At 42.8% G+C, this 72089-nt stretch overlaps 4 protein-coding genes across 5 annotated transcripts; 2 read left to right on the top strand and 2 right to left on the bottom strand.

Moving 5' to 3' along the window:
- Window positions 1-889: 889 nt before the first annotated feature.
- On the top strand, window positions 890-8676 carry LOC118649254 (N-formyl peptide receptor 2-like). The gene is made up of 2 exons (XM_036296146.1): window positions 890-1451; window positions 7479-8676. Exon 2 carries the CDS (start codon window positions 7490-7492, stop codon window positions 8543-8545), a length of 1056 nt encoding a protein of 351 aa, XP_036152039.1. The 5' UTR covers window positions 890-1451; window positions 7479-7489; the 3' UTR covers window positions 8546-8676.
- A 21404-nt stretch (window positions 8677-30080) lies between these two features.
- LOC118649260 (zinc finger protein 84-like) lies at window positions 30081-40459 on the bottom strand. The gene is made up of 6 exons (XM_036296152.1): window positions 40308-40459; window positions 39634-39753; window positions 34547-34719; window positions 33273-33399; window positions 32907-33002; window positions 30081-32373 (listed from the first exon to the last, which is right to left on the bottom strand). Exons 3-6 carry the CDS (start codon window positions 34559-34561, stop codon window positions 30620-30622), a joined length of 1992 nt encoding a protein of 663 aa, XP_036152045.1. The 5' UTR covers window positions 34562-34719; window positions 39634-39753; window positions 40308-40459; the 3' UTR covers window positions 30081-30619.
- Window positions 40460-46878: 6419 nt separating this feature from the next.
- LOC118649146 (zinc finger protein 649-like) lies at window positions 46879-52749 on the bottom strand. Its single transcript, XM_036295944.1, is given in 6 exon segments — window positions 46879-48560; window positions 48563-49102; window positions 49105-49260; window positions 50664-50759; window positions 51013-51153; window positions 52554-52749. Coding segments are annotated over 6 exon segments (1755 nt in total). The 3' UTR covers window positions 46879-47934.
- Window positions 52750-55991: 3242 nt separating this feature from the next.
- ZNF613 (zinc finger protein 613) lies at window positions 55992-71820 on the top strand. 2 transcript variants are annotated; one of them, XM_036296052.1, is made up of 5 exons: window positions 55992-56127; window positions 60773-60980; window positions 63129-63255; window positions 63524-63616; window positions 69564-71820. In XM_036296052.1, exons 2-5 carry the CDS (start codon window positions 60966-60968, stop codon window positions 71294-71296), a joined length of 1968 nt encoding a protein of 655 aa, XP_036151945.1. In that variant the 5' UTR covers window positions 55992-56127; window positions 60773-60965; the 3' UTR covers window positions 71297-71820. The 2 variants fall into 2 exon arrangements, with proteins under 2 accessions (XP_036151945.1, XP_036151946.1); XM_036296053.1 differs by lacking the exon at window positions 55992-56127 and adding an exon at window positions 59626-59890.
- Window positions 71821-72089: the final 269 nt, after the last annotated feature.

The following is a 72089-nucleotide window of genomic DNA, read 5'->3' as shown; positions in this document are numbered from 1 at the left end:
GCAGACCTTTAATGTCTAATTAAAATGAATTCTGAATTCATCATGAATGGGGGACTGTTTACTGAACTCTCACTGCCATTCCCAAAATTTGTACAAATCCTCAAGTGCCTTATCTTTTTATGAACACCTCAGATTTTGATTTTCTGTTTCTAATAAAGTACTCTGGCAAACTGTTGACTGCTGGCTTTGCTTTGAAATAAATTAATCTACAGTAGTTCTCAGCCTTTTTTCTTGGTTTCTGCAACTAATCACTCACACATTGTCATCTAATGTGTAAGTGAACATCCTGATGCGTTGGCCAAAGATAAACTCAAAATACAGATTCAAATGCAAAAAAATATTTGGTCTTTGTCCCTGGTCCTTGCCATCGGGCATCTAAACACTTGCAATTTCCTGAATGACATGTGTCTTTTTATCATGAGGAGTCCCTTTAGATCACACCAAATTTATGTTAATGAGGTCAGTGAGGGTCTCCCTAGGTAGCCTCAGTGGGACCAAGCCATTAAAGCTTCCAAAATTTCAGATCAACACACTGACATCTGGAAACAGTAGTTGGGAAGGCGCAGGATATTAAGCTCCATAAAACTCTTGAACAATAAGAGTTGATGAGCTTCTGGGTTGCTGCACACATCAAGGTATTGGGAGGGTGATGCTCCCAAGAGAACATGAGAACTCTGGGCACACACATCCCCCATACCTTGCCCGATGCATCTCTTTGATTTGGCTGTTCTGGAGTTGTAGTCTTAATAATGAATACAACATAATGTTGTGTTCATTATTTTTGTTTGTTGTATGCTTACTTATGCTAAACATAAGTAAATTCCTTCCTGAGTTCTGTGAGCCATTCTAGCAAATAATTGTACCTGAGGAGGGGACTGTGGGGACCTCTGATTTACAATCTTAAGCACAATTGGCAACCTGGGACTCCCAAGTGGCACCTGAAGTGGGGTAGCCTTATAGCACTGAGCCCTTTACCTTGTAGGATCTGGCCCTAATTCCAGACAGTGTCAGACTGAATTAGATTGTAGAACACCCAGGTCAGGTCCACAGAGAATTGGAGAATGTTTCAGTACAGAACAAACCCACACCTATGGTGTCTATAGTGCTGTTTGAGTGAAGAAATAAGGTTTTTTGAAACCAATAACTGTGTTTTATTGCTTGCCTCCAATTCCTCTCACATCAGTAATTATTTCTTTCATTTCCTTGAATCTCTGAAAGAGAAATGGCCTGAACACAAAACATCCTTGACCCTTGATATTTAAGAATAAGCTGACAACATATCCAGAATGTTTTATGAAAATTGCAAGAAGCTCTGAGTTCCTGTCATATGACTGATTGAGCCCCATTGTCCTTCCTCCTTGTCCTTCAATAAAGCATCTGCTGAAGCCCTCCTGTCTGAGTTACTCCACAGGAAGACAGGAACTGGCCACAGGAACTGGTCGCAGCTCGTGGTAAGTTCCAAGCCTGAGAATTTAAAAATTGTTATGAGAGTATCTATTATGTGGCAGATACCTCTGAGCTCTAGAGCTGGACTGTCCAATAAGAATCCACTTGCCACATATGACTATTGAGTTCTTGCTAGTCTGACCTGAGATGAGTGTAATAAAAAATGAATTTCATATATTCAAAAACTTAATATAAAAAAGGAAGAGAAAATGTCTCATTGAAAATTCTCAGATTGGTTATGCTGAAATGATAGTCTCTATGTGTTGAGTTAAAAATATATACTATTGCCGAAACCGGTTTGACTCAGTGGATAGAGCATCGGCCTGCGGACTGAAGGGTCCCGGGTTCGATTCCAGTCAAGGACATGTAACTGGGTTGCGGGCACTTACCCATTGGGGGATGTGCAGGAGGCAGCTGATCGATGTTTCTCTCTCATCGATGTTTCTGACTCTCTATCCCTCTCCCTTCCTCTCTGTAAAAAATCAATAAAATATATTTAAAGAAAAAAAATATATACTATTAAAATTTATTTTGTTTATCTTAACAAAATTTAAAGTCACAGATGAGGCTCACAACTCTGGTTCTATTGGACAACATAAATATAGGGATATAGCATTGAATGAAATATGTAGTCTTCTGTAGCATATGTACTAATGTGCAGGGTATTTTGAATAAAAAACAAATGAATGGACAAATAAACAAGGACAGTCCTGATGATATAGGATGTTCCTGGAATAGCTGCTTTGCACTGCGCATCAGGCAGGACCTCTCTGAGAATATAATATCTAAGCTGAGATAGCAATATTCAGAAAGAGCCAGATGCAAAAAGCTTGAATAGAAGGGCAAAGTAGGAAGAAAGAAGAGAGGATGCAAAAGTCCTGATATGGCAATAAGCGTGTCATGTTCAAGAAATCAAAGGAATTCAGTGTGGATCCATAACACTCTGTGAGAGGATAGTAGGTATGTGAGGAATACACAGCCCAGATCCAGGAGAACTTGATAAGCGTGAGTTAGGAGTTTGGAAGCCATTGCAGGGTGTTGAGCAGAATAATGTCATGGTATGATTTGTGTTTATAAAATATCATTTGGCTTTTATGTAGAGAGAGAATGGATTGGGTGTGGGGGCGCAGCATCAGAAGCAAGAACAAGGTATTTGGAAGGTTTGTGCAAATCTGCAACCAGACAAGGTCTATGGACAAAAGTTAATGGTGATAAAAACTGTTCCAGTTACTTAGTAGACAGAATTGATTGACTTGGATGGGACGGTCATGGAAAGGGGATTCAAGGATGTGTCAGATTTACTGGTAGAGATTTAACAACTGAGTGCTTAAGTTCCAAATAAACACAGAATATTGAGAGGGACAGATTTGGGAGGATGGAAGAATTAAGAGTTTGATCTACGCAATGTGAGGTTTGGAAGGAGAAAAAGCTAATAAATTGGCCCTGCCAGGTTTGGCTCAGTGGATAGAGCATTAGCCTGCAGTCTGAAGGGTCCCAGGTTCGATTCCATTCAACAGCACATGCCTGGGTTGTGGGCTCGATCCCCAGTAGGGGGCGTGCAGGAGGCAGTCGATCAATGATTTTCTCTCATCATTGATGGTTTTATTTTTCTCTCCCCTCTCCCTTCCTCTTTGAAATCAATAAAAAATGTTAAAAAATAAAGCTAGTAAATTGGTCTGAGATGAGGTGGTCTATAAAGACAACCAAGAGTTTGTTGTATGTACATTTTATCATCTAAAGCAGTGGTTCTCAATCTGTGGGCCGCGACCCCTGAAAATACATACTGCATATCAGATATTTACATTAGGATTCATAACAGTAGCAAAATTACAGTTATGAAGTAGCAACGAAAATAATTTTATGGTTGGGGGTCACCACAACGTGAGGAATTGTATTAAAGGGTCAAAGCATTAGGAAGATTGAGAACCACTGGTTATTCTAAAGGCATATGGAAATGTGGTTTAAGAAGGAGGAAAGGATTTATGGCATCCTACATCACAGAGAGGATAAGAACTGAGAAGAGACCACTGGAGCGGTGACATGGAGGCCATAGGCCTTCTTACAGGGAGCACAGTCTATGGCAGTGATGGCGAACCTTTTGAGCTCGGCGTGTCAGCATTTTGAAAAACCCTAAGTTAACTCTGGTGCCGTGTCACATATAGAAATTTTTTGATATTTGCAACCATAGTAAAACAAAGACTTATATTTTTGAGATTTAGTTTATATATTTAAATGCCATTTACCAAAGAAAAATCAACCAAAAAAATGAGTTCGCGTGTCACCTCTGACACACGTGTCATAGGTTCACCATCACTGGTCTATGGAGTGCTCAGGACCTAAGTCAGTTTTCAGAAGTTTAGGAGAAAAGCTGAGGTGACAAAATTCACTGAAAGAATTTTCTTGAGAGCACAGGGCTGAAGCCGGAAGGAACATGGGCCAAGGGCGGGTGCTTTGTGAAGGAAGGGGATATATGATCATGTGTGGCATAGAATGATTTAGTAGAAAGAAAATCTCGGGGATGTTTTGGCAGAAAAGAATAGTGATACTGCTGGAGGGTAATTCTTGGAAAGGTGAGACAGAGAGAGGCATCCAGAGCAACCTTGAAGAGGGAATGAACAAGAATTCTTGATTTACTCACTGTATGAACTGGAATGAATAAGAACTCTATTCACTAAAACAGATGCAGGTAGATTACAGTGTTTGCTTGAGAGAAGGCTAAAATGTTCATAAATAAATACTAGCATAGTCTCATTAACATATGAGGCAAGGGCATCAGGTGAGAGCGGGAATTGAGAAAACGTTAAGAAGTTTTAGGAGGAAGCAGAACTGAAACAATTATTTCAAAGCATGAAAATGGGAACATGATGAAGAAACAGATAAACTAATAGGAAACTTCTGAAATCTGTGGTCATAAATCCAGTTACCCTTAATAAGTTAGACACTGGGCAGGTCACTTCCTCTGCCAGGACCATGGATGGATGATATTTATCAAAAGCAAGGATGGCTTCACAGGAGTTGATAAACTGTACTGTGAAGGACACCTTTTATGAGTCACCAAATAGCAGCCATCATAATCCATCCGTGCACCATCTGTGGATCACAGGCTCTCCTCCACCCTTATTGAGTGGGCTCATAATTTCACAGCTTTGCCTCAATGACCTTTCTTCACCTGCCATTGCACAATCATCCTTCCCTGTTGTATCAGCATATTTTAAACGAATGTTTTAGACATTATTGAGCACATTCTAGCTCCTGACTGAACTGTGAGGTGCTGAGTGGGTGGGTAGAAAGAAACTGACCCTGCTTAAGGAATATGAGGTGGGAGAAAGTTAAGAGCACATTTCTGGTGGAAGCCATGTGCCTGAGCTCAAATGCGGGCTCTGCTTCTTTCTAAATGGAGGTTTCAAACAATTAATGTGACCAGTTTAAGCCTTCACTTCCTCATCTGTACAATGGTTATACTAATTATAGCCACTATGATTCCATATTTACAAAGTCGCAAAATATTCTTAGTGCTTTAAGCATATTCATGCATGTAATCCTCAAAAGCCATGAGAGTTGTGGTGAGAGTTAGAAGAGGAGCTCTTGGCTCGTGAAAATGTCATAAGTAGTCATTACGGTTATTATGAGCATTGTCTTGACCTAAATTTGAGCTTCCACAATGTATAAACCAAGACTGAATCTCAGGACACAGGACAGAGACTGGTGAGCACCAAGAGTTCCCGTATGTTGAAGGCAGTCGGTTCAGCCTAAAATATTTCCATGTCTATTCTCATCTAATCTTCACCTACAAACCACACTAACCACAAAATCACATCATTCTGTAAAGGAGGAAACAGACCTTCAAAGAAGATGTCAGAGAGGAGATTAGAATACAGATTGACTTAAGTCCTGAGCCCAGCACTACACTGTAACACTGACTCTCAACTGGGGTGACTTTCCCCCAGGGGACATTTCAGTGTCTGCAGAGACTTTTGGTTGTCAAACAGAAGGATGCTGCTAATGGCATCTATTTGATAATATGTAGTAATATCTAGAGGCCAGGGATGCTGCTAAACATCCTACAATGTACAAGACAGTCCCCCCACAACAAAGAATTAGCCGGTCCCAATTGTTAGTGTTGCCAAGGTTGAGAAACCCTGCACTACATTAAGCAATATCCCACAGAAGATTCGGTAAAAGTGATGAGTGAAGACAAAAGAAGGAAAGAAGAATGAACACGGAGGATTGAGGCAAATTGTCATGCTAGGTTATGGTCATCTCCAGGTAATCTTGGGAAGATCCTTAAAAGGCAGTATTTACAGAGGAAAAGGCCGTGGCTCTGGAATTGGTTCAATCTGTTTTTCAAAGATTGTTGTATACTGACTGGCTGGGCTCAAGATAGTGAACAAACTGCTGAAACCCTTGGGCCACGGTTTCCCCTTGGTGAAGAGGGCTCAAAATGGATGGCATGCAATATTATTACAAGTATTAAATGTACATAGGCACCCCCAAAATTGAGAGACATCTTCCCTGAAAAGTTTTCAAAATTGGGTTTGGTTAGCAAAGAAAAATCGGGGAACAGATGTTGGAAAAGAATCCAGCAATGTCTGTCACAGCAGTGTGGTGAAGGAAGGACTTGAAGACAAATCAGGCTGGATTCCAAGTCCTTCCTCTACCTCTTACCTGCTAAGTGACTTCTACACATCTAACTGCTCAGAATATCAATTTATTCTTTTTTTTAATGTATATTTTTTATTGATTTTTTACAGAGAGGAAGGGAGAGGGATAGAGAACTGAAACATCGATGAGAGAGAAATATCGATCAGCTGCCTCCTGCACACCCCCCACTGGTGATGTGCCTGCAACCAAGGTATATGCCCTTGATCAGAACCGAACCTGGGACCATTGAGTCTGCAGGCTGATGCTCTATCCACTGAGTCAAATCGGTTAGGGCCAATTTGTTCTTATGAAAACTGGAAACAATGGACATTATAGAGTTGATGAAGGTCAAACTAGATCCCTACATAGGTAACTAGATCACCACTAAATATAATACCTGGTCTCTAATAAAACCCCCACAAATATTAACCAAATCTATTAATCTCATATTCTTTATGTCACAAGACAATGAAGCTATACAGTGGGTGAAAATTCTTTGCATCCCAAATGGAGAAGAGCTGCATATCAAACAAACAATAAAAAACAGAGGGTTGAGCAATAACTGGTTTGGCTCAGTGGTTGCGGGCACATCCCCAGTAGGGGGCGTGCAGGAGGCAGCTGATCGATGTTTCTCTCTCATCGATGTTTCTAACTCTCTATCCCTCTCTCCCCCCCTCTCTGTGGAAAAATCAATAAAATATAAAAATAAAAACAACACAGAGGGTTGAATGTAGAGCAGGGCCCCCTTCTCTGACCTCTTCTAGCACAGAAGCCACAGGATGTAACATATTACTACATATCACCAGTAACTATCCAACATCCTCTTCGACTATAAACTCAAACCACACTCTAAAATTAACAACATATTCACCAATGCAATCCTCAAGAGCCATGTGAGGGGAGTTGTGGTGAGAGGAACACCATAGTAGGTCAAGGTTTCTCACAGGAAGAGGAACAGAAGCTGGGAGTCTGTGAGAACCTGGGGCTGGAAGAGGTTGCAGAGCCTGCCAGCATCTATTCATTGAGTCATGGGTGGAAGAGTTGTGACCACACTCATGCTGAGTCTAGTGCTCCCTCACTGTGCCCAAGATGCCTCCCATTGATTCGCTGTTCTTTATACACCCTCAGCTCAGGATTCTGCTGAGGGACAGAAGCCTTGTAACACTCTTGATTAAGTAATTAACCTAATAGGTGGAATGTATGTTAATAATTGTGGGAATATGGAGAACTATCCTTTCCCAAAGGAACAGCCAAGAGTCTGTCAAATTTATAGTGACTAGCTACAAGGTTCAGTAGAGTGCGTATCTTATTTGGAGAGGAAGCTATAGTGAAAGTTGATATTGGCCTGATATTTTCACAGCTGATAAATCCCCATTGTTGAAATGTTTCAGGTGCGGGCAAGATGGAAGCCAACTTCTCCATCTCTCTGAATAGATCTGATGAGATGCTCCATGAGTCTACTGGCTACACTATTGTGCAGATTGTCTCACTGGTGATTCAAGGGATCGCCTTTGTTCTCGGCATCCTGGGCAATGGGCTTGTGATCTGGGTGGCTGGATTCCGGATGGCACGCACAGTCACCACCTTGTGTTACCTGAACTTGGCCTTAGCTGATTTCTCTTTCCTGGCCACTCTACCATTCCTCATGGTGTCAAGTATCATGAAAGAACAATGGCCTTTTGGCTGGTTCCTATGCAAGTTAATTTACATTGTAGTGGACATTAACTTGTTTGGAAGTGTCTTCCTCATTGCTTTCATTGCTCTGGATCGCTGTATTTGTGTCCTGCACCCAGTCTGGGCCCAGAACCACCGCACTGTAACTCTGGCTACAAAACTGATCATTGTACCCTGGATTCTTGCACTAGTCTTTACCTTGCAAAATTTCATCTTCTTGACTACAGTAAGTGATAACAGTGGGAATGTGTACTGTACTTTCAACTTTGCGCCGTGGGCTGACACCCCTGAAAAGTTGCTGAAGGTGATCATCACCGTGCTGACATCTAGAGGGGTCATCCGGTTTGTCATTGGCTTCACTATGCCAATGTCCATCATCGCTATCTGCTACGGGCTCATTGCTGTCAAGCTCTCTAAAAAAGGCATGATTAATTCCAGCCGTCCCTTACGGGTTCTCACTGCTGTTGTGGTTTCCTTCTTTGTTTGTTGGTTCCCCTTTCAACTGGTTGCCCTTCTGCACACAGTTTGGCTCAGAGAGATATCACTCGGGAATAAGTACAAAGTCCTTGCCATCCTGCTTAACCTAGTGAGACCCCTGGCCTTCTTCAACAGCTGCCTCAACCCAATGCTCTATGTCTTCATTGGCCAAGACTTCCGAAAGATACTGATCCACTCTCTGCCTGCCAGCCTGGAGAGGGCCATGACCGAGGACTCAGCCCCAGCCAGTGATACAACAACCAAATCTGCTTCACCTCATGCAGCAGCTGAGTTACAGGCAATGTGAGGAGGCAGGAGGACATTTTCAAGCTCTGCCTGTTCCTACCCTGATCCCCGTTCCAGCTTCATATTACCTTGGGTCACAATGAGCCACTCATCATGACAATTACTTTGGTGCCCTCAGAATGGTTGGAAGAAATGGACTTATGGGTATTATTTCTGTCATTTTTGGCTTTGGCACCACAGCATATACCCTGGGGTTAGTGGAGTTGGTAAAGAGTACAAGGGTAGAGAAGAGAAAGAGTGATGGGGCATCTATAAAGCTTAGATGAGAGAGTATATAAAGGGGACAACTTTGGTAGTTCACCGTCTAGTAAGATGTTTCCTATGGCTGTTTTGTAAGCATTTCTTATCAGACTACAGAATTCTTTTTCTATACCCAGCTTGTAAGAGTTTCTTCCTTTTTAAATCATGAATCGCTACTGCATTGTATCAAATGCATTTCTGAATATGTTAAGATGATCATATTATATTTTCCTTTCATTTACATCATAAATTATATTCTTTATTATATTCTTCTTGATTTCAGAGAGGAAGAGAGAGAGAGAGAGAGGTAGAAAGATCAATGATTAGAGAGAATCATTGACTGGGAATTGAGCCCGCACCCCAGGCATGTGGTCTGACTGGGAATCAAACCATAACCTCCTGGCTCCTAAGTTGACGCTCAACCACTGAGCTATACTGGCTCAGCGATTATATTCATTTCTGAATGTTAAAGTAGCCTTGTATTCCTAGAATAAGCCAGACTTGCTCATGATGTATTTTATATATTTCTAATAAATCTTACTTGACTGGTTTGCAATTCTGCATTCATGTTTATGTGAAGATTGGTCTGTTCTTTTGCTTTCCTCTAATGCCTGTGTCAGGTTTTACACCAACTTATACTGGCCTCCTGGAAAGAGCTGGGAAGTGATTCCCTGATTCTTTTTTCTGGTGTTATATCTTTATAAATGTTTAGAGAAATTTACCAGTGAAGCCATTTGAGTTTGGGGTTTTTTTTATGAGAACGGTTTAATAACAGGCTCTATTACTTGAGTAGTGGTTAGAATCTCCAGATGTTTCTATTCCTGTCAGTTTTAATCAACTGTGACTTTCAAAAAATTTAGCATTTCATACAAACTATCAAATGTATTGGCATGAAACAGTATAACTATTTACAGCAATGGTATGGCCTCCTTTACATAATGACAGTATAAGCTCTCTGAGGACAGGGATCTGGTCTGTACTGTTCTCTAATGAATCATGATAACCAATGTGTAAAATAGTATCTGATATGTGACAGATACTTAATATGTAGTTATTGAATTAATGAAACAATAAACAGTATCATGCAGGTGTCAAGTGAGAATCTTTGATGTCCAATTAAAATTATCTCTGCACTCATGTCATGAATTTAGCCATGTCCAGTGAACTCTTATCCCCATGCCCACAATTTTTACAAATCCTCATTCTGTTTAAATTTTTATGACCACCTCAGATTTTGACTTTCTATTTCAAGTAAAGTACTCTGGCTGTTGACTGATGACTGTGTTTTGAAATAAAATCAATCCATAATGGTACTCGGTCTCTTTTCTTGCTTTCTTCAAATAATCACTCACAAATTGCCCTTTATTGTATAAAATGTTTTCCTAACTTATTGGCAAAAAAAAAGTATATATATACTAGAGGCCCGGTGTATAAAATTCATGCACTGGAGGGGGGTGTCCCTCAGCTCAGCCTGCCCCTTCTCACAGTCCAGGAGCCCTCAGGGGTGGGAGGCAACCTGGTGATCAGGGGAAGGCGACGCCCCCATCACATCTCTGCTGCTGCCACTACTGGCACAAGGGCACATGCCCAGGTTGAGGGCTCCATTCCCAGTAGGGGGCATGCAGGTGGCAGCCAATTGATGATTCTCTCATCACTGATGTTTCTATTTCTCTCTCCCTCTCCCTTCCTCCCTGAAATCAATAAAAATATACATTTTTAAATTTATAAAACCCTACATCTATACAAATGAATCTTAGATATCATCTTGAGAAAATAAGACACAACAGCGTATAGACAGCATAATTCCATTTATATTTTTTAAAAGTTACACTATACAGGTTAGGGATATGTCACTATCTAGTAACATTATAAAGGAAAAGTGATGAATTGGTCACCACAATAGTCAAGATCGTGGTTACAAGTGGACGGAAGGAGGAAAAGTGATTAGGAAAAGCAGGTTGTGGCTGATGGCTTGTGGAGTACTGATGTCTTGACTTGCTGGTGGTACATGGTTGTTTCTTTTACAAAAATGTACTGATCTTCATGTTTATCTTTTATCCATTTTTCCCCTTGGGTTTGTTCTAGTCCACATTTAAAAAACAAAATAGTTCCATCAAATTTAGCTCCTTTTTCCTTAATAGCAGGAGAGCTTCATAGCTTCTGGATTCAGGCTGCTTGAAGCGGGCAACCCATTCATATCAACACTGCAATTCTCTACATTTGCACTTACTAGGACAGGGAGCAGACCGGGCAAAGGCAGCCTTAGCAAACAATCCTGGCTGACTGGCTTCAGTATGTCCAGGGCTAATGAAAACAAACTTACCAGAAACCGGGCTCCCCCTTGTGGCTAAAACTCAAAGCAAGGAAATGGAAGTCTTGCCTCAGCCTCAGCTTCATGACCTCACTGGGAGAGAAGCTCTAGGAATGCTTCATTAATTTCCCTGGGAGCCACCCAGAGTGATTTCTATGCGCCTCTGAACAGCGGTTCTCAACCTGTGGGTCGTGACCCCTTTGGGGGTCGAACGACCCTTTCACAGTGGCTGCCTAAGACCATCGGAAAACACATATATCATTATATATTGTTTTTGTGATTAATCACTGTGCTTTAATTATGTTCAATTTGTAACAATGAAATTGGGAGTCACCACAACAAGAGGAACTGTATTAGGAAGGTTGAGAACCACTGGAATAGAAGCTTTGTACTTTTTTAATCCAGGAAGTCCCCTTCAGCTGAGAACATACAGGAAGAGTCTGGAGATCTCTCCTGTTATTTCATCCCACCCTAAGAATTACCACTGCTACTAGATAAAGAAAATCCAAGTAAAGTGTAAATGTTTCCTAATTTGGAGACACTGAGGATTGGCCAATGGCATTTTTTCCTCACATTCCCATCTCAGGCCTCACTCTGCTCCAAACATCATCTCGGTACCTGTTTCCCACATGTTAATCTACAACTAATACTCCAGCAAGATTGCTTGGGAAGTATTTTTAAAATGTGGATTAGGTTCACCAATGGTACATCTGATAAGGGGTTAATATCCAAAAAAATATAAAGAACGTATAAAACTCAACACCAAAAAACATACAATCCAATTAAAAAATGGGCAAAGGATCTAAATAGACACTTCTCCAAAGAGGACGTACTGATGGCCAATAGACATGAAAATACTAGCAGCCCAGCGCACCGAAATCGTGCGTGGTTAGGGTCCCTAGGCCTAACCTGGCCTCCGTTGCATGGCCTCTGCCACCCTGTGACACTATGTGAAGCTCCCTGCCCAGGCACGCTCCATGATGCTTGCGGCCCCTCAACTGCTCCCCGAACCCCACGACTGCTCCGCAAAGCTTGCTGCCGCCCCGTGAAGCTCACCGCTGAACGCTCCATTTAACTCCCCGCCACTGCTCCGGGAGGCTCCCCGCACCCTGTGACTGCTTGCTTCGCAAAACTTGCTGCCGCCCAGGTTACTGCTCCGCTAAGCTCACGGCCACCCCAGAAGCAGCCCACCACCACCGCTCAACAGTCCCCAGTCTCGCCCTGCCACCAGCCCCCTCTCATGGTGAGCGGCTCGGGGGACCGGGGGGGGGGGGGGGGGGGGGGGGGGGTGGACAGAGAGGTGCTCCAAGCACTTCATGGTGACTGGTCGCCTATTCGGTCGTGACAGCACCTAGCTCTTTATATATATTAGGATGCTCAACATCACTAATCATCCGAGAAATGTAAATTAAAACTACAATGAGGTATCACCTCACACCTGTCAGAATAGCTACTATCAATAAATCAACAAATAACAAGTGCTGGTGAGGATGTGGAGAAAAGGGAACCCTTGTGCACTGCTGGTGGGAATGCAGACTGGTGCAGCCACTGTAGAAAACAGTAAGAAATTTCCTCAAAAAGTTAAAAATTGAACTTTTGACCCAGTAATCCCACTTCTGGGTATATAGCCTAAGAATCTCAAAACATCAATCAGAAAGTATGAAATTTTTTGTGGAAAGTATATATACTAAAAAAAAAAAATCACATAAATTTCTTTGTTGAATAATTGTATGCAATTTGACAGGACTTGTATTGGCCAAATATGAGGAAATACGAGCTTAAAACAATGACAGCAAAGATGATAAAGCAGTGAATAAAATAACTCTTGAATCCATAGTGACATTAAAAAAAATAAAGCAAATAAATGGCGGAAAGAGAAAAGCCCTGCCTTACAGAATACCAAATATTAAATATATATAGAATAGTTAAGAAGATCACTATTTTGTAGTCATCATGATAATAATGAACCAGGTAAGAATAATCAGTGGTTGGTAAAACTAACAAAGGTCTGATGAGGAGCATGGCATTTACACAGCCTCAAATTATCTCTGCAATTTAATAATTTCTAAGGGGGAAACAGTAGCTTTAGAGTGGAGAAACCAGGCAGGCCCAACAACTGACCACAATTCATATTGTCAGTAATAAGACAAACCAGCCCTAGCTAGTTTGGCTCAGTGGATAGAGCATCGGCCTTCAGACTGAAGGGTTCCAGGCTTGATTCCAGTCAAGGGCATGTGCCTGGGTTGCGGGCTCGATCCCCATTAGGGGGCATGCAGGAGGCAGCCAATCAATGATTCTCTCTCATCATTGATGTTTCTATCTCTATCTCCCTCTCCCTTCCTCTCTGAAATCCATAAAAATACATGAAAAAAAAAAAGACTAACCAAATCCTATGCCTCCTGATGCAATGCATGAGGACACAGTATCATGCATGTAGCATTCCTGCCAAAAATGCATAATCAATCATTAGGAGACATGAAACTGAAATTGAAGAATATTCTATAAAATAAGTAAACTTTGCTCTGCAAATGGCAAAGTCATAAAGGACAAAGATAGGAACTGTTCCACATTAAAGGAATCTAAAGAAATATGACAATTATACACAATGTATCATTTTGAATCCAGGGTGGGTTTTTCTTATTATAAAAGATATTAGAGCAGCAGTTCTCAACCCGTGGCTCGCGACTCCTTTGGGGGTCGAATGACCCTTTCACAGGGGTCGCCTAAATACATCCTGCACATCAGATATTTACATTACAATTCATAACAGTAGCAAAATTACAGTTATGAAGTAGCAACGAAGATAATTTTATGGTTGGGGGTCACCACAACATGAGGAACTGTATTAAAGGGACGAGGCATTAGGAAGGTTGAGAAACACTGTATTAGAGAATTGACAAGCTTTGAATAAAACCTCTAAATTAGACAATAGTATTGAATCAAAGTTCCTGGTTTTTTTTAATATATCTTATTGATTTTTTACAGAGAGGAAGAGAGAGGGATAGAGAGTTAGAAACATCGATGAGAGAGAAACATCGATCAGCTGCCTCCTGCACACCCCCTACTGGGGATGTGCCCGCAACCAAGGTACATGCCCTTGACCAGAATCGAACCTGGGACCTTTCAGTCCGCAGGCCAACGCTCTATCGACTGAGCCAAACCGGTTAGGGCCAAAGTTCCTGATTTTAACAGCTATACTGTGATTATGGTGGGGAATGTCTCTGTTCTTAGTAAACACACACTGCAGAGGCATCCTGTCTGAAACTTACACTCAAATGATTCAGAAAAACAAAATAATATGGATGTATAGATGGAGAGAGAATATAAGAAAGCAAATGTAGTAAAATGTTAAAAATCGGGGACTCTGAATGAAGCATTCTTGGTGCTATTTTTGCAACTTTTCTGTAATTTTAAACTCATTTCCAAATAATTATAATACATGTATCCATTGCATGCCTATAAATACCGTGCTTACATACAAAAGTCAAAAAGCTACAAAAATGCAAGTTTTATGATATTCACAGGAAAAAAAAAAAACAGCTAGCCACTGATAAAATTATTGGTAACTTCGTCTTTTGTTCTGATCATTCCATTTACTCACACGCTGAGTCTCCTGCCCCACCGTGAACAGACCTCTTTCCTTCATACTAAAAGCCCCTTTTTCAAAAAATATATATTTTATTGATATTTTCCAGAGAGGAAGGGAGAGGGATAGTTAGAAACATCGATGAGACAGAAACATCAATCAGCTGCCTCCTGCACGCCCCCTACTGGGGATGTGCCCACAACCAATGTACATGCCCTTGACTGGAATCGAACCTGGGACCCTTCAGTCTTCAGGCTGACGCTCTATCCACTGAGCCAAACCAGTTAGGGCTAAAAGCCCTTTGAAATACATTTTTTAAGTCCTCACCCAAGGATATTTTTCCACTGATTTTTAGAGAGAGTGGAAGGGAGATGGAAAGACAGAGAGAAACACTGATGTGAGAGAGTCATACCAATTGATTGCCTCCTGCAAGCCCCTGACCAGGGCTGAGAGCCTGCAACCAAGGTATGTGCTCTTGATCAGAACCTGGGACCCTTCAGTCCACAGGCCGACGCTCTATCCACTGAGCCAAACCAGCTAGGGCTGAAATATTTTTATCAACTTGGGACTCACAGAAGAACATGACTTATTATTCCTAGAGGAAATGATTTCCCTAATTCATTTACCTGGCTTAATTTTTCCTAAATATTATCTTATATACAATAAAGTTACATTCACGGGGTGGTCACTCCCACATTTATTACATTCATAGGTTTGCATTCTTATATATATCATTTGTAGACTTTTTAAAATATATTTCGATTTTTTACAGAGAGGAAGGGAGAGGGATAGAGAGTTAGAAACATCGATGAGAGAGAAACATCGATCAGCTGCCTCCTGCACACTCCCTACTGGGGATGTGTCCGCAACCAAGGTAAATGCCCTTGACCAGAATAGAACCTGGGACCCTTGAGTCTGCAGGCTGACGCTCTATCCACTGAGCCAAACTGGTTAGGGCCATTTGTAGACTTTTTTTCATAATCAGAGAAAGCTTTCAAGCACTCATGGAAATCAGAGTTATTTTTAAGTGTAAATTTTCTAATATCACCCGCTTGTGACTTTTAATAAAATTTTTCTCACATTTATTACTCGTATATAATTTAGTATAAATTCTTTTTTTTTTAAATATATTTTATTGATTTTTTTACAGAGAGGAAGGGAGAGAGATAGAGAGTCAGAAACATCGATGACAACAAAATCTCAGACATATGCCGAAGCAATTTCTTCACTGATACAGCTCCTAGGGCACTTGAAACGAAAGAGAAAATGAACAAATGGGACTACATCAAAATAAAAAGCTTCTGCACGGCAAAAGAAACCATGAACAAAACAACGAGAAAACCCACTGTGTGGGAAAACATATTTGCCAATGTCATATCTGATAAGGGCCTAATCTCCAAAATTTATAGGGAACTCATACAACTTAACAAAAGGAAGATAAACAATCCAATCAAAAAATGGGCAAAGGACCTAAATAGACACCTTTCAAAAGAGGACATTCAGAAAGCCAACAGACATATGAAAACATGCTCAAAGTCACTAATCATCCGAGAGATGCAAATCAAAACAACAATGAGGTACCATCTCACACCTGTCAGACTGGCTATCATCAACAAATCAACAAACGACAAGTGCTGGAGAGGATGTGGAGAAAAAGGAACACTTGTGCACTGCTGGTGGGAATGCAGACTGGTGCAGCCACTATGGAAGACAGTATGGAGTTTCCTTAAAAAACTGAAAATGGAACTCCCATTTGACCCTGTGATCCCACTTCTAGGAATATATCCCAAGAAACCAGAAACACCAATCAGAAAGGATATATGCACCCCTATGTTCCTAGCAGCACAATTCACCATAGCTAAGATCTGGAAACAGCCTAAGTGCCCATCAGTAGATGAATGGATTAGAAAACTGTGGTACATCTACACGATGGAATACTATGCTGCTGTAAAAAGGAAGGAACTCTTACCATTTGCAACAGCATGGATGGAACTAGAGAGCATTATGCTAAGTGAAATAAGCCAGTCAATGAAGGAAAAATACCACATGATCTCACTCATTCATGGATAATAGAGACCATTATAAACTTTTGAACAATAATAGATACAGAGGCAGAGCTGCCTCAAACAGATTGTCAAACTGCAGCAGGAAGGCCGGGGAGGGTTGCGGGGCAGGAGGTAGGGGGGTAAGAGATCAACTAAAGGACTTGTATGCATGCATAGAAGCATAACCAGTGGACATAAGACATTGGGGGATAGGGGAGGCTAGGGGACTGTCTAGGGCGGGGGGATAAAATGGACACATATGTAATACCCTTCGTAATACTTTAAGCAATAAAAAAAAAAAAAAAAAATCCAAAAAAAAAAAAGAAACATCGATGAGAGAGAAACATCGACCAGCCGACTCCTGCACATCCCCCACTGGGGATGTGCCCACAACCCAGGTACATGCCCTTGACCGGAATCGAACCCGGGACCCCTCAGTCCGCAGGCCGACGCTCTATCCACTGAGCCAAACCGGTTTCGGCATAAATTCTGATGCATCTGAAATCTGATTCCACAACGAAAATATTGCAACATATCTGTCTTGTGTATAGCTTCTTTCCTGTGCTTTACTCTGATATAAAATAATGTACACTTCTGGCCCGGCCGGCATGGCTCAATGGTTGAGCATTGACCTATGAACCAGGAGGTCATGGTTTGATTCCTGGTCAGGACATGTGTTAGGATTGCGGGCTTCATCCCGTGTGAGACATGCAGGAGGCAGCCAATGAATGATTCTCTCTCCTTATTGATGTTTCTATCTCTTTCTCCTTCTCCTTTCCTCTCTGAAATCAATAAAACATATTAATAAAATAAAATAATGTATACTTCTAGAAGGAAGTTTTCACAAAATGGCTACTTTCATAGTATTGTCTTTCTCTTGCATAATTGTGCTGACTTCTGTGAGAACTTTCATAGTTTTATTGAATTTACAGTTCCTCTCATGTATGTACTTCCTGATGAACAATAAGCTGCAAGTTATAGCTGTAGATTTTATATGTATTTACTGCATCACTGATTTCTCTCATTTTAATTCTCTGGGAAAGTAAACATCTGAGTGAAACGTTTCTTTATTTACTGTGTGTGTAATAATAGTTTCCTATATGTCCATAATCTCATGTTGTAATAACCTTCTTGAGTGCTTTCTTCTTCTATATATCCATGTGATTTCTCTCCTATATGACATTTTTGGCTGCATGACATTTTTCTTTATTAATATGTCTTCTGAGGTGTGACTTGACATTAAAGAATTTCCCACATTCACTGACTTCATAGGGTCTGTCTCCTCGTGAGTTCCTTGATGTCTTTTTAGATCCGGCTTACAGATGAAAGCTTCCCCTCATTCACTACATACATAGAGTGTTGTTGTTTCTTCCTGTACTGGCTCTCTGCTGTATGAAGAGTGTTGACTTATAGCTGAAATATTTTTGACATTCACTGCATTCATGGGGTTTCTCTCCTGTACGAGTTCTCCAATGTACAATGAGTTGTGCCGTCTGTGTGAAAACTTCCTCACAATCACTGCATCTGTAGTGTTTCTCTCCCTGTGTGTTCTCTAGTTCGATCGCTGCTGAAGGCTTTCTGACATTGCCATATTAGTAAAGCTTCTCTCCAGTGTGAACTCTCCAATGTAAAGTGAGTTCTGACTTCCAGTTGAAAGCTTTCGGACACTCTTTACATGCATAGGGTTTTTCTCCAGTGAGTTCTCTGATGCTCAATAAGCTGTGACCTGCGGATATATGCTTTCTAACACTGACTGTATTTATGGGGCTTTTCTCTTGTATGTGTTTCCAGATGGAAAGTGAGACTAAACTTAACAAAGTTCTTCCACATTTCCGACATCCATGGGGTTTCTCACCTGTGTGAGTTCTGTGATTTAAAATAAAATCTGCACTCATACCTTTCTCTCCTGAATGAATCCTCTGGTCTGCGATGAGTTGTGATTTCTGTGAGAAAAATTTTCTGCATTCACTGCATCCATGGGGTTTCTCTCCTATGTGAGTTTGCTGCTGTAAAATGAGGTCCTTCTTTCATGCAAAAGCTTTCTCACATTCATTGTATCCATATAAAGAGCTAATAAATCAATTTTTAAATGGGCAGAGAGTTCAATAAAAATTGGGCAAAAGATTTAAAGAGGCATGTCATAAAAAAGAAATCCAATGTCCAGAAAACATATTAAAGGGGCTCAGTCCTATTGATAAGCAGGGAAATGTAAATTAAAACTACAGTAAGATACTAATTAAAGTCCCATTAGATGGACCAAAAGCAAAATACCTGACAATACTTAGGGTTGGCAAGGATTGCAAACAAAGGCAGCTTCTACATACTGCTAAGAGGGATGCTAATTAGAACAACTTGTGTAGGAAAAACATGGCATTGGTTAGTAAGGTTGATGGTTATGACCTAGCAACATGATTGTTAAGTAAATATCCTAGAAAAACTCAGAGACATTTGTAAACCAGGATATGTACACAAGAATGTTCACAGTAGCACAGTTTTTACCATAATAGACAAAAATGAGGAACAATTCCAATGTCCATCCACAGTAAAATGGAGAGAATACTAGAAGTATTTTTTTAAGAAAGTATTTTCAACAGAGTTAGTAAGATGGGTCATGTATAGATGATAACCTCAAGTGATACGATATTATTCAATTAACAACTTTTTAAAAGCGTAAAAAGTCTAAAATAAGAAACATACACAAATTTTAACGATTGTAGTCTTTAGGTAGTATATTTTGGGGCAACTGGCTTGTTTCTCACTGCCTGTGTAATAACCAGAAAAAGAAAATACTCAGGTGAAACATACAAAAACCATAAGGAAAACAGGCAGAAACCCCAACTTTCATAACACAAATTATTGCAGATTATCTAATCACTTCTGAAAAGAGGGTCCCCAGACTCAATTCCAACATGCGTGTGGAGGCTTCCCCATACCAACAGCAATTTCTTGCCACCATCATCAAGGTATCTGAGAATTCAACTCAATTCTAACACTATCTACCCAGATACAAAATCAGATTCCACAGGTAAAGGGCTCAGTCCCATATGCTGCTAAGGTGCTAAGGTCCTTTAACTGTCCTTCTGACCAACTGGATAGAAGGAGGTTCCAACAAACCCCTCCTTGGGTTCCATTTATTTGCTAGAACAGCTCACAGAACTCAAGTAACCCCATTTACTCACTAAATTGATTGCTTACAAAGCTTAGTATTAAAAAACACCAATCAAAAGCCAGAAGAGATACAGAGGTGGAGTTCTTGAACACAGGGGTTCTGGTCACCTGGAGCTTGAGGCCCAGCACTCACGCCACATGGAAGTGGAAGTGATCTGGTTTCCCAACATGGAAGCTTTCTCTTTTTTTTCTTTTTTTTAATATATATTTTATTGATTTTTCTCTGAGAGGAAGGGAGAGGGATAGAGAGTTAGAAACATCGATGAGAGAGAAACATTGATCAGCTGCCTCCTGCACACTCCCTACTGGGGATGTACCCGCAACCAAGGTACATGCCCTTGACCAGAATCAAACCTGGGGCCCTTGAGTCCGCAGGCCGATGCTCTATCCACTGAGCCAAACCGTTCAGGGCAGCTTTCTCATAAATATATATATATAATATAATTGATTATATATAATATATAATGTAATTGATATAATATATATATAATATATATAATATATATAATTGATTTCAGAGAGGAAGCGAGAGAGAGAAACATCAGTGATGAGAATCGTTGATCGGCTGCCTCCTGCACGCCCCCTACTGGGGATCCAGCCCGTAACCCACCAGGCAGGTGCCCTGAACTGGAATCCAACGGTGACCTCCTGGTTCATAGGTCCATGCTCAACTACTGAGCCACAGCGGCTGGGCACCGTGGAAGTTTTCTGGGGAAGTTGGTCCCAGGACGCCAAGATTACAAATTTGATTCCCAGTCAGGGCTTGTAGGGAAGCAATGGATCGATGTTTCCCTCCCTTTCCTTCCACTTGTTTTTTTATGGAGGCTTCAGTAGCCATGATTGACTAATTCCCTGAACACTAGTGAGGAATTCAACCTCAATCTCATCCCCTCTCCCCAGAGGTAGAGGTGGAGGTGGGAGTGGGGACGGTCCAGCCTTCCAATCACCAGGTTGGTTCTCCTGGCAACAGCCTCCATCCTAGTGTGGGGCACAAAGGTCACCTCAGTAACCTAACACTTTATCCCTCTTCACACTTAAATGCCAAAGCTTTGGGGAGCTCTGAGCCAGGAACCGTGAAGTCCAAATATCTTATAAAAACCACAGAACCTGGCTGGAGAACCTGGAGAACCTGGCTGGAGAACCTAGCAAGAGAACATGGACACAGAACCTGGCAGGAGATCCTAACCAGAACTTCGCTGGAGATCCAGACCAGAACTTGGCTGGAGATCCTGGCTAGAGATCCTGGCTAGAGATCCTGGCTAGGCTGCTGATCAACTGAACACTGTCTCCGTGTCCCTCCTTCTTCGCTGACTCCGTCTACACCTTTGGGGACCCCTGGACCTGCTGGGGTTGGACCCCGGCATCTTACAATATAGGTCTTTGTCCCTACAGTAGCCACATAAAATAGTTGCCCACCAGGTACTTGTCAGGTGATATAATCTCAAACTCACTGCCATGCAGAACCTTTCAAAAGCTTTGCCAGGAAGAATAATATTATGAAGTAATGATTGAATATAGCGTATCTATTTCAAAAAAAAAAAAAAAAACAAAAAAAAAAACCCACAAAATTGCAACTTCAAAGTCTCTTCATTTTTCATAGAAAGAGTAAGACAAGAACCCTAGCCTGTTTGGCTCGGGGGATAGAGTCTCAGCCTGTGGACTGAAAGGTCCCGGGGTTCGATTCCAGTCAAGAGCACATGCCTGGAGGGAGCAACTAAGATGGCGGCATAGGTAAACACCGGGAAATTATCGCCTCACACAACAATTGAAAATTACCGCAAAGGACTGAGCAAACATCATCCAGAACAACAGGAAGGCTGGCTGAGTGTAAATTCCACAACTAGAAGGAAAGAAAAGCACGCTGAGAGCCAGAGGCGCTGCAGAGGTGAAGTGCAGAGGTACGGCGGCGCGCGCGCGCGAGGAAAGGGGGTGGCGCCTGAGGACGCGGCTGTCTTTTTGAATCACAAACTCCCGACAGCTCTGAACTCCGGTTCCGGGAAGTCTCTGGGGACCCAGGTCTCATACGGGGAGAAGCTGGTCTGTCCGGCAGCGAGCGAACTTGAGGGCAGCTTTCCCTCAGAGGTGCTTGCAGCCGTTACTGGGACACTGAGACGCGCGACTTCGGGCGGAGAATCGGCCATGGCCGCTTTCTCCGCCCTCTGACTCCCTGAGACCCCGCCCCACCCAGGCTGCGGCAGAGGCTTTTGCATGTGAATGTACCTAACTGCAGCCGAACCAGGCAGACCTGGAACTTCCAAGAGAAGGCCCAAGGCCCCGCAGCGGCTTGCATTGCTTCACAGCTGAGCCTCTTCATGGCTCCTGCTGTGTGGCCTCAGGCAGAGGCTGAATTAGCACCTCCTTAGATCCAGGAGCCACTGTACCCAGTGGTCAGAGGGGGTCCATCCAGACTGCAACTCCTCAGATCCATAAGGGACGCACTCAGGGAGCAGACTCAGTGAGCACCAAAGCCCCACTGAAGCAAGTCTTGCCCCAGAAGGGTGTCTTCAGCACAGAAGTTCTCCCACTTTAGACACAGCTGATTCTCACAGCCAATTGGCCTGGAGGTCAATTCCTCCCAGTGATTCTACAACAACCAAGGCACCAAGAGTGCACCAAGAGTGTCCACCCCAGGTAACTGGGGAGGCTGAGCTACTGGGCCCTACAGGACACCTGGCGCACAGGGCCACTCTATCAACACAGGGAAGCTGCCAAAATGCGGAGACAAAGAAACAGGTCACAAATGGCAGAAATGGAGGAAAGCAAACGATTGGATATAGAGTTTAAGGCCACGGTTATAAGGTTTTTCAAGAATTTTATGGAAACCGCCGATAAATTTAATGAATCCCTCAATAAGTATAGGGAGACCATGGAGGACATGAAAAAGGACCAACTAGAAATTAAGCATACACTGACTGAAATAAAGAATAATTTACAGAGATCCAGCAGCAGAAAAGAGGATCCCAAGAATCAAGTCAAAGATTTGAAATACAAAGAAACAAAAAATACCCAACCGAAAAAGAAAAAAGAAAAGAGATTCCAAAAATATGAAGATAGTGTAAGGAACCTCTGGGACAACTTCAAGCGTACCAACATCAGAATTATAGGGGTACCAGAAGGAGAGAGAGGGCAAGATATTGAAAACCTTTTTGAAGAAATAATGACAGAAAACTTCCCCTACCTGGTGAAAGAAATGGACTTACAAGTCCAGGAAGCGCAGAGAACCCCAAACAAAAGGAATCCAAGGAGGACCACACCAAGACACATCATAATTAAAATGCCAAGAGCAAAAGATAAAGAGAGAATCTTAAAAGCAGCAAGAGAAAGACAGTCAGTTACCTACAAGGGAGTACCCATACGACTGTCAGCTGATTTCTCAACAGAAACCATGCAGGCCAGAAGAGACTGGCAAGAAATATTCAAAGTGATGAATAGCAAGAACCTGCAACCAAGATTACTTTATCCAGCAAAGCTATCATTCAGAATAGAAGGTCAGATAAAGAGCTTCACGGATAAGAAAAAGCTAAAGGAGTTCATCACCACCAAACCAGCATTATATGAAATGCTGAAAGGTATTCTTTAAGAAGAGGAAGAAGAAAAAGGAACTCTTACCATTTGCCACAGCATGGATGGAACTTGAGAGCGGATAAATACCACAGGATCTCACTCATTTGTGGAATATAATGAACAACATAAGCTGATGAACAAGGACTGATCCAGAGACGGAGAGGCATTGATTGGACTGTCGGGACTTGGAGGGAAGGTAGGGGAGGGTGGGGGTAAGGGGGAAAGATCAACCAAAGGACTTATATGCAAGCATATAGGCCTAACCAATGGACATGGACAACGGGGGGGGGGGGGGGGGGGGGGGGGGGGGGGGTGTGGGGGCATGAGCGGGGGTGGGGGGAGTGGGGGGTAGAGGGTAACGTGGGGACAAGGACACATATGTAATATCTTAATCAATAAAAAATATATTAAAAAAAAAAAAAAGCACATGCCTGGGTTGTGGGCTCCATCCTCCCTGTGGGGCCTGCAGGAGACGGCCGCGATGATTCTCTCTCTCTCTCCCCCGCCCTTCCTCTCTGACATCAATAAAAATACATTATAAAAAAAAAAAAAAAAGAGCCCTGACCAGTTTGGCTCAGTGGATAGAGCGTCGGCCTGCGGATTGAAGGGTCCCAGGTTCGATTCCGGTCAAGGGCATGTACCTTGGTTGCGGGCACATCCCCAGTAGGGGGTGTGCAGAAGGCAGCTCATTGATGTTTCTCTCTATCCCTCTCCCCTCCTCTCTGCAAAAAATCAACAGAATATATTTTTTTAAAAAAAGAAGGGAAAAAAAAGAAAATGGGCCTTGAGGAGAAGACTGGCTAGGACAGACTACATTCTGTCAACTGTGAGAACTACGGCTCCCAAAAGTCTGTTTCCATGATCGGAACCTGTAGACTCAAATGACTGAACCTCCCGGCGCATCACACCGAAGGGGTCACCGCCCCAATGGCCACAAGACGCAGCGGAAGTTCCCGAGGAGTGACCCGTGGCCGCCTCAGGCTCCCGCCGCACACCCACCCTCAAAATGACCCACTCCCTTGACATGGCCACTCACGGCCAAGCGGCCCCTCCGGTAACTCACCAACCGCCAAACGCCCCCAGGCTGCCTTCAGCGAGTACCGACGCCACCAACGTGCCCGAGCAGTTTGTCAGGGGCCTCACCGGTTTCCGAGCAACGACAGACTCCTCAGCGCGACCCAGCAGGTTTCAAAGAATTCCCAACATCCTTCCGCTTCCGGTCACACATACACAGTGTCAGGCCTCCTCTCTTGTTCAGCAGTGGCGGTTTGATGAAAAGGGTGGCTTCCTTCCAAAGCGCGGGATTTTTTCCCGCCGGCACTCCGCGGGCAAGATGGCCGCTCCCCTCGTGAAGTCGGAGTGGGGGCGGCCATCTTGGAAGACGTGCCCGAAGGCCACGCCTCCGCAGCCAGCCAGGGGCCTTGCGCATGCTCAGTAGCCCACCAACCCCGCCCATACGCACCCGGCACCACGGCTGCGCCCGCCCTTTAGCAACGGCCGCACCTATTGTGACGCTTTGGACCGCGGCTTAGAGCCGGCGTGGTGGTCCCTACAGGGGACGATGCGTTCTCCAGCCAAGGGAAGGGAAGACCTGATGAAAGACACCGCGCTCTAGGAGGGACATGGTAGGTATGTGCGTTGTAAGTAATTCCAGGGGCTTTGGTCGGGTAACTCAGTGGGTCCCCATTCGCCAAGATTGCAGATTATTCCCAGTCAGGGCTTGTCGGGGAGCAATGGGTGATCTTTCCCTCCCTCCCTCGTCCTTCCCCCTCCCTCCTTCCTCTTTCTGAAATCAGTTGTAAAAACATATCCTCGGGTGAGGATTTTTTTTAAAGAAAACAAAATTATCGCCCTGGCCGGTTTGGATCAGTGGATACAGCATCAGCCTGTGGATTGAAGGGTCCCGGGTTAGATTCCCGCCAAGGACACGTACCCGAGTTGCGGGCTTGATCCCCAGTTGGGGGTGTGCAGGAGGCAGCCAATCAATGATTCTCTCTCATCATTGATGTTTCTATCTCTTTCTCCCTCTCCCTTCCTCTCTGAAATCAATAAAAATATTTTTAAAAAAAAAAAAAAATTCTAAGATTTTAGGAAGTAGAGGTCATGGAAGCAGGAAAAGGCGAGGAATCACTGGGTCCAGTAAGAGGCAGAGGCCACCGAAGCGGACAGGCTTTTTTCTCGATATGGGAAGTGGGGTTCGGCAGAGTTCAGATGCGATGGGCTCTGGACTTTGGCCAAGAAACTGGGCCAATTCTAGGACCGGGGCTAGTGGCAGAGAATGGGAGCCCATATCAGGAATGTGGCTTCTCATCTCTAGCCATAGGAACTACTGAGAAACCTACCCTCATCTGGTGGGCTCTGCAACCAACCAGCCAGTCCTCCCCCGAACTTTAGCCTGTGAACATCCTGGAAAATCAGAGATCTAAGGGACTTCACCTGAATGCTCCACCCACCTGTGGTTTGGTGATTCACATTAAGTGCGTGATTTAAATTCCTCTTCAACTTGCAGAAGGGAATTTCGTGATTCCCCAATGACAAAGTGGAGACTCAGGCTCAAATACGATTTGTCATGTTAATATGACCTGCTTATTGCCGGCCTACAGCGAGATCTGGTGTATATAGGGTGTCCCCAAAAATGTATATACACACACTGAATAATTATAAAGGCCGTGTTTATTAAAATACATCTCAGTCCTTGCTGGTTTGGCTCAGTGGATAGAGCATCCACCTGGGAACAGAAGGGTCCCTAGTTCCATTCGGGTCAGGGGCACATACCTTGGTTGGGTTGTAGGCTCCTCCCTGGCCTCAAGTCGTGTGCAAGAGGCAACCAATCGATGTGTTTCAAGCACATTGATATCTCTTTCTGTCTTTCTCTCTCTCTTCCACTCTCTCTAAAAATCAAGGGAGCCCTCGCTGGTTTGACTCAGTGGATAGAGCATCAGCCTTCGAACTCAAAGGTCCCAGGTTCGATTCCGGTCAAGGGCACATGCCTGGGTTGTGGGCTCGATCCCCAGTAGGGGAGTTGCAGGAGGCAGCCGATCCATGATTCTCTCTCATCATGGATGTTTCTCTCTCTCTCCCCGCCCCCTCTTCCTTCCTCTTTGAAATCAATAAAAATATATTTTAAAAAAATAAAAATCAATGGAAAAAATATCCTCAGGTGAAGATTTAAATAAAGAAAATATGCACTTCATTTTCAAAATTGAGCTGTCAGCTTGTAAAAGTGTATATACATTTTGGGGGACACCCTGTATATGGAAAACCCAGATTCCTGAGCCTACCACAGGGCCTCTCTGAACCTGGATAGTCCATGAATCTCCATTTCCAGTGGGTTACTCAGTTGATTCTTATGCAGACTAAGGTCTGAAAATAAGTACTTGAAAGCCATCTTTCCCGAGTGTTCCTGACTCCCAAAGAGTGTGTGCTGTGCAGTGGGCTACAGTTTCTGGCAGAGATCTTAAAACAGTTGGAATTTCCTAAGTGAAAAGAGAGAAAACAAAATATTAGTTGTTTGCCTTGATTGCTATTGTCTGCAGTTGACAAGGAATTTCTATAAGAAGATGAGTTCTTAAAAGAATTAGCCACTTAAGAAGGAATGAAAAGAAATATACAAGGAATTCTGGGATTTTCAGGGCAAGCATATATAACATAAGGTGACATCTACAATGTGGTAAAAGATACAACTAAGAAAATCTTTGAGGGTAATAATATCCAATTAAAACTCCCTTCAAAATTTGAGATTAAGGTCCCTCATGAACATAAATGTAAAATTGATGAACAAATTATTAGCAATCAAGTCCATCAATATATGAACAGGACCAGCTTCATGATCAAGTACCTAGAAATGCAGCAATAGTGTGTCACCTGAAAATAAATGTATGGGACATCTCGTGCCAGTCATGCTTGAGTAAGGTCAATACAGTTTCTCAGTAATTACAACTAAAAACACTTAAAATATAATAACTACCTGGAGGCTCTAAAAATAAATAAGTACAAGGACACTGGAGAAGAAAGTGTGAAATTAAAAAAACAAAAAAGAGTAAACAGTGAGTTTCTTCATTTTTTCTTTATCTCCCACCTTTAACTTGAATAAGGTCAAATTGGGGAACTGTGCAGCTGGAATAAAAAGCAAAGACACTAAGAGAAACTAGTTACAATGGCCAGAGGACAGAGAAAAGTAATTCCCACGAGTCTGGAAGTGTGTGATGGAAATCTGCATTTTCTTTTGTCTCTTTTTTTTTTTTTTTTTTAGCTTGGTTCTGGCTTAAGACTTACTCATCTCAAAACCACACTGTCACAACAGTGGCAACTGTATGGACACCTAAAACCCCCGAGAGAAAAATTCATCTCTATGAATAGCAACATTTGGAAAAGCACTCCCTCTTTTTTTTGCAAAAAGCCTGGAGGAAATCCTTTTTTTTTCTTTCTCTTTTATATCACTGCTTTGCCCTTGGGTGGGCCTACAGCAAAACTGCCTGACATCATGGGAGACTAAAACAATGAAAGAACTCCATCATTCTAGCCAGAGTACTAGCAAGTACTAGTAAAGGAGGTCCCAGGGGACCAGAAACGTTGGAAATGTGAGGAAAGGGCATGGGAGCTTCATGCTGCTTCCCGTTTTGCTTGTGCTATGCCTCTTCCATCTGGTGGTTCCTAAGTGAGAGCCTTTTACAATAAACTAGTGACTTAGTAACATGTTTCTCTGAGTTCTGTGAGCCAGTCGAGCATATTAAACAAACCAGATGAGGGGTGTGTAAACTCTGATTTGTAGCCAGTGGGGCAGAAGTACAGGTAACAACTTGTACTTTCAATTGGCATTCTGCGTTGGAGGGGGTCATTGAAACCTCCAGTTTATAGTCCTTGGTCAGAAGCATGAGTAAAAGCCTGGGACTATTGCTGCCATCTGAAGGGAGGGGACAGTCTTGTGGAACAGCACCCTTAACCTGTGAAATTGATGCTGTCTCCAGGTAGATAGTGTCAGAAAAGAGCTGAATTCTTGGGCACCCGCTGGTGTCTGAGAATAGTTTGTTGGTGTGGAAAACTACCCTCATCCCCCAGAAAAACACACATTGAAACTGGTACCAGAACCAATATACCTTCCCTCCAAAAGTATGTTTAAGTCCTAACCTCCAGTACCTCACAATGTGACTGCATTTGGAAATAATGTAGTTGCAGATGTAATTAGTTAAGATGAAGTCATAATGGACTAGGGTGGGTCCCGAATCCAATGACTGGTGTTTTTATAAGATGGTCAAATGAAGACACAGAGGCATATAGGCAAAATGCCAGGTGATGATGAAACCAGAGATTAGATTCATGCAGCTGCAAGTTAAGGAATGCCAAAAATTGCCAGCAAGTCACCAGAAGCTGGGATGCAAGAAAGGATTCCCCAAAAGGTTTAAGAGGAAGCATGACCCTAATGACACCCTGATTTTGGACTTCTAGCCTCCAGAACTTTCTTTTGTTTTAAGCCACTCTGCTTTATAGTACTTATAGTAGCCCTAGGAAACTAATAAACTAGGTTTCATGGGTCTAAGCCACATTCCTCATATGAGCAACACCACCAAAAAGGTGACATTTTAGTCTTTATTTCTTTAAAAATAGCTGCTTGCAGTTTTTCAGGACTCAGTTCAGGAAAGAAAATTTGTGATTACTCATCACTCTTAAATCTCAATTCTTTTTAATGAGTGTTTTTCCCTATGTGAAAACCAAATAACAATTTTAAAAAATTTATTATTCCAAAGGGCTGAAAAGAAATACCAGTTCCATTTACATATACCAGTAAACAGTAAATATGTGTATGGCATTATGTTTACAGTCTTCTTCAATCTTAAGCCTAATTACTTCCTTTGCAATTTATATGATGTACAAAAATTTACAATGTTGGCATTTTTTTGGTGGATACTACACATACAAACTTTAACAAGAATTTTGTGGTACACAACTTGTGAAATTTGGAAATCAGTATATATATGTTGTACAAAAATACTCAGAAATAAAGCAAATACATACATTGATGAGTTTTCTTAATTTACTGCTTTGACTATCCAATATATCCGAACATAAAGTGTTATTTTGCATGCTAGAGTTATCTGATCTTTATAACTGACTACTTTGTAGTACATTTTCTATACAGGATCAGAACTTCTATTATAAAGTTGTTTACATAAACAATCTTTCCAACCATTATTATACTATATTAACTCTCCTTAATATTATCTGATGCACAATAAGTTTGGATTAAATGCCAGAGGCATCTCTTATTACAGTCTTCAGTCATCTGCATTCTTTGGTATGAAAATTCATTTGTTTGGAAGATATTCCAGGATTCACAACATTGATTTTTTCCTGTAAAAACTGAAAATTGTATGATGACCTATCAAAATCTTTTGTGCACTCAAAAAGTTTTCATTTCTGTGTGGTGTATAATGGGATTTTTCTTAAGAAATTATTTTAGCCCTAGCCAGTTTGGCTCAGTGGATAGAGCATCAGCCTGCAGACCAAAGGGTCCCAAGTTCAATTCCAGTTAAGGGCACGTACCTTGGTTGCAGCCTCCTCCCCGGCCTGGGCCCTGGTCAGGGCTCATGCAGGGGGCAACCAATCGATGTTTCTTTCACATCGATGTCTCTGTCCCTCTCTCTTCCACTCTCCCTAAAAATCAATGGAAAAATTTCCTCAGGTGAGGATTAACCAAAAAAAAAAAAAAGATTTTGACTTTTCAATTCATGCATACATATTGCCTTTCTCTAATGAAATATGAGGCTAAGTTGGTGGCAAATAATTTTCCTATATTCACTGCATTTAAAAGATTTCTCTCTCTGAAACTTGCAGAGGTCAAAAGTAATAGAAAAATATTCCTTCACCATATTTGTAGTGTATCTCTGTGATTTTTTTATATTCAGTGAGATCTGACATCTTACTAACATCTTCCAGCCCTTAATGTGTTTCATAGATTTTTTTTTCTGTATGAATTTCATGTGAAGTGAGAAAGAACTTGACAAAGTATTCCCACACTCATTACATTGATAAGGTTTTTGTCCTGCATGACCTCTCTGATGGACACTGCTGTATGATTTCACAAAAAAGGGCTTTCTCACACTGAGTATACTGATATGGTTTTTCTCCTGTGTGACATCTCTGATGCCTAATGAGCTGTAACTTCTAGCTGAAGGTCTCACTAGATGGAACGCATCCATAGTATTTCTCACCACTATGGCATCGTTGATGGATAATAAGATGGCTTTTTTGGCGGAAAGCTTTTCCACATTCACTACATCCATGGGGCCTCTCTCCTGTATGAATCAGCTGATGTGTACTGAGCATTGCCATACTGCTAAAGGCTTTTCGACACTCAAGGCAGACAAAGGGTTTCTCCCTTGTATGTGTTCTCTGATGTACAATGAGCACTGACTTTCGTACAAAAGCTTTTCCACATTCACTGCATTCATAGGGTTTCTCTCCTGTATGATTTCTCTGATGGACAATGAGATGTGACTTGTATATAAAAGCTTTTCTACATTCAGTGCATTCATAAGGCCTTTCTCCTGTATGAATTCTCTGATGTGCTATGAAGGATGACTTATAACTAAAGGCTTTTCTACATTCCCTGCACGCAAAAGGCTTCTCTCCTGTATGAATTCTTTGATGAACAATAAGCTGTGAGTTGTCTATAAAAGCTTTCCCACATTCACTGCATTCATAGGGTTTCTCTCCCGTATGAGTTCTCTGATGGACAATGAGATGTGACCTGTCTATAAAGGCTTTTTTACATTCAGTACATTCATAAGGCTTATCTCCTGTATGAATTCTGTGATGTGTTATGAGGGATGACTTTTTATTAAAGGCTTTCCCACATTCCCTGCATTCATAAGGCTTCTCACCTGTATGAGTTCTTTGATGAACAATAAGATGTGAGTTGTCTATAAAAGCTTTTCCACATTCACTGCATTCATATGGCTTCTCTCCTGTATGGATTCTCTGATGTCTTATGAGGTGTGACTTTTTGTTAAAAGATTTCCCACATTCCTTACATTCATAAGGTTTTCTTCCGGTATGATTTCTCTCATGTACAATGAGCTGTGATGCATATACAAAAGCTTTTCCACATTCACAGCATGCGTAACGTTTCTCTCCTGTGTGCGTTCTCTGATGTGTCAGGAGGTGTGAGTTTTTAGTGAAGGCTTTTCCACATTTCCTGCATTCATAGGATTTTTCTGTATGAATTCTCTGGTGAACAACAAGCTGAGACTTACTACAGAATGCCTTTCCACATTCTTTACACTCATAGGGCTTATCTCCTGTATGAGTTCGTTGATGGATAATCAGGTTTGACTTCTGCATAAAACCTTTCCCACAATCACTACACTCAAAAGGTTTCTCTCCTGTGTGTGTTCTGCAATGTAACCTGAGCTTAGTCTTCTCGCTGTAAGCTTTTCCACATTCCTTGCATTCGTAGGGTTTCTCTCCCGTGTGAGTTCTCTGGTGTATTATGAGCTTTGACTTATACCTGAAAGACTTTGGACATTCGCTGCATTCATAATGTTTCCCCTCTGTGTGAATTCTGCGATGTCTTTTAGGATTTGTCACCAGACTGAAAACCTTCACATGTAAATTTGGTTCATAGTGCTGGGGATGAATGTGAGAGGTTTCACGTAGAGTATGGAAAAATGATTTCCCAGAACCATTTAACTTATCAGAGTTCATGTCTGCATAGTTTTTACTCTGAAAATTTGAATCTGAATTTTGTTCCAAAGTTATTTCTCTTGAGATACATTTATAGGATTTTTCTTTAAATGGAACAAAGTTTTGGCTAAGAGAAAGTATTTTGCCCAATGCATAATTTTCATGATCTTTCTCCACAGGTTCATCCTTCTCAGTGTCTTCCTGATACCGATCATCAACTTGCCACATTACTTCTAGGGGGGGGAAAAAAAACAATGAATTCTACCATTATCATAACATGGAGGGTGATGAAATCTCAAGTCACTAGTCAAAGAGAATGAAGAAGTCTATATAGCAGGTGCACAATATAAGTCTGAGGCATTCAATAAAAGAACCGGTAATACATAATGCACTGGAAACATGGGTGTCATCAAACTTGGCAACAATCTAGGAATATGTGAAAGCGTCATATGAGTTATATGAATATAGATAAGAGGTGGAGGAGGCTGGTTGTGCCTACTAAGCTTCAGTAGAAAAACAACTAAGCAAATAAGAAAAGACCAGATGAAATAGGCAAAGATCTGACCCAGGGTAGATAAAAGAGGTGCACCTCCTAGGTGGCTAGAAAAATAGTCATATATGGAAGGGTGGTAAGAGAAGCAGGGAAAATTCATATAAAATACCTTTTTTTACTCTAACCTCTAAAGGTTCAGAGACTCTGAGAAAAAAATTATTAAAATAACAAGGATCCCACGCAATAACCAACTATTACTTTGATTTCACTTACCTGGATTAAAATGACTTGGAAATTCTCTCTCTACTATTCCTCGTTCTTCTCCTTTTTCCAAGTAGACCATTGCTTCTGGCTTGGTAGCTTGACAACCTACCAAGTAACCACAGAGAGCTGAGGAAAAGTCCTGTTTCAGAGAGTGTATAGTTTAAATCTCAGCAAAACAGAAACTTTTCGTTTGGAAATAAAAGTAAGTACTGTCATTCTCTGGTCATAAAGAAAATAAGTTCTAATTTAAAATAAGTCCTATATAAGTCCAAGTTCAAAATCACTGAGAATAGGAGTATCCATACATTGTAGCAATGGAGAAAAGACAGGCAATTCATGGGCCTTTGCTGAGATGTTTAGGAAAGTTGTCTTTACCCAATGACATTAGGTTGCTATGATTTTCTAACATCACATCCCGGTAGAGATTCTTCTGAGCAGTGTCTAGCAGCTGCCACTCTTCCCAGGTGAAATATACAGCCACATCACTGAACGACAATATGCCCTGTTATAACACAATCCTTTTTAGTCTGGAGTTAATATAAAAAAATATATAAAATAATTATAGGATATTCTGATTATTTATACTATGCAAACTCATAAATATTCCTAATTTTGATTTACACTTTTGAGCTGAATTAATTAAAAACTGTCCTCCCTTTGTGCATTTTTCATTCACTTCTTTATTCATTCACCCGACAAAAAAGGTTAAAACTTTGAATTACATAAAAATCATCTGCAACCACGTTAGGAGCACTGAATATTACCTATTATGTGTTTTACAATAAAAACTGGAAATGAAGCAAGGCCCTCTGTCATACAACTTCTAATCTATTTGTGTTCAAGGAACTGCAAATAGGTCAGTGAGACAGGAGAAGAAGCTGATGAGAACAGATGGCTAGGTAACTAGCAGAAACTGGTCTTGGAGCAAGTGTACGTATTTCCCACAGACACTGGTAGTCACCGCAGTGCTGTTCATATGCAAAAGTATGCTATGCTCAGAACTGCCTGTTAGAAATTGATTGTGCTACATATTAAATCATATTTGCAAGCAAATAGAGTTCTTACTATGTGCTGTGCATCATTCTAAACATTTTACAAATATTAACACAATGATCTGTATAACAGGCCTTATGTAAGCTCTATTATTATCTATATTTTATAGGTAAGAAGCTTTTACAGTTTTCAAGCTGTGCCTTTTATATCTCCTACATTTCCTTAGGAAGATAACAGGGCCTACATTCCAGATAAGAAAAATGGAAGAGGAAGACCCATCAAAGACATTGCTTCACACAATGTCAGGAAATATTTACTGATCTCAAGGAATACATGTGCTTCCTCCATATCTACAAAGTAAATCTTATAACATGTTTTTATTCTCTTATGAAGGTTTCCAGTATTACCACAGGCAAATCTGCAACTCAGTTCTGGATCCTACTGCTGATGTGGCAATGTTCTAATTATTAGCACTTTGCAAGATTCACAGATAAATCTTCCTTCCTGATGGCTACTCTGAATCATTTATCCTGTTTCCCAATCCACGCACACGTCTCCCAGCCACAACGTGTGTATATATGTTGTTCTCTTTGATTGTACACATTTTTATAAACTTCCAGAAATCTAGATAACAAAGTGGGAAATAACAAGCTCACCTGGGACTTAGTCATTTCAACAGCTTGCAGGAAGTGGCCACCACTTTCAGTATCTTCCCTGAAATCCTGATACTGGTGTCTCCTCAAGGGTAGCCTCTGCAGGGAGTAATTTCTGGACTTGAGATCTACCTTTTTTCATTTACAGAAGCTGCCTCATTCTAGGAAGCCAGCATCTATGGAGTCAAGGAAAGATTTGTGTGGCGTGAAAATGATAATAAAAGCAAGTTCCTAAAAAAGCAAGGAACTATTTTAAAGGATGTTTTCTCACTTAGCCCTCACAATAACCCTATAAGATACAGACTATAATTATTCCACTTCAGAGAAAACCAAGAAAGAAAAGGTCAAGCACCTAGCTAAAAGCCACACAACCAGTAACTCATGGAGCAAGGATAAAACACAAACCCTCATTATCAATAAATCCTCTGATGCCAGGGTGAATTGCAAGAATCATCCTTGATCTTAACCAACTTTTTAAAATTAGGGAAAATATCTGGAACAACTATTTTCAGACATAGAAATCAGAGAAGAGGAGAAACAAACAAACCCTCTTTGTATGCTGGAGAGACTTTCCAGGCCGTAACACGGGGAGCAAGAACCCCCCAAAAGTCTGGCAGTCTTGTTGAGTTAATGACACAGAATTCAAAGTCTGAGGAAGCAAAGATGGTAAGTTTGCAGGCAGAACATCAGGGTAAAGGGAGAGAGAGGGAGGGAGGGAGAGAAAAAAAAAAGGAGAAACCATATATACTGATATACAGAAAGCATTATATAATGCACAGCTGACTTCATTTCAGGAATGTAAGGATAGTGTAATAAGAACCATCTCAGTAGATGAAGGAAGGGGGGAGGGAGAGAGAGAAAACTGAAAACTCATTCTTTAGGTGTGCAGGTGGTTCCCCTATGTCTCTGGCTAACTACTAATGAACTGTGAAGAAACTACCAAGGCCCTAGCCGGTTTGGCTCAGTGGATAGAGCACTGGCCTTCAGACTACAGGGTCCTGGGTTCAATTCTGGTCAAGGGCATGTAGCTTGGTTGCAGGCTTCTCCCCAGCCTGGGCCCTGGTCCGGGCTCGTGTAGGAGGCAACCAATCAATGTGTTTCTCTCACATTGATGTTTCTCTCTGTCGTTCCCTCTCTCTTCCACTCTCCCTAAAAATCAGTGGACAAATATCCTTGGGTGAGGATGAACAAAACAAAAACAACAAAAAAGAAACTACCAAGACGCCGAAACCGGTTTGGCTCAGTGGATAGAGCGTCGGCCTTCGGACTGAGAGGTCCCAGGTTCGATTCCGGTCGAGGGCATGTACCTGGGTTTCGGGCATATCCCCAGTGGGAGATGTGCAGGAGGCAGCTGATCGATGATTCTCTCTCATCGATGTTTCTAACTCTCTATCTCTCTCCCTTCCTCTCTGTAAAAAATCAATAAAATATATTTAAAAGAAAGAAAGAAACTACCAAGACCATTGAAGAGAAGGCATAACAATTCCTAGAGCTCACACAAGATCAGAAATAGTCTGTGTTTTCACTAGCCAGGGTGAAATGACCTTCTAATACATGGAGGGTAGGGTGGGGCGGGGGTTGAGGAGATTGCCTCAGTAGCAGGGGCAAAGTAACCCTACACAAAAGACTGTTTTGGCCCCACCTAACAAAGCTAAAAGAACGCCTCCAGCCGAAACCGGTTTGGCTCAGTGGATAGAGCGTCGGCCTGCGGACTGAAGGGTCCCAGGTTCGATTCCGGACAAGGGCATGTGCCTGGGTTGCAGGCATATCCCCAGTGGGAGATGTGCGGGAGGCAGCTGATCGATGTTTCTCTCTCATTGATGTTTCTAACTCTCTATCTCTCTCCCTTCCTCTCTGTAAAAAATCAATAAAATATATTTAAAAAAAAAAAAGAACGCCTCCAAAGAATCCAACTGAGCTGCAATATTATCAGGAGCACTGATCTTGCTCCTTTACGTCTGTCATCAGTATGGCTGAAAGAAACTCATAAAAATTCAAAAAAGAATCAAACTGTTTCGAAGTAACTTAACTATGACCCAGAGCAAACATCAAAAGTAGTTAAAAGGCCCTAACCGGTTTGGCTCGGTGGATAGAGCATCGGCCTGCGGACTGAAAGGTCCCAGGTTCGATTACAGTCAAGGGCATGTACCTTGGTTGCGGGCACATCCCCAGTAGGAGGTGTGCAGGAGGCAGCTGATCGATGTTTCTCTCTCATCGATGTTTCTAACTCTCTATCCCAATCCCTTCCTCTCTGTAAAAAATCAATAAAATATATTTTTTTAAAAAGCAACCGATGAATGCATAAATAAGTGGAACAAATCTGCCTCTGTCTCCTTCCCTTAGTTTCTCTAAAAATATCAATAAGAAAATAAGATTTTTTTAAAAAATTACCAGACATGCAAAGAAGCAAAAGAACTTAAGAGAACAGACCTAAATTTAAGTACAATATGAGAGAAAAATGTATAGGCCAATCTCATTTATGAACTTGGCTATAAAAACCCTAAATAGCCGAAACCGGTTTGGCTCAGTGGATAGAGCATCGGCCTGCGGACTGAAGGGTCCCAGGTTCGATTCCGGTCGGGGGCATGTGCCTGGGTTGCGGGCATATCCCCAGTGGGAGATGTGCAGGAGGCGGCTGATCGATGTTTCTCTCTCATCGATGTTTCTAGCTCTCTCTCTCCCTTCCTCTCTGTAAAAAATCAATAAAATATATTAAAAAAAAAAACCCTAAATGAAATATTAGGAAACCATATCCACTGATATATAGAAAGCATTATACAATGCACAGCTGACTTCATTTCAGGAATGTAAGGATAGTGTAATAAGAACCATCTCAGTAGATGAAGAAAAGACAGGTAATAAAATAGCATACCCACTCACAATTTTTAAAAATCTTACTCAACTAGAAATAGACAAGAACTTTGTTAATTTGATAAACAGTATCTACAAAAATTCCATACCATTACTTTAAGCTTAGGGACATGACAATGATAACCACTCTGAAAATCTTTACCCAAAAATGTACCATGTGCTCACTTTGGCAGCACACATACAAAAATGTACCACAAATCAAACCCTGACCAGTAAAATGGGAAAAATTAATTGAAGAAATGAAAACTGCAAAAGAACAAACAAAACTGCCATTATGGAATTGCTTTAAGATCAACACAAATATTCACTGAAATGTCATGGTCAAACAAAAAAGTATTTAAAAGAAAAAAACGCATTATTTACAATAACCAAAAAACCTATTAGGTACCGGGAGGGAAAAATGTACAAAATGACAGTTTTCTTGTAGCAAAAGGATACAGATCCTAACCACTCTAACTGAGAGACACAAACAGAGTGAGGTTTGAAAGGATCCCAAACCAGAAGCTTCCACTGTCCTTCCTCCTTGGAGCCAGGACACATGACTCATCCAGCATATCTGTGTGTAACTGTATGCAGGCTATTCCCAACCAAAGAAGCTCACATTTCAAATGTCTATGGTATTTATTAGTTTCATTAAATAAACATGATTAAATAATGACTGCCATGTGACTCCAGCCATCCTATTCTCCTGGAGGTTGGACTGATACTACCTGGCTCAAAACCCCAAATCTCTAATCACCGTGATTGGTGTTTGGGGCATAAACAGCCCCATCTAAACTATATCTATGCACCCACCAGGTGTCACCTCAGCACAAACTATCAGGTCCCATGAATACAGACACTCCTATCAGGACATTCCAACAATTTAGAGGCCACCTCTCAAGAACTGGGGACAAAGGCCAGCCAATTGTTAAATACAAAATAAGTAACAAAAGACTACTACTCCAGGTCCGGGCCAGGAAGCTCAGTTGGTTGGAGCATCATCCCAATATGCCAAGATTCCAGGTTCAGTCCTTGGTAAGGGCACAGACAAGAATCAACCAATGAATGCATAAATAAGTGGAACAACAAATCGATGTTTCTCTCTCAAATCAATCAAAAAAAATTTTTTTAAATACTACTATTCCAAATACGTTACTGTTTCTATAAATCAGTAAAGAGCCAGGCTGGTGTAGAACAGTGGTTGAGCGTTGACCCAGGAACCAAGAGGTCACCAGTTCAATTCTCAGTCAGGCCACATGCTCGGGTTGTGGGCTCCATCCCCAGTAGTGGGTGTGTGAAGGGAGCAGACGGATCTCATTGATGTTTCTCTCTCTCTAGCCCTCTACCTTTCTCTCTCTCTAAAAGTCAATAAAAACATTTTAAAAATCAGTAAAGAAAAAACAAGCATCTCAAGTTTAAAATAGGCCAATGAACATGTAAAAAAATGATCAACCATGTTAGTAATGAGAGCAGTGCATATAGAGGCCACAATGAGGCACCTTTTATACCCAAAAGATGGTCAACAAGCCAAAATTAAATAAACATGATTAAATAATGCTATCATCTTAGTGCTATCATCTTAGAAAATAAACAGAAGGATGGTATACCCACTCTCAGTAAACATACAGAAAAACCTGGTATATTGTATGTGGAAGCATTACATAATAGAATGTTATTGGGTAAGTTTGATAAAACTAAATCAGAAGCCTTTGAAATATACATTTAATGTGACCTACTTTTATAAATTATTAAAAAAAATATATCCAGCTCTGGCCAGTGTTGCTCAGTTGTTTGGCGTTCCATCCCCTGCAACAGAAGGTTGCCAGTTCAATTCCTGGTCAGGGCATATACCTACGTTTCAGATTCGATCCAGGTGCAGGAGGCAACTAATTGATAAATCTCTCTGACATGGATGTTTCTCTCTCCCTTCCTCCCTTTCTAAAACCAATTTTTAAAAATCCGTAATACATAATTCAGTTTGAAAACACATTTCAGAACATTACAGACAGCTTAAAGTCAGTAAGTTGAAGGTGATTCTTATTCTCTGCTTTTTATTGATGGCAAGCATCTAATGATAATGTGATAAAAAGGAGCGATCTCCATTTAATTTCAAACATAAACTCACGTAGAGACTATGTAGAATACGTATTACAAAAAGTTAATACAACTGTTATAAATAGAAAAACTCCCACTAAAAAGGTATATACTTGAATAGCTACTTTTTGTCAAGTACCTACCTGTATTAAGAGACTTACTATTGTGCGCCACAAATTCGTATGTTGCAACACTAATCCTCAATGTGATGTTATTTGGAAATGGGCCCTTTGTGAGGTCATGGAGGTGGGGCTCCTGAGGACCTGTCAAGTGGATAGGATTTAAGTGGGAAAATGACGTCTTAGAAGTTACCCAGTCACACAAACAAGCAGCAGAATTGGCATAAAACCAAGAACTAACGTCCTTTCAAGATGTGTACACCGACTGACACGGACGCAAAAGTGTTTACAGCACGATTTTAATGCATGGATCTAAATGGCAGGTATAAAGGTGGTCATTTTGCTTTTCTTCTGACTTTCCTGTATGCTTGACATTTTTCGGACTAAAACGTTGGGGAACAACACCCCGAAGTTTAGGACACACCCAAATGTGTGTCCACCTGAAACCTCCTGACGTCTCATCCCCACCGACCGCTCCCGAGGGTCCCTACCGGCTCCACCCCGCACGTGGCGACGCGCCCACTCACGGCTCCCCCGGCACCGACTTCCACGAGGACCACGGCCCCCCGGATGCTGCAACTCCGGCCACGAGAACCCCAGGCAGCTGGCCCCCAATCCCTGTCCTCATCCCCCACACCCCGCGGTCAGGGACCATCCGGACCTCCCTCTCCACGACCCGCCGCAGACCCGTCACTCACTCTCTCTGCAACCCGCTCCGCTGAACGCTGAAGCCGGGCAGGCCTCCCACCTTGAGACGTACGACGCCGCCTGACAGACACCTCTGGCCCCGCCCCCAATAACCGCCACAAAGCACGTCTGACGTCACGGAATTCCCAAGGCGCGGAATCGTTCCAGACGCCGCCTGCAGAAATCGAACGCGACCTCGAGGGAGAATTGTGACCTTACCTGGGGGACGCGCCGCTTCCGCTTCCCCTCCCCTGTTGGCTGGTACTAGTTTCGCGCTATGACGCTGCCTCCATAACACCCTGGAAGTGAGCGATCTACCTACAAACGCCGATTCTGGTCCCGGTGGAAAAAAACCTTCTGGGCAATATGACCGCACACAGTCCCGTACCCTGCGCTGAGAGCGGCCATCTTCGACTGGGCGCCGCCATTTTGGAGTAAGCTCCGTACGGAGAGGGCCATTCCAGCGGCTGTTAGCCTCGGCGCGCATGCTCAGTAGCCTGTCACTGGCCGCCGAAGTCTTCCGAACAGACCCGAGAGCTAAGCCAATCACAGGCGGGGCCTCCGCAGAAAAGGGCCGCGCCCACGTCGCCGCGCAGCCACTTTGGAAAACGCAGGGCGACGGGGCCATATCGGAGACATTCCGGTCGGTACAGTAAGAACCCGCTGGGAGCAAAGAATTGGGGAACGTTTATGGAACAGATACCGGTAACTCCAGTGGTTTTCAACCTTCTGGCCCTTTAAATACAGTTCCTCATGTTGTGACCCAACCATAAGATTATTTTCGTTGCTACTTCATAACTGTCATGTTGCTACTGTTATGAATCATCATGTAAATATCTGATATGCAGGATGGTCTTAGGCGACCCCTGTGAAAGGATCGTTCAACCGCCAAAGGGGTCGCGACCCACAGGTTGAGAACCGCTGCAACGTGTTGGGGAAAAAATGGGGATGAGGAGACTAGAACTGGGTGCGGAGCAGAGGTGGCAGGAGGAGAGCGTCTGTTCCTGCGCTTTGTGATGAGAGACAGGGAGGGTGTAAGGAACCGGGGCAAAAATAATGGCAACCACAATGCACGACGAGAAAATATTACTTGCGTCTTGTGTTGCAAGATAAACTGAGATACGTTAAAAAAAGAAAAAAAAAAAAAAAAAGCTCCTGTGTATCCTGAATAGGCACAACCAAGTCTCCGAAAGTCAGTCTCAGAGGATTTACAGGGAAAGGCGGTTCCGAAAAGAGCCTGAAGGTTGGGAAGTTGGAACTCAGTGCAACAGGACTAGTCATGGAAATATTTGCTCCAATATTCCCAATGCTGATAGGGACTCTCAGGCCCTCAGAACTCCCCTTCTGAGAACAAATACTACCTTTCTGGGGAGGGGACCCCACACCCGTGAGCTTAAAGTTACTCAGAGCAGTCATCCGGTCACGCTTCTCTCTCTGCTCATACAGCCATGCAGAAGGGTTCATTATTTTTTTAAATATATTTTATTGTCTTTTTACAGAGAGCTAGACACATCAACCAGCTGCCTCCTGCACACCTACTGGGGATGTGCTCGAAACCAAGGTACATGCCCTTGACTGGAAGCGAAGCTGGGACCCTTCAGTCCGCAGGCCGACCCTCTATCCGCTGAGCCAAACCGGTTAGGGCAATGGTTCATTATTTACTATTTCCCAAATCCTTTGGTGTACACATTCAGGACATAGTCTCCAGGGTAAAAAAAGTGTCTTAAAATTAAACATCTACTATATGCCGGATCATGTTGTCAGTCCTCAGATATATGAAGATAAATTGACCTGGATCTTTGTTCCTAAGGGCTCAGAGCCTGGTGTGGGAGACACATATGTAAAATCTAATACGGATAAAATACAAGTCATGCCATGATGAGGGATATACATGGTATGGTGGAAACATATGTTTGGGATTCCAGCACTTAGTCATTCAGTAGTGATATATGTAAATTTTCATTTTTATTGCAAGTTATTACATTGTTCTTCTAAATGATGGGGTTAATATGTATACCATAAGGAATGATACAACCATCTATAGAGAAAAAAGTTATTCTATATTCTCTACTTCTCATTTCTAGTCTTACTCCTCTCTTCCCTGGGATAACCATGCATCTCAGGTGTGCAGTCATCCACAATATCCTTCCTGTGCTTACAAAATGTGTGCGTGTTAGTGATCAGTAATAAATATGGATTGTTTTGGCAATGAATAATAGATACAAGATTAAGCATGGTGCTTATGTTTAGAAATTCTTCCTTATCAAACAGGTCAAGAATAAAATCATACTGGAAACATGGCATTAGGAAAATTATATACATGGCCATGTGAGATATATACCAGGAATGCAAGGACAGAAATTTTATTAAGAAATGCCACCATATGCCCTGACCGGTTTGGCTCAGTGGATAGAGCGTCAGCCTGTGGACTGAAGGGTCCCAGGTTCGATTCCAGTCAAAGGCATGTACCTTGGCTGCGGGCACACTCCCAGTATGGAAGGTGCAGGAGGCAGCTGATCCATGTTTCTCATCGATGTTTCTAACTCCCTCTCCCTCTCCCTTCCTCTCTGTAAAAAAGTCAATAAAATATTTTTTTTTTAAAAGAAATGTCACCATAGATGTCTTGATATTATGAAATTCACTTGATATATCTAAAAAGAAAATTCATATAACTATCTCCATTGATGCTATAAAAGCCTTTGAGAAAAAAATCAACAGTATGATTTTTAAAAAATCACTCAAGGACATAGGAATTCATGGATACTTCCTTAGTATAATTATATATTTACATACCAGCACTTTCGCTTAAGGGGAAACATCGTAGGAACAAAGCAAGGAGGACAATTATTTCCATTAATAATTAATATTGAACTATGAGTCCATGTAATTATAGCATAGAAATTTATAAAGTAAAAATATATTTGCAGGTGATATAATATGGCAAGAAACCCTAGAGGGACAATGTTAAAACCAACTCAAATAATTTAGGTGAGAAAAAACTGAAAACGACCCATGTCACCCCATTTCCCGACGGAAACGCTGACCAGGGCGCAGCGCAAACTGCCCAGCTGCTCCGGCCGGGTCCCCTCGGAATGGGCAGGGATGGTGCCGGGCGTTACACCTTGGAGCCCGAGGCCCGAGAGGAGCTCAGTGGACGCGGTCATCTTAGAGTCGGTGCCACGGAAGGGAACCCGAGCAGTTGGAGGGGCGCCGGCTGTTCCCCCCGAGAATTCCGGATGGAGGGCGCTTCGTGGAGGAAGCGGCATTGGAGGCCCGTCTAGCGGTTAGAGACGGGCGAAGACGGCATGGATCCGGGAGCGGGTAGATGGCGGCGTTAGGAAGCTCTTGTTATGATTGGGGTGGAGGACTGTTGTTCGGGGGTCGGCAAAAGGGGTAGAGCCATCGGAGAGGCTGGGCTCCCCGGCGAGAGGGGGCGGAGTGAAGCTGGCACTGCCCTTCCCAGCGGCACGGGTTCTAGGACGGACGGACCCGCGTGGAGGTGAGCGCGGCTGCCGGGGCGGGGGAGAGCTTGCTGCTGGGGTAGTAAATCAGAGACATCTTCCTGTTGGGGGTGGAAAGCATGTCTCCCTGTTTGAGGTTCTTTTCTTCTTTTTTTCATCCTCGCCTGAGATTTTTTTCCATTGCGTTTTCAAAAAGAGGGAGGGAGGGAGGGGGAGAGAGAGAGATCATGTGGGACACGTGGACCGGTGATCGGTTGTCCCCCCCGCCCCCCCCCCCCGCACGCGCCCCGAGGAGGGGGAGGGAGGGGCAGCCTTCGGTTGGTTCTCCAGTGGATGCGGCGCTCTAACCACTGAACACACCGGCCAGGGTTCCCTGTTTGAGTCACAGGGTGTGCACACACCCCCTGCAGGCCATCCCAACTCCAATTTCAGTTAAGGTTTCCGGTTATTTTCACACCCGTGTCCCATCATTTTATTTTGGAAGCACATAACCTCCAGTTTCACAGGCTCAGGTTCATAGCTGCAGAAGCATTGTGCCTCAGAGTAAACTGTACCCCTTAGGTCTCACTCAGATCTGATTTGGATCAGAATTTGGACTGCAGACTTTTGAGCTAATGCTGTCATAGGTCAAGACTTTGGGACTGATAGGATGGAACGCATGTAGTTTGAATACAAGAAAGACATGAATGGGGGTGTATGAATTGTTATAGACTGAATGTTTGTATCCCCTCAAACTAATATGTTGTCCTAATACGCACCGTGGCTATATTTGAAGATGGGGCCCCTATGAAAGTTAAATGGCATTATGAAAATGGGGCTTTGATCCAGTAAGTTTAATGTCCATATGAGAGACACCAGAAAACTATCTCTTTCTCAGTGCAAATTAAGGAAAGGCCATAGGACAACACGGTGAGAAGGCTATTGATGTTCTTGGTGAACGGAGACGCGGAGATGAATCGGTCGACAGGATACGGAGAAGCAGAGGGCTACCGCTCGCTCAGGCGAATAGCCAAGACCCCCTGATGCCTTCTGGCTTTTATTGTAGTGAGCACAGCAAACAACAATGGAGTACAGCAAGTGACAATGATTAACAAACATGCTTTATGAAATCATCAAAGCTAAGTTATACATTACACTATTAATTTCCTATGTTATACAAAGACTATTTCTACCTGCAGCAGTGCACCCTCCCCTGAACTTTCCCTGACCTCATGGACTATTTATCACGTCAAGGAAAGTTCTGCCTCGGAACAATAAGTCTCGCTTGCAAGACTTTGTTCTGACGCGGCCTGCTTGCAGGCTCACGCCTTCTCCCGGCAGAACGTCCTCTTCTAGTTAACTTCTTTCCACTTGACCACTACAAAGGCAGCTGTCTGCAAGCCAGGAGGATCCTCACCAGGAGCTAAATCTGCTGGAACCTTGATTTTGGACTTCTAGCCTCCAGAACTGTGAGAAAATAATTCTGTTATTTAAACTATCCCCTCTGTGGTAGGTGTTATGGCAGCCAGATAGAGAAGTGAATTACATTGCTTAGAAAATTAGCCCTAGCCGGTTTGGCTCAGTGGATAGAGTATCATCAGTCCTGGTTCGATTCTGGTCATAATGGTCACCTAGGCTTTATATATACAGATAGTAATCAATCCTCTACTTTGTTAATCCAATGGAATAGTTTTATAACAGTTTACACAGTTATAATAATGTCATTGTTTGCTCATTGGAGTTTTAGGTCAGTTTTTTTGGTTAATTATATATTTTCCTGCTTTTATGAATGCCAGACAATATAGAGATTTAAGTATATAGAAGTTAACAAAAGTTCCTTACCTTTGTAAAGTTTACGGTCTATAACTTATACTCAAGACCTTATGCTTGAGCATAAATTTAGGAAGTTATTTGTTGTAATATGGTTTGTATTGAAACTGATAAAGTGAATAATATTTATGCATGACCTAAGATCTTTATATATTCCATATCTAAATCTTTAAGAGAACAATTGAGATGCTCTGTACAAGTTATTCTAATGGTTTTTACATCATGAATTGATTTTTAAAAATCACCCATTTACACCTTAGCCGGTTTGGCTCAATGGACAGAGCATTGGCCTGTGTACTGAAGGGGTCCCAGGTTCGAGTCTGATCAGGGGTACATGCCCGGGTTGTGGGCTTGATCCCCAGGCGGGGGCATGCAGGAGGCAGCCAATCAATGATTCCCTCTCATCATTGATGTTTCTATCTCTCTCTCCCTCTCCCTTCCTCTCTGAAATAAAAAAAAAAAAACACCTATTTACAATGCCATTAGTATCCTTCATCTACTGACAGGCCTCCCCTCTAGCTTCTTTTTTGGTGCATGGAACGACACCCAACCAATTGAGCCACACCAGCCGGGACACTCCAGCTTCTTCTTAAGAGACCTTGCTCTGAACCTTATGGTACATCAGTTGTATGCCAGCCTCTACTGACATCCCTGCTGACAGACCTGTAATTATACAGATCAGATTCTGAGAATATCTGTCAGATTGGTCAAAAGCCTGTTTTATTCCAGTCTAGAACTAGATTCAGCTCACTCATCTAGAGCTCCTTCGTCTACTCCTGACCCAATCCAGTCTCCAGTCTGACATACCACACCAAGGTTAATTCTCCGATGAAGATCTTTTGTCTTCCTCATATGACACCAGGATGTATAAGACTCTGGTCCCTCTGAGTTGAGGAAATGGAAGCAGATGTGAGGTAGAATGTTGGGGTGATTCCATCAGAGGCAGAGAAGAGGTTAGACAAGAAACTGCCTCCACAAGGAAGACTGCAGCTGGATAATTATCCAGGAATTGAGAACCTTATATTTGCAGGATTCTGAGTAGTAATTTGAATAATTAGGGAAGGGGGAGAGCTAGGATACAGTCAAGTAGACTTATCTAAAATTCTGTATTATAATTGCCTTATCATTATCTTTTTGTTTTCCAAAAATTACCAAGAGCTGTGTTGGAATATATTTTGCTATTTATAAGTTTAAATAAATAATTGTCCTTTGGCTTTCAGTTCATTTTGCAAACCTGATTTCTCTACCATTCAAGTCTAGAAAATTCTTAAAATTTTATTTGTGGTGATACTTGGTCTTATTTATAAATTGACAGTAAACTCATCTAAAGACATTAAGTTACATTTATGAATTTAATCGTTTATTTTCTGAAGGACTTTAGTTGTCTGAAATATTTAAATAAAGCCAAAGAAATGCAATAGCTAATCATCAAATAATGGGTGTTTATTGAAAATAATTTTTGTAAAGGAAAAGAATCTACAAATGGAGAAGTGAATATGTGATGATGTTAACCAATGATGTGGGGTAGAGACTATCTCCTTTAAGTTATAGAATCATTTAACATAGTAACTAGGAATATGGTTCAAGGTATCCTGTCCAAAAATATTCATCAGGTGTATTATGTAATATATGATGAACTTGAACTTCAAATATTCTTCATTTTCACAGGCCTTCTTTGATTTACAAGGACTTCAATATTTTTTTAAAGGTGTTCCACATTTAGTGTGTTCACGGCATTTTATTTCTACATGATTTTACCTGCTAACAGATGAGGCAGAATGTCCTGCTGAAAACCCCGTACGTTCACTGCCTTCCAACAGACTCTCTCCAGAATATGCCGACACCTATGGAGGGCAAGAACATTTGCTCTATCACATTTCTACCCACTATGAGCTCACTGATGATCTATGGTGATCACTGGTGATAGATAAGGTCTATCTTCCTAAAAACAGCTTTCCTACCCTCTGCATTCACAGGCTTTCTATTGACCCATAATCATATAATCAGCTAGATATTATTGCTCAAGGATTTCCAAATTGAATGTACCAGTTTTTTCCTATGTGTTTTTTGTGACATAAGATATAACTGACCATAGAAGGCATAACCACATTCACTTCATTTATAACATTCGTCTCCTGTATGAACTCTCTGTTATCTGCTGAGGGTGCATGTCCGGCAGTTGGCTCTTCCACAGTGACCCCATTTCTATCTACTAGGAGCCCCCTGATGTTTAATGATGTGTGAGGAGTCACAGTCACCGAATTAACAAGCTTTTCCTTCTGCAGGAGTTCACTCGTATCTAATAAGCTGTGACTACTTATGGGAAGATATTCCACCTTCACTGAATCTTTTTTTTTTATTTATTTATTTATTTATTTATTTTTTTTTTTTTCACTGAATCTTTATGTTTCTCTCTTACACATGTCCTCTTACATTTCACCAGGCATGACATGTGGGTAAAAGCTTTCCCACACTCATCGTATCCATAGGGTCTCTCTCCTATATGAGTTCTCTGATGGACAATGAGCACTGTCTTTGTGGTGAAGGCTTTCCCACACTCACTGCACCTACAGGGTTTTTCTCCTGTGTGAATTCTCTGATGTTTGATGAGTCCTGATTTCTGCGAACAGGACTTTCCACATTGGGTACATACAAAGGGAGTCTTGCCTGTATGAAACCGCTGATGTGCAATGAGACATGCCTTCTGGCTGAAGGCCTTCCCGCATTCAGTGCAGCCATAGGGTTTCTCTTCGGTGTGAGTCCACTGATGGATAATAAGATCGCCCTTCTGAACGAAACCTTTCCCACAGTCACTGCATAGATACGGTTTCTCTCGTGTGTGAGCTTTCTGATGTGGAATGAGCTGTGGCTTTCTGGAGAAACCTTTCCCACATTCACTGCATTCATAGGGTTTTTCTCCTCTTTCGTTTCTCTGATGTATGTTGAGATCTGCCTTCCTGCAAAAGGCTTGGCCACATTCAAAACATTCATAGGTTTCTCTCCTGTGTGTCTTCTCTGGTGTTTAGTTAGCCTGAACTTTCTGGGGAATGCTTCCCCACACATCCTGCACACGTGGGGTTTATTTCCCGTTTGGCTCTTTTGATGTTCAGTAAGTTGAAATCTCCTGAGAAAGGCTTTCCCACACTCGCTGCATGCATGAGGTTTGCACGCATGAGGTTTCTCTCCACTGTGAGCGTGCTGATGTTCAGTGAGCTTGAACTTCTTGGAAAAGGTTTTCCCACAGACACCGCATCCATGGGGTTTCTTTCCTGTATGAATTCTCTTATGTTCCATGAGCTGAGGCTTCTTGAGGATGGCTTTCCCACTTTCAGTACATTCATAGGCATTCTCTATTCTGTGTGTTTCCTGAATTTTAAGAGATTGTGACTTAGTCCTGATGGGCTTGCTACTTTTGTGGAATTTCATTTCAGTATGAGTTTGCTCATGATTTGCATGGAGAAAGGATCTTCCATCTCCATTAAACTCAGCAGCCTCCCTTATGTCACAGCTTCTACTCTGGTAGATTAAATCTAAGATTTCAAAGTTTTCCCATCTAAATCAAACATATCGTTTGGCCTTAAAGGAAAATGACTTTTGCTCTGCAGAACAATACTTCCAAATGCATGCTGTTCCATTGCCTTCAGCATATTTTAGTTTTGCAAGTGCCACTGCAGATGATCAACTTCCTCAATTTCTAGGAAAGAAGAGAACGATGAATGCTTCCATGAACACCATATGGAATAAAGCTTCTTCAAAAACACCTTAGGAGGGCTGACGCTTTAGTAGAAGACGTATGATATTAATATAGAAGTTCTAAGTATAAATGTGCCTAATCTTTTTTTTTTTAACTTTCAGTTAAATATACATAAGATAGACCTCACTGGTTTGGCTCAGTGGATAGAGCATCGGTCTGCAGATTGAAGGGTCCCAGGTTTGATTCTGGTCAAGGGCACATGCTTGGGCTGTGGGCTCGATCCCCAGTGGGGGGTGTGTAGGAGGCAGCCGATCAATGATTCTCTCTCATCATTGATGTTTTCTATCTCTCTCTCCCTTTCCCTTTCTCTCTGAAATCAATAAAAATATATTTAATAATATATCTTCTATATATATAAAAGCCCAGCGACCGAATGGCGGGATTACTGGTCACTATGACATGCACTGCGGCAGCCAACCAGCCTGATACAGGCCCTGATAGGCCTCCCCCTGGCTGGCCCCGCCCTCGATTGCCTCCTCCCACCCCCCGATCGGGGGCAGGCCGGCCAGCCAACTGCTCGTGGCTGGCCAACCTCCCAGAGTCCCTCCCCTGGGCCAGACCTCCCCCCGCAATAGGCCTTGATCTCTGGCCAGACCGAGGGACCCCACCAATGCATGAATTCGTGCACTGGGCTTCTAGTGTATACGTAAGATAAAATAGACCATTTTAACCATCTGAAAGTGTACAGTGCAATGGCATTATGTACATTCACTTTTTTTTTAAATTTGTACATTCACTTTGTTGTGCAACCAGTGCCACCATCCATCTCTGGAACGAGTTCACCCTCTCCAACTGAAAACTTCTGTACCAAGCCCTAGCTGGTTTGGCTCAATGGATACAGTGTCAGCCTGAGGACTGAAAGGTCCTGGTTTCAATTCCAGTCATGGGGAGGGGAGGTGACATCTAAGAAGAAATAAATAAGGATAAGTTCCAAGAGATAAAGGGGTAAGTTTTCCTCTAGATTCCTACGTAGAAGAGCTCTTGAGAGGGGACAGGGACACACACTAGTTGTTTCTATAGCCTCAGACACCCTCACCACTGTGACACCTTCTCTAAATGCCTAGGCCAGTGGTTCTCAACCTTCCAAATGCTGCGACCCTTTAATACAGTTCCTCATGTTGTGGTGACCCCCCATTTCATTGTTACAAATTGAACATAATTAAAGCATAGTGATTAATCACAAAAACAATATGTAATCATATATGTGTTTTCTGATGGTCTTAGGCGACCCCTGTGAAAGGGTCGTTTGACCCCCAAAGGGGTCGTGACCCACAGGTTGAGAACCGCTGGACTAGACAGTGATTTCCGCAGCCTTTCCCTCTTGCTGGTTCTCTTTCACTCACCTGGGTGGGTTCGACTGTGGATTTCATCTTCTAATGACCACAGCGTTTCTCCTTATTCCAATCTGGAGAGAGCGTCTGGTTTGTTGACTTGATAACCTAGTCATGGGAAATGATGGAAGACTTAGGCCCCTCAGATTGCATTAGGAATCTGTGATGCTAGGAGAATGGTACATTTAGGGACTGCACAATTTGCATGTTTGCAAATTAAAGGCTTCCCTCTAAGATGAAGAGAAATTATACCTTCTCGTCTGGGTCCAGGGAGGGGACTAAGTATCACAGCCCAGAGCTTTCAGAAGATGAGAAAGGCCACTGACTGGGCGTTCAGAGTGACACAGGGAGCTGTCCTCGCCCACTGACACCAGGTGCCTGTAGTTCTCCATCATCACTTCCCTGTACAGGTCCTTCTGCTCAGAGTCCAGGAGCTGCCACTCTTCCCAGGTTAAGTCCACGGCCACATCCTCCAGTATCAGCAATTCCTGTAATAACAGTCCTGTTAATATGAGTGTTTATTTATTGAAAGGGAAGGTATGAGATAATAGAAAATATATATATTGGTCTCTGCCCCTGGTATCTGACACAGGGCTCCAAAATCCTTATCACGTAAGTTCGTATGTGATAAGAACAACATGAGTGTCTGTTCTAATGAGGCAACTCTGAATGGGCTCCTGGTTAGGGGCTGGTCACCAAAAAGACCGAGATGTGATCAGACGCCTGGAATCTTTAGACCCACACCCCATTCTCCTGAGAAGGGAGAAGTGCATGGAGAAGCCTCCACAAAAATCCCAAAAATTTAGGTTGGAAAGCTTCCAGGTTGTTGAAACAGTGAAAATACACACACACACACACACACACACACACACACACACACACATACACATATATGTATGTATTGATTTCAGAGAGGAAGGGAGAGAGAAAGATTGAAACATCTATAATGAGAATCATTGATGGGCTGCCTCCTGCACGCCCCACACTGGGGATCAAGCCCGCAACCCTGGCATGTGCCCTGACCCGGAATGGAACCATGACCTTCTGGTTCTTAAGTCGACACTCAACCACTGAGCCACGCCTACTGAGCTCGATGTTTCTCTCTCACATCGATGTTTCTTTCTGTCTCTCTCTCTCAAAATCAATGAAAACATATCTTCCGGTGAGGACTAAAAAAAACCCCCACTGAACTGCTTACCAAGGTGGTCACTGACCTCCCCCCATTAGCAAACCCTCACAATCACTGACTTAAATTCCAACGATTCCCCAGTCCCTGACCTTCCTCCAGGGATGCTCCAGTCCCCAAGGCCGTCCTAAGAACTGATCTTCAGACATTCTCAGACACTGACAGACCAACTCCTGACTTCCTTCATGGTCACCCGAATCAGTGACCACCTGACATTCGCCCCCAGTCAATGAACTTCCGCCCACACCCACGTGTCTCCCGGTCACTAACCCAACCCCTAGGTCATGCTAATCACTAGCCTCCCAGATTTCCCAGTCACTGACCTCCCCCAACAAAGGCTAACCGGAGCCACTCCAATCCGTGACCATCCCCGGGCCCGCACCATTTCTCACCACCCGGCCCCTCAATCATGGAATGCAACCCCCGCCCTACAATGGCTTGCTCCTCTCAAGAGCTCCCCACAGGCCTCCCCTACCACAAACCCCAAATCTCCACACAAACCCTAAACACCAAACTGAGACACACACACACACACACACACACACACACACACACACACACACACACACACACACACACACACACCACCCCCACCCCGCTTAACAGGTCCTTCCCGCACCAGCTGGGTGGGAAGGGCCATGGTCCCTCACCCGCCTCACACTCACCTCACTGGTCAGGTTTAACTTCTGTGACACCAGAGTCTGCAGGCTGCCAACCACCCCCTGGGCGACCTTCCAACACGAAGATTCCGCTCCGCTTTAAGGGCTTTGAGACGAAGACGCTATGACGAAGTATGGCGGCGCCCCTTAGGGAATTTTTGTGAGAGCCGCCATCACGGAAGACCTGCCGTACAACCGCCTTTCCTGCACCACGTGCCCGCGGAACGTCCCTCGCAAGCGTCATGACGTCCATCGTTACGTCACAAGGGGTGACGCACCCTTTCCAACCCGTCTCCGCGGAACCGCGTCCCGTCACTTCTCCGCGAGGCGCGGGAGGATAAACATGGCCGCCTCGGCTCTCTGCTGGTTCGTACCGAGGCTCCCCCACCCCCCGCTTCCCACGCATACACTTTGCAGTGGGCGCAGCCATCTTGGAAAAGGTCACGTGTCCGTACAGGACAGGGCGGCGCCCTTTGGGGAGCTGGGAGCCGGTAGAGCCACTGGCAGGGATGCTTTTGGAGAACAGAATGGGGTTTGGAAAAGCCAAGGCGGTGGTAGGAAGGCGGGGCGCCTCCTGTGGGCACAGAGGAGACAAACTTAGTTGAATGAAAGTGTCTTCTTCAGCCGGAATTGGTGGTGAAGGTTAGGTGACGCCTCTGGGCAGAAGGTGAGAGAGCTAGGGGGGGATCAGAGGTAGGAGGGCGGCTGAAGGTCTGTGACGTGGGGAAAGTAGACGACCAGAAATATTTTTGGTAGAAGTTTCTGTGCAGTCTTTATCTCAAATCTTTTCACATATAGTTCCTAGTGAATAAATTATTAACATCGGAATTAAGTAAAAGAGAATGAAAAATTCCAGATTGTTGTCCAAAAATGTTCCAGTCCTGAACACACTTTACCGACTGCTATCCGTCCTCCCTCAAGAACTCCTATTTAAAGCTAATGGCTAATTTTTATTTAGTATACTAATATACATATTTTTGAACAGGGAACTATTTTATTAATACTCTGAAAGCTATAGATTGTGGACATACATCTCACTCTCACTTCACATGTAAAAAAAAAAAAAAAAAAAAAAGACAAGCCAAATCTATCAGAATGCCTATTTTCTCACCACCTTATCAATCCTTTAAGCTTTGCCATCTTAAAGGTGAGTTAAAATCTTAGTTTTATTTCTTACTTTATAAATTGTTTATTATTTCCCCCTTTTCTATTTTAGCTTGGCTATCATTTTCTAGCTCCATTCGCCCCACCTTTAAGTAACTACTAATCTACTTTCTGTCTCTATAAATTGACTTATCTGGACATTTTTTTAAGTGCAGTCATACAATATGCAGTGTTTGTGACTGACTTCTTTCACCACCATAAAGTTTGAAGGTTTATCCATGTTACAGCATGTTTCTGGACTTCGTTTTTACACCTGAATAATATTCCATTGTATGGATATGGCACATTTATTTTTTTTTACATCATTTCGTGGCTATTTGAGTTGTTTCTATTTTGGGGCTATTTTAATTAATGCTTCTATAAACATGTACACATTTTTGTGTGCACATATGTTTTCATTTCTCATGGATGTAAACCTAGGAGTGAACTTGCTGGATCACAGAATAGTAAATGTGTTTAGCTGTTTGAGGAACTGCCAGACTGTATTCCAAAGAGCTGCATAATGAGAACTAAATGAGAACTGTTTTTCTACCTTATAATATTTCTGACACCAAATGCATGGATTTTTTTTTTCCCACACCAAGCAACTATTTATCTGTGATAACAAGTGTGTGTCCAATTCAATTCAATTCTGACAATGCCTTCCTTGAGTCAGGTTAAGGGCCCAATCCTACAATATTGCTACCCACCCCCACTTCTGATGCCAATTGCCAGGTGGGGCCTACTGTATTTCTGATGGATTGGCTATAAGTCAGGGACTTACATGACCTCCTCCTCAGTTTGGTATGGTAATTTGCTAAAATGGCTCACAGAACGTGGGAAAAGTTTACTTATTGTATTACCACAATTTTAAAAAAATCAGATGTAGTGTTTACATTATGATGGCTATTACATACGATTTATAGCTCAGCCATGTAATATATAGGGTGTTTCCCCAAAATGTATACACACTTTGAATAGTTATTCATTCCAATGGGTTAAATCTGAAAAGAAAGAGGCATCAACTGAGCTATCAGAAAAAACGTGTGAATACATTGAATACATTTTTTAAAAAATATATTTCTTTATTGATTTCAGAGAGGAAGGGAAAAGGAGAGAGAGATAGAAACGTCAGTGATTAGAGAGGATCAAGGGTCGGCTGCCTCCTGCACGCCCCTACTAGGGATGGAGCCGCAACCCAGGCATGTGCCCTTGGCCGGAATGGAACCCGGGACCCTTCAGTCCGCAGGCCCACACTCTGTCCACTGAGCCAAGCCGAATAGGGCCATCAGATACATTTTTGGGGACACCCTGTACTGTGACTACTTTTCCATTCTTGCATAACTTTGTATTCTCTGTGGAGTTATTTATGCCTTCCAGAAATCCTGGCCTTTAGTTCTCAAAAAGACCCACTGGGTGTGTGTGCGGGTGTGTATGTGTGTGTGTATGTGTGTGTGTGCTTGTGTGTGTGTGTGTGTGTGTGTGTATGTGTGTGTGGGTGTGGGTGTATGTGTGTGTGTGTGTATGTGTGTGCGTATGTGTGTGTATGTGTGTGGGTGTGGGTGTGGGTGTATGTGTGTGCGTGTGTGTATGTGTGTGCGTATGTGTGTGGGTGTGGGTGTATGTGTGTGTGTGTGTGTGTATGTGTGTGCGTATGTGTGTGGGTGTATGTGTGTATGTGTGTGGGTGTGGGTGTATGTGTGTGGGTGTGTGTATGTGTGTGCGTATGTGTGTGGGTGTATGTGTGTGGGTGTGTGTATGTGTGTGGGTGTGTGTATGTGTGTGTGTATGTGTGTGCGTATGTGTGTGGGTGTATGTGTGTGTGGGTGTGGGTGTGGTGTGTGTATGTGGTGTGTGTGTCTGTCTTTATAACTATCCTTCTGAAGACCCTTTTCTGTCCCCCAAATCTTTCCGCCAAAAGCTTTTTCGGGGTATTTGCCATTCAGCCTGCACCTTGGCTCTTCTAACTCCGCGGACAAGTCCTTTTCCTTTGTACGGACACCTAACTTCTAAGATGGCTGCGCCCGCGGTGTCATTTCCGAACGTGCTCTGTGCAAAGCCGACAGCTTTCTCCCCAGGTTGCTGAGGTGGACGCAGCCCGCCCCACGTTTGCCTGGCGCCAGTTTGAGCTTCTGAAAGTGAATGCAGTTTGTTTACAGGGTTTTGAAGCGCCGAGAAATGAAGTCGTTCGGTGACTTTTCACCGTCCCGAGCCTTCCCTGGCGACTCGGGTCCAAACGGCTATTTCGCCTTTTGTACGTCAAGTGTGGAAAGATGGCCGCTCCCTTATGCGATGAGGACACGGGCGCAGACATTTTCTCCGTGGAAACCGGAAGTCCAGGCGTCGGTGCGCCGCACAAATGCCTCCGACTCTGTTCGGTCGCCGCAGGCCGGCGCATAGGCTGCGCGAGGACACGCGCGGCAAAGATTTCACGGAGGTGCAGCTCGTGGAAGGTCGCGGAAACTCAGTCTCTGTGGAGCTCTCGGAGGTACAGGATGGAAGGATCGCGGTGTCTGAGTGTTCGGGTGGGAGGGCAGGGTCCGCGGGGGAGAGGCAGCAGCGGGAGTCTGTGGTTGGGGTGCCCGTGGGGTCCGCCCTGAGGGATGCAGGGGGCAGTAGGGAAAGGCCGGCGAGGCGCCCGGCTGACAGTCCGTGGCCAGGCTTGGTGTCTGCGTGACTGAGGACTGCGGTGGGGAGTGGGTTTTGATCGGGAAGGCAGTGTCTGTTCGCTTTGGGGAATCTAAGATGCGGCTCAATGACAGGAGCCGGGGTCACGGTCAGCAACCCGGGGTCTGGGCTCGCGATGATGCTGACGGACAGTGACCAGTGTTTGGGAAGGTCCCGATGTTTCATGCGTTGGGGGGTTTGTGAGAGCCGAAGCTGGTGGTGGGTGGGTGGGGTGAGTTGCAAACGTACCTTCTTTGCAAAGCTTTGGGCTTCCCACATCCCCCCCCCCCCCCCCCCCCCCGCATCATCTTGACCTGAAAGCTTGTAGGAGGTGGACGATTCAAAGCGCATCTGAAAAAGTCAGGCTGCCACTAAAATGAGGATTTTGCCCTTCCTGCAAATTTGTGCGACACACACACACACACACACACACACACACACACTGGTTAAATATTTCCTTTTAGCATCATTATAGCACAAGTAAAATAGCACGCAGTTCCCCCGATTCAGTTCCCCAATGGTCACCTCTGTTAAAACGTTCATAGATGTTTCTTTTAGTCTTCATTTTTCTTTTCTGTTTTTTTCAATATATTTTTATTGATTTCAGAGAGGAAGGGAGAGGGAGAGAGAGACAGAAACATCAATGAGAGAGAATCAAGCCAGGGCTAGTCTTCATTTTCTATGCTTGATTCGCACAATTCCAACAAATCTCTGATCATTTGCCTCATCACTTAATTTCATATCTTTTTTTTTTTTAAATATTTTATTGATTTTTTACAGAGAGGAAGGGAGAGGAACAGAGAGTTAGAAACATAGACGAGAGAGAAACATCGATCAGCTGCCTCCTGCACACCTCCCTACTGGGGATGTGCCCGAAACCAAGGTACACGCCCCCGACCAGAATCGAACCTGGGACCCTTGAGTCCGCAGGCCAATGCTCTATCCATTAAGCCAAACCAGTCAGGGCTAATTTCATATCTTAAACATTCACATAACAAACATAAAATTTTTTCTTTAAATATATATATTTTTTAAATTTCTGTTAACAGTATAACAAGAGGCAAATCCATGCCATTATGACTGGAATCACTCAATGTGTACATTCATTTAGATGGAGCTTAAATACTTAAATATTCAGTTGTCACTTTTAAGAACAGGTTAGGATTCTGCATTTACTAAGGATGTGGCTCCCTGTCCCTCATCTTCACCTTGACTTTTAAATTTTTTGCCATTGTGAATGGTGGGGTTTTTTTTTTTACTTTTGACCTTTTTTGTTCTTTTCTTTAAATTTACTGTTACATAGAAGAGCAATTAAATTATTTTGTTTTGTTTCTGCTCACCTCATTGAACCCTTACTATTATGAGCATCCCTGTTCCCCATGATGTTATTATGAAAATGTTCAAATATATAGCAAATTTTAAAGAATTGTACTTTTGAACCGTACCGGTGTGGCTCAGTGGTTGAGCATCGACCTCTGAACCAGGAGGTCACAGTTTGATTCCCTGTCAGGGAATATGCCCGGGTTGTGGCTCGAACCCCAGTGTGCAGGAGGCAACTGATCAGTGACTCTCTCCTCATTGATGTTTCTACCTCTCTCTCCCTCTGCCTTCCCTTCTGAAATCAATAAAATACGTTTTTTAAAAGAATTGTACACTTGAATACCTATATGCTTAGGTTTTATCATGATTCTACTGTGTTTCCTTTACTACATATCTATCCATATATCACAATTCTGCTTGTCATTAACCCATCTTTTTATATTAAAAAAAAAGTATTTCAAAGTACATTGCAAACATTTATACATTTCTCCCTAAAGATTCCAGTAAGCATATGATGAGAGTTCTACTCAGAGCTTTTTAAAAATAACAATTTTATTAGTCATATACCACACAACTTACCCATTTAAAGTGTACAATTCAGTGGTTTTTAGTATAGTCATAGTCATATTCAAACCATCAACACAGTCAATTTCAGAACGTTTCACCACCTCAAAAAGAAACCATGTGCCTTCTAGTTACACTTCTGTCCTTCCATATCCCCCATATGTAAGCAGCCACTTTCTTTGTGGTCTCTATAGGTTTGCCTGTTTTGGACATTTCCTATAAATGCAGTCATATAACGTGGTCTTTTGTGACTGGCTTCTTTCACTCGGCATGTTTTGGAGGTTTATCTACGTGGTAGCATGGGTTCCTTTTTATACCTCAATACTGAGCCATTGTGTGGATACAGCACGTTCTGTTTATCCCTTTATCAGCTGGTGGATATTTGGGTTGTTTCCACATTTGGGCTATTATAAATAATGTTGCTATAACATCTGCGTACAAACTTTTGTGTGGGCATGTTTGTTGGTTTGTTTAGTATGTTTTTATTGATTTCAGAGAGGAAGCAAGAAGGAGAGAGAGATAGGAACATCAGTGATGAGAGTGAATCATTGATTGGCTGCCTCCTGCACGCCCCCTACTGGGGATCCAGCCCACACCCCGGGCATTTATGCTCTTGACTGGAATCAAACCCGGGACCATTCAGTCCACAGGCTGACACTCTGTTCACTGAGTCAAATTGGTTAAGGCTGGGTGGGCATGTTTTTACTTCTCTGATATAATCCTGGAGTGAAATTTCTGGATCATATGGTAAATGAATGAATAAATAAGTAGAACAACAAATCGATGTTTCTCTCTCCCTCTCAATCAATTAATTGGCCTAAATAATAGTTTTACATCAGCTTTGCATGTGTTTGCCATTGAAATATTTCCTCCACCTTAAAGACTAAAGATAGATTACTGATGAGTAGAGGAGTAACATATAGATAGATAGATACAGTGGGGCCTTGACTTACTAGTTTAATTCATCCGAGACCGAGTTCGTTAAGGAGCTCGTTAACTCAAATTACTCTATCAACTCAACGCAAAAAATCGGCTGAGAGAAGTTAGTCGGGACACTCGTAAGTCAAGGCTCCACTATAATAAAGGAAAAAAAGGTATGATAAAACCTATGTGATAAGCATACAGGTATTCAAATGTAAAATTCTTTAAGCTTTGGTATACATTGGAAATTTTTTGTAATAAAATCATGGGGAGCAGAGTAGCTCATAATTATGAGTTCAGTGAGGTGGCCCAGCCGGCTTGGCTCAGTGGTTGAGCATCAACCTGTGAACCAGGAGGTCATGGTTTGATTCCTGGTTGGGGCACATGCCCGGGTTGCAGGCTCCAGTGTGGGGCATGCGGGAGGCAGCCGATAGGTGATTCTCATCATTGATGTTTCTCTCTCTCTCTCTTCCTCTCTGAAATAAAAAAGAAAAGAAAAAAAAAGAAGAATTCAGTGAGGTGAGCACTGAATATGTTTAATCGTTGGATGAACTACCAGACATTTCCAAAGTGCCTGTGCCATTTTACATTCCCACCAGACGTGCATGAGGGTTCCAGTTCCCCCACATCCTCACCAACACTTGCTATTTTCCTGGTTTTGTTATAGCCATTCTAGGGGCTGTGAAGTGGTATCTCAATGGTGATTTTGATTTGCAGTTCTCTGAAGATTAATGAAGTCCAACATGTTTTCATGTGCTTATGCTGTACATACCTTTGAGGTGCATTTCTTTTTACTAAATATCGATTGTTAGCATTTTTAATAACTGCATAGTATTTCATTAGATGGGTGTACTTTTATTCATTCAGTTACTCCTCTACTAATAGGCCTAAATAATGGTTTTACATCAGCTTTGCATGTGTTTGCCATTATTTCCTTTGCAAACATTTCTAGAAGTGGATTTTGGATTCTAGTAATATCTCTATTGAAAGTATTCAATACAGAGTATTAAACTATTCCCACAAAATATTCACAGTCATGTAACACATAAAAAGTGTGTGTTTTGAATGTTATCAATTTTTAGATATAAATTTTGTAATCAGTCAACTGACTAAAATTTTAAAATAATTTTTTAATTAATTGAGAGAGAGAGAGAAACATTGATTTGTATTTCTACTTATTTATTCATTCATTGGTTGCTTCTTATATGTACCTAACCAGAGATTGAACCCACAACCTTGGTGTTGGGATGACGCTGTAACCAACTGAGCTACCCAGCCAGGGCTAAAACTTATTTTATTTTTTAATTAATATATTTTTATTGATTTCAGAGAGGAAGGGAACACATGTAGTATCAAAGAAATAGGTGTCCGGATCCTCGCCTTTTATATGTCTCTGTCCAAAAATATATGTGAGACGTCCCCTGCTGTGGGGGCATCGCATTGTGCTGGTTCTCCTTTGCCCTCTCACCCCGCTTTGACTTCACAGAAGAAACACATACTGCCCACACCTTCAGAATCTTATGGCTTATTGCTCCAGAGGGTAACAGCCTCCAGAGCTCCAGATAAAGGGACAGATGGCCTTGAAATCAGCTGAGTGACAATAGCAGGGACAGCATCTGGACCCAGAGGAAATGTACACTCAAAGCGAATTTACTTTTCAGCCCTCAGGTCCCGGCTCGAGGAACAGGATCTACCAGGTGCCCTGAGGAGGAGGTCTCAGGACCTGGATGTCATCATTTGTGGGGACACCACTGACCAGAATCTAAGATTTCTACCCAGAAATTTCGAGCAGCTCAAGAAGAGATCAAAGACACAGCGTCCATCTTCCTGGCCATTTCCCAATAACAGAAGACAATGATTAAGGACCAGGTGACGCTGGGTTTGTTTTATTCTTTCCTTCATTCTGTGGTTGATTTCTGGAGGACTTGAAAACACAATTGAATTAAAGAACAGTACGATTTGTGCAGAAATAAATTTAGCCTCTAACTTCAACATTAAGGCAAAATAGGATGAGGGATGTATTGTTCCCCGGAGCCTCACTAAATGACTGATGTTGGGACATAGTGTGACTGGAGCATCGTACGGGTCCATGAGCTGTCACCTTCTGTCTGACATCTCTGACTGCCCTCACGGCCAGAGAGCCATGAGGAAAGCAGGCTGTACACTGACAGAGGGGACAGCAGGCCCTTCCTCAGAGGGTGTCACTCTATGTTTCCTGACATTTAGGTTTTCGGTCATTTAAAAAAATATATTTTTTTTAAATTAATTTCAGAGAGGAAGGGAGAGGGAGAGAGAGAAACATCAATGATGAGAGAGCATCATTGATCGGCTGCCTCCCTGCATGCCCCACACTGGGGATCGAGTCCGCAACCCGGGCACGTGTCCTTGACTGGAATCGAACCCAGGACTCTCCAGTCCGCAGACGGACGCTCTCTCCGCTGATCCAAACCAGCTGGGGCAGGACATTGTTTATGGTTCTTCCTAGAGCTGAGATACTATACAGTGTCCTTCACTTCAGCTTTCCTGTAAATGCAATGCGGGGCTCCTCAGAGATCCCTTTGAGAATAGACCACGAGAGCTCAGCGGGCACAGGTTTTCATGGGACCATAACAGTGACCCATCGACCCAGCCACACTGCAGTGGGGATTAATCCAGAAACAACACCTCAGTGGCCTAAGAAAATGGAAGGATTGCATGGCACTCAAAGGTCCTGTGTGACCACGTGGCTGAGCTGGTGTTTGAGTCAGGTTTGGCAGTAGGCAGTGTGGAAAGTACTGTTGTCTGCTAAGGTTGCTGGGGTCCCAGAGGCTTTTCTATAGTTCATCCTCCTCTCTAAGATAGAACACTCTTTCCTGTGTTCAAAGCCACTTCCTACTGCCTCATCTCTTACTACCTTCCAACCACACATCGTTGTATATGTGGTCCATCATTGGCCGAAACGTTGTTAGGTAGCACGTGACTATATTTGTGTTTCTTGAAGGCTGCTGTTTACTTTCTTAGTCTGCTTAATGACTTGAATAGTCCTGTTCTTTTTTTTTTTTTAATATATTTTATTGATTTTTTTACAGAGAGGAGGGGAGAGGGATAGAGTTAGAAACATTGATGAGAGAGAAACATTGATCAGCTGCCTCTTGCACGCCCCCTACTGGGGATGTGCCCGCAACCAAGGTACATGCCCTTGACCGGAATCGAACCTGGGACCCTTGAGTCCGCAGGCCGAGGCTCTATCCGCTGAGCCAAACCGGTTAGGGCAATAGTCCTGTTCTTAGATATTAGACAGATGTTTGGGGAAAATGCTTTATTTCTCCTAATGTATAAAATATATTTGTTTAATATGTAGTGTCTTATAATACTGTCTGCATTTTTTTTTCTGGGTGATTCTGATGATGGCTATCAAGATTGACAGTAAATGTAGGAATGGAATATGTGTTAGTTACCTTGATATTAGTAGTATATATTTAGTGCCTGGCAAATATGTGCCTTTAAAAATATATATACATATATATTACATGCAAATGCAAATATTTCTGGTTTGAGAAAGGATTTAATGACTACTTATTACATAAATACTTGATTTGTAGAATGATGGTTGACTGCATGATTACAGAATAGTTTACTAGAGATTGATGTTGAATATGGATAGATTTTCCTTCTATAACAATGTAGTTTTAAAAAAATCAAAACAGCCCTAGCTGGTTTGGCTCAGTGGATGGAGTGTTGGCCTGAGGACTGAAGGGTCCCGGATTCTATTCTGGTCAAGGGCACATGCCCGGGTTGCAGGCTCAGTCCCCAGTGTTGGGGGGTGCAGAAGGCAGCCAATCAATGATTCTCTCTCATCATTGATGGTTCTCTCTCTCCCTTCCTCTCCGAAATCAATAAAAATATATTTTTAAAAAATCAAAACACACAATATAGATGTAGCCCAGATGGTAAAAATGAGCAGAACAACTTTCTTCACATTCCTTCCCTTTCAATAACAAGAGAAACACTCCTATTAAACAGGACCTGTTATTACAGGAATCACTCACACTGGAGGATGTGGCCGTGGACTTCACCTGGGAGGAGTGGCAGTTCCTGGGCCCCGAGCAGAAGGACCTGTACAGGGACGTGATGTTGGAGACCTACAGCCACCTGGTGTCACTGGGTGAGGACAGCTCCCCTGTGTCACTCAGAGGGTGGCCTTTCATGGCTTCTGAAAGGTCTGAGGTGTCTGTGATGCTCTGAAGTAGTGGATGAATCTCAGTCCCCTCTCTGGTCCCAGGTTAGAGGGTATAATGTGCCCTAGTCCAGAGAACAGCCTTTCCTTTGCTGACCTGCAGGCTGCGTAGTTCCTGAGGTATAACATTCTCCCGTGTTAGCACACCAAAGCCCGTGTCAAAGAGCCTGTCTCTTCTGTCACTTCCCATGAACAGGGTATCCAGCCAGCAAGCCAGACACACTGTCCAGATTGGAACGAGGGGAACCATGGACAAGAGAAGGTGGACTCCACAGTGGGATCTGCCCGGGTGAGTGAGAGAGAGCCAGCAAGGAAGGCGGCCGGGGAAGTCCTGGTCCAGTCGTTCAGAGGTGTCACAGCGTGAGGTGTCTGAGGACACGTACACAGAGCCCCCACGAACCGCCCATAAAGGAGCTCTCTTTCTGTAGGTCTTTAGAGGAACAGGTCTCTTCTTGGACTTGATCCCTGTTTGTTCCATCGAGGTCTTGATTGTCCCCACTTTCTGTTTCTTCTTACAATTCTCAGTCTCACCATCTTTCTTCCCCCGGGAACAGTACCTGTTCCTTCATTTTCTTGCTCGGAAATTCCACCTTCCATTGCCTCTGTTCAAGGAGAGATGTGTGATGTTAGCACTGTCTTCTGACTACAGCCCCTTCTCGCCCTGTTGGATAAGGTTGTTTTCCCTTCCTAACACCTGCCCCCATCTTTGATTGGGGGTTAGGATTTTATTTATTTACTTACTTACTTTTGTTAATCCTCACCCAAGGATATTTTTCCCATTTACTTTTAGAGAGAGTGAAAGGGAAGAAGGGAGGGAGAGAGAAGCCTTGATGTGAGAGAGACACATCAATTGGTTGCCTACTGCTTGCTCCCTGACCTGGGCCGGGGATGGAATCTGCAACCCCTCATCGGAATTGAACCTGAGACCCTTCAGTGCACAGGCCGACACTCTAACCACTGAGCAGCAACAGCCAAGGCTGGATTCATTTTCTTAAAGCTTTCCTTTTCCTTATGATATTTTGGTGACATTACATCCCAATTAATCATAGCCATGCCAGTCATATAAGATGGACATTTCTCTTTTGTCAATGACCTTCATTATATGGTGTGATCTGCTTATACAGTTTGCTCCCCCCACCCGCCCCCGCTAAACTCAGGGTCAACTATATTTAAAGGAGCCTCCATACATGAGAATCTTTTCTTGGTCCATTGCTTTAAATCCTTTTTGATTGCGCTAAATGTTGTTGGATATCCTGTTACACACTGGCGCTGACAGCCATGAACACCGCCTCCAAGATAATGCTTGGCGATTTTATTCTAAAAGAAGACATAAAATTCATCAAAATAAGTCTATATAAATAAGATGTCTTGAAGTGAAAAGTGCTGAGAAGATCAATCAAACAGCAAAAGAGGCCGAAACCGGTTTGGCTCAGTGGATAGAGCGTCGGCCTGCGGACTGAAGGGTCCCAGGTTCGATTCCGGTCAGGGGCATGTATCTGGGTTGCGGGCACATCCCCAGTGGGGGATGTGCAGGAGGCAGCTGATCGATGTTTCTCTCCCATCGATGTTTCTAACTCTTTATCTCTCTCCCTTCCTCTCTGTAAAAAATCAATAAAATATATTTAAAAAAAAAAAAAAAAAAAAACAGCAAAAGAGAATAGTATGTGAGGGGACTGGGAGCTGCTGTTAGCAGCCAGGAATCTATTAGGTCTTCAGTCATCTAGGACGGGGAATGCCTCTTCGGTAAAAATGCCTTTAAGCAACTACATGAGGGATGTGAGCAGGTCGGTTGAGTGAACTGCGTTCCAAAGTAGACAAAATAGTAGGTTCATAGGCCCAGGAAGAATCTTAAGGAAGCCTGTGTGAATACAGTGGGGTGGGCAAGAGGGACCGTGATGGAGATAACATGGAGATAAGGGCGATATGGTGGTAGCTAGATTTTGGAGTGAACAGATCATGTAGGACATTTCAAGGACATTTCAGGAACTTGATTTTTTAAAAGTATGAGGTGTCCCGGCTGGCATGGCTCACTCGTTGAGCATCCAACTATGAACCAGGAGGTCACGGTTCGATTCCCTGTCAGGGCTCATGCTTGGGTTGCGGGCTCAGTCCCCAGTGTGGGGCATGCAGGAGGCAGCTGATCAATGATTCTCTCTCATCATTGATGTTTCTATCTCTCTCTCCCTCTCCCTTCCTCTCTGAAGTTAATAATTTATATATTTTAAATATATATATATATATATATATGTATATATATAAATAATGAGATGAACAAACATTTGAGAGGTTTCAGTAGAGGAGTGACAGGATGTAATTTATATTTAAAATTATGCTTGTGGCTACTTTGTAGAAAGTAGATGGCAGCAGGCAGAGGTTGAAGTTTGAAATCCAGTTAGGAGCCTATTTGTAGTACAAAGCAGAACACGTGTCTTCAACCTGGGTAGAGAGGGTGAGGGGTGGTCAGCTTCCGAATATCTTCTTTTTATTTTTTTTATTATTTTTTTTTTTTTATATTTTTATTTTTTTAAATATATTTTATTGATTTTTGACAGAGAGGAAGGGAGAGAGATAGAGAGTCAGAAACATCGATGAGAGAGAAACATCGAATATCTTCTTTTTATTTATTTATTTATTTATTTATTTATTTTTTTTTTTTTAAATATATTTTATTGATTTTTTACAGAGAGGAAGGGAGAGAGATAGAGAGTCAGAAACATCGATGAGAGAGAAACATCGATCAGCCGCCTCCTGCACATCCCCCACTGGGGATTGCCCACAACCCAGGTACATGCCCTTGACCGGAATCGAACCTGGGACCTTTCAGTCCGCAGGCCGACGCTCTATCCACTGAGCCAAACCGGTTTCGGCATATCTTCTTTTTAAAAAATATTTTTATTGCCCTAGCTGGTTTGGCTCAGTGGATAGAGTGTCAGCCTGCGGACTGAGGGGTCCCGGGTTCAATTCCGGTCAAGGGCACATGCCCAGGCTCAATCCCCAGTAGGGAGTGTGCAGGAGGCAGCCGATCAATGATTCTCTCTCATCATTGATGTTTCTCTCTCTCTCTCCCTCTCCTTTCCTATCTGAAATCAATAAACATATATTTTTTAAAAAATCAATGATGAGAGAGAATCATTGATTGGCTGCTTCCTGCCCCCTGCACTGAGGATTGAGTTTGCAACCTGGGCATGTGCCCTGACCGAAATAGAACACTGACCTCCAGGTTTAGAGGTTGATGGTCAACCACTGAGCCACACCGGCTGGTCAATGCACGGTTTCTCAATACACGTACCAGGCAGGACCTCTTCTTCTAAGAGTGTTTTTGTTAGCATTGGGATTACGGCCTGGCTAGTCTATGTATAATGCTGAAAACAGGCCCTCTTGAGCCTAGTTGGTGAATGACAGCTCTAATGTGCCAGAAGAGGTTAAATTGAATGAGAACTAAAGCCATACATTTTAGGAGTAAGATTTTAGTAACAAATACAGTCTGCATGTAATAGGTAGACGTTCAACTTTTGCTACAATTCAGGGCTGTGTCAAGTCAACATGAACAGTAAAGACGGGATACTTTAGAGATTTAGGGAAGCCGTTTACAGTGACATAGAATGGGGAAATGACCGTGTGATAGACAGGAGGCATGTCTAGGACAGAATGAAGATGAAGGGCAAAGAATGAAGGTATCAAGTTAGAAATGTGCACTGTCAAAAGATTGGCCTGAAACCTGCAACTTGAAGGCCAGTTTTAGAAGGTATTTGTAGGGGAACTGGTGGAGTGTCAATATGGATAAATGGGGTAATTATTGGTAATGGAACTTTTATTTCCAGGCTAACTGTTGTGGATTTTGTTAGTAATGGGGTAGAATGATGAGGTTTGGAAGTTTGATTTATATTATCCTTAGATATATTCCTAGAAGTGTAAAACCCAAACTCTTTTTTTTTTTTTAATATATTTTATTGATTTTTTACAGAGAGGAAGGGAGAGAGATAGAGAGCTAGAAACATCGATGAGAGAGAAACATCGATCAGCTGCCTCCTGCACATCTCCCACTGGGGATATGCCCGCAACCCAGGTACATGCCCTTGACCGGAATCGAACCTGGGACCTTTCAGTCCCCAGGCCGACGCTCCATCCACTGAGCCAAACCGGTTTCGGCAAAACCCAAACTCTTAATGTTACATTAACTATAAACTTGATCCCATGCCTTCATCTTTCAGTCTACACACTTTCTCCAACATGATCTCATTCAGTCCTCTGTCCTAATATAATATTTACAGCTAATGATTCCCACGTTGCTATCTCCAGTTAAGACCTTTCTCAAGATTTCTGTATCCAGTTGAGTTCTTCGTGTCTGTATCGGATATCTAAAAGCCACCCGAAGGTTGACGTGCTTTGGAAGTACACACTTGAATTCCCCACATTGTGAACTTCAGTAATATTTCTTTTCTCATGAAAAGGCACTACCCACCGCCCTGGCCGGTTTGGTTTGGTTGGCTGGAGTGTCGGCCGCACACCAAAGGGTGTCAGGTTTGATTCCCGGTCAGAGTGCATGCCTGGGTTGCGGGTTCAATCCCCGGGTGGGGTGTATGGGGGAGGCAGCCAATCAGTGTTTCTCTCTCCCACCCCCCCCTCTCTAAAATCAACTTTAAAAAATTTTAACTGAAAAGGCACTACCCACCTACTCAGTTCCCCAAGTCAAATAATTAGGAATATTACCTGATTCCTCATACGTATTAACTGCCCTACATTGAAACTATGAGTGAGCCTTATCTTTTTCCTCTCTTCAGATTATATCCTGATTTCTTCCACTGTGCTTTCCATTGCTCCCTCAAACCACTTTCCACAGTTTGTACCTGCCTTCTTCTTTTTTTTTTTTTAATATATTTTATTGATTTTTTACAGAGAGGAAGGGAGAGCGATAGAGAGTTAGAAACATCGATGAGAGAGAATCATCGATCAGCTGCCTCCTGCACATCTCCCACTGGGGATATGCCCGCAACCAGGTACATGCCCTTGACCGGAATCGAACCTGGGACCTCTCAGTCCGCAGGCCGACGCTCTATCCACTGAGCCAAACCGGTTTTCGGCAATACCTGCCTTCTTTATCATTGCTTGCTGGTTCACTTTTCCCTAACCAGAATGTATGCTCAGTGAAAATAAGGACTGTTTCTATATGCTCATAACCAGCACAAGGCTTGGTGTATAGTAACCATTTAATAAGGATTTATGGATGTCTGAATGTGTCCCACATCATTTTAAAACAAATATATATCTCTGTGCTCAAGTGCTAATAGTAATTTGATTTGATTTTACTATCCCAGCATGCTTTATAAGGTTATGAGAAAGCAAGCAAATTTATATTTACTCATTAAAAAAAATTTTTTTTTATTTCAGAGAGGGAGAAAGAGATAGAAACATAAATGATGAGAGAATCATAGATTGTTTGCCTCATGCACGCTTTCTACTGGGGATCAAACCAGCAATCCAGGCATGTACCCCCCTTTTTTTTTAAATTATATATATTTTATTGATTTCAGAGAGGAAGGGAAAGGGAGAGAGAGCTAGAAACATCAATGATGAGAGAGAATCATTGATCGGCTGCCTCCTGCAGGTCCCCTACTGGGGATCGAGCCCACAACCCAGGCATGTGCCCTTGACTGGAATCGAACCCGGAACCTTCTGTCCATAGGTCAACACTCTGTTCATTGAGCCAAACCAGCTAGGGCCCCCCCCCCCCTTTTTTTAATCCTCACCTGAGGATATTTTTCCATTGATTTTTTTTTTTTTTTTTTTTTTTAGGGAGAGTAGAAGAGAGAGGAAAAGACAGAGAGAAATATCAATGTGAGAAACACATCATTTGGTTGCCTCCTGCATGAGCCTGGACTAGGGCCCAGGCTGGGGAAGAGCCTGCAACCAAGGTACGTGCTCTTGACCGGAATCGAACCCAAGACCCTTTGGTCCGCAGGCCAACTCTCTATCCACTGAGCCAAACTGGCTACGGCTGTATTTACTCATTTGGAATGAATTAACCTTATTTATACAATGACTGTTTTTATCTTTTATTTTCTTTGTTTATATTATTGTATTTTAACCTTGCCTAAGTAATAAACATATTTGCTTGGAGTTTCTTTAAACTGAGGTCAGTGTTATCAATAAAGCATCAGTCTTCACAGAGCTGTTAGTGAAATAGTATTATTCCATACCAAACTCATGGAAAGGTTCATTTTTCTCTTCTTTCCTAGAAACCAAGAAAAATGATGGTCACCTACAGAGATACTTGCAAAATCAAAGATGTCTAAAGAGAACAGAACAGTGCCATGAACATAATGCATTTGGAAACATCATTCATTGGAGTAAAAGTAATTTTCCTTTAAGGCAAAATCATGATACATCTGACGTGCATGGGAAAGCATTGAAATCAAATACAAGTTTGGTTAACCAGAACAGAAGCTGTGAAGTAAAGAACCCAGTTGAGGTTAATGGACATGCGAAATCTTTCCTCCATGCAAAGCATGAGCAACATCATACTGAAATAAAATTTCCTGAATGTGTTACTTCTGTAAACGCAAACTCCCAATCCCTTAAGGCGCAAAGGACTCAGAAGATAAATAAACCCCATGTATGCGGTGAATGTGGGAAAGACTTCATCAAGAAGTCTCGCCTCATAGATCACCAGAGAGTTCATACGGGAGAGAAACCTCATGGGTGCAGCGTATGTGGGAAGGCCTTCTCCAGGAAGTCCAGGCTCACTGAACATCAGAAAACTCATATAGGAGAGAGACGGTATGAGTGCACCGAATGTGACAAAGCCTTCCCCAAGAAATCACGACTACTCGCTCATCAGAAAACACACACAGGAGAGAAACCCTATGTTTGCGATGAATGTGGAAAAGGCTTCATCAAGAAGTCTCGGCTCATGAATCATCAGAGAGTTCACACAGGAGAGAAGCCGCATGGATGCAGTCTGTGTGACAAAGCCTTCTCCAGGAAGTCCAGGCTCATTGAACATCAGAGAACTCACACGGGAGAAAAACCTTACGAATGCACAGAATGTGACAAAACCTTTCGCTGGAAATCACAGCTCAATGCCCATCAGAAAACTCACACAGGAGAGAAATCGTTTATATGCAGTGACTGTGGGAAAGGCTTCATCCAGAAGGGCAATCTCATTGTACATCAGCGAACTCACACGGGAGAGAAACCCTATATATGCAACGAATGTGGCAAAGGCTTCATCCAGAAGGGCAATCTCCTAATACATCAACGGACTCACACTGGAGAGAAACCCTATGTATGCACTGAGTGTGGAAAAGGTTTCAGCCAGAAAACTTGCCTTATATCACATCAGAGATTTCACACCGGAAAGACTCCCTTTGTGTGTACCGAATGTGGCAAATCTTGTTCACACAAGTCAGGTCTCATTAACCATCGGAGAATTCACACAGGGGAGAAGCCCTATACGTGCAGTGACTGCGGAAAGGCTTTTAGAGATAAGTCGTGCCTCAATAGACATCGAAGAACTCATACAGGGGAGAGACCCTACGGGTGCTCTGACTGTGGGAAAGCCTTCGCCCACCTGTCATGCCTGGTGTACCATAAGGGAATGTTGCACACCAGAGAGAAATGCGTAGGTTCCGTCAAGTTGGAAAACCCTTTTTCAGAGAGTCAGAGCTCAGCTCACTCGAGTGACAGAGTACAGGAGAAAACCTCTGTTGATGCGATGACTGTTCGGATGCCTTCAGTGGCAGGTCAGATTTCATTACACATCAGTGGGTTCCTAGCGGATGGGAACATGGCCACTGTGGGACCGCCAGGTGCCAGGGGTGCAGCCTCCGCAGATAACAGAATTGACACAGAGAAACCTTATGAACGCAGGGAATGTGGTAGTACCTTCAGTGACCAGTTATGTCATATTGTATGTCACAAAAACCACACAGGAGTAAACTGTGATGCAATCAAGACGGAAGACTCTTGAATAAAACATTCTAGCTCATTATATGGCTTACAAGTGTCGGCTGAGACAAGTGTGCATACAGACTGGGAGAGCCTTCCATGGCACCATAGACCTTATCCGTGCTGCTTCATGTGTCACATGTCATGAGTGAGCTCCTGGTTGGTAGAAATATAATGGCCATGGGAAATCCTTTTCCAGAAATAAGACTTCAGTAGGTGGTAGAGGGTTTACACAGGAGAGAAATTGTTGGACCTTTGAAGGCAGTGATTGTGGCAGGGTTGTCTGCCTCACCTACTGGCAGAGGAAACCCAAGAAATAAAACTCTGGGCACAACTAACTGTGGAACATCTTCAGCAAAATATCGGAAAATGCATGAAGCAGATAAGGCCTGTGAAAATGAAGAAGACTTTAGGGACTTGCGTCACAATTCTAACATAATTATACATCAGATAATTGACACAGTGTACATTGTAGGACAATATACCTTGAATCAAACTCCTAGTTGATATGTTTGTGAGGACTCCTTAATTTAATGCTGCTTTTTTTTTTTTTAAATATATTTTATTGATTTTCCACAGAGAGGAAGGGAGAGAGAGAGTTAGAAACATTGATGAGAGAGAAACATCGATCAGCCGCCTCCTGCACATCTCCCACTGGGGATGTGCCCGCAACCCAGGTACATGCCCTTGACCGGAATCTAACCTGGGACCTTTCAGTCTGCAGGCTGACGCTCTATCCACTGAGCCAAACCGGTTTTGGCTAATGCTGCTTTTTTAAAAAATATATTTTTATTGATTTCAGAGAGGAAGGGAGA

This window comes from Myotis myotis, unplaced genomic scaffold (assembly GCF_014108235.1).
Source record: "Myotis myotis isolate mMyoMyo1 unplaced genomic scaffold, mMyoMyo1.p scaffold_m19_p_28, whole genome shotgun sequence".
Taxonomy (NCBI): domain Eukaryota; kingdom Metazoa; phylum Chordata; class Mammalia; order Chiroptera; family Vespertilionidae; genus Myotis; species Myotis myotis.
This window is presented reverse-complemented; position numbering and strand designations above follow the sequence as displayed.

Bases quoted from the DNA above. Each gene is read 5' to 3' on its own strand.
- LOC118649254 (XM_036296146.1), top strand. From the start codon at position 7,490: ATGGAAGCCAACTTCTCCATCTCTCTGAATAGATCTGATGAGATGCTC.
- LOC118649260 (XM_036296152.1), bottom strand. The intron at 33,003-33,272 runs GTAAAGACAACT...GTTACTTGGTAG, and splicing joins TAGCAACCTAATGTCATTGG to GTTGTCAAGCTACCAAGCCA. The intron at 32,374-32,906 runs GTAAGTGAAATC...TCCCCCCCCTAG, and splicing joins TCCAAGTCATTTTAATCCAG to AAGTAATGTGGCAAGTTGAT.
- ZNF613 (XM_036296052.1), top strand. The intron at 63,256-63,523 runs GTGAGGACAGCT...TCCCATGAACAG, and splicing joins CAGCCACCTGGTGTCACTGG to GGTATCCAGCCAGCAAGCCA. The intron at 63,617-69,563 runs GTGAGTGAGAGA...CTTCTTTCCTAG, and splicing joins CCACAGTGGGATCTGCCCGG to AAACCAAGAAAAATGATGGT.